The 72089-nt window shown below is 28.6% G+C and overlaps 6 protein-coding genes across 17 annotated transcripts; 2 read left to right on the top strand and 4 right to left on the bottom strand.

Moving 5' to 3' along the window:
• Nucleotides 1-3213: 3213 nt before the first annotated feature.
• LOC105424740 (uncharacterized) lies at nucleotides 3214-6888 on the bottom strand. The gene is made up of 5 exons (XM_011635137.3): nucleotides 6718-6888; nucleotides 6091-6401; nucleotides 5458-5719; nucleotides 4656-5002; nucleotides 3214-4393 (listed from the first exon to the last, which is right to left on the bottom strand). The coding sequence occupies exons 1-5, from the start codon at nucleotides 6861-6863 to the stop codon at nucleotides 4077-4079; spliced, it is 1383 nt and encodes a 460-aa protein (XP_011633439.2). The 5' UTR covers nucleotides 6864-6888; the 3' UTR covers nucleotides 3214-4076.
• A 149-nt stretch (nucleotides 6889-7037) lies between these two features.
• On the bottom strand, nucleotides 7038-10728 carry LOC105424739 (uncharacterized). The gene is made up of 2 exons (XM_011635136.3): nucleotides 8974-10728; nucleotides 7038-7923 (listed from the first exon to the last, which is right to left on the bottom strand). Exons 1-2 carry the CDS (start codon nucleotides 9911-9913, stop codon nucleotides 7592-7594), a joined length of 1272 nt encoding a protein of 423 aa, XP_011633438.2. The 5' UTR covers nucleotides 9914-10728; the 3' UTR covers nucleotides 7038-7591.
• Nucleotides 10729-18001: 7273 nt separating this feature from the next.
• On the top strand, nucleotides 18002-47340 carry stac (C2 and C2B_Munc13-like domain-containing protein staccato). 12 transcript variants are annotated; one of them, XM_089070676.1, is made up of 20 exons: nucleotides 27439-27856; nucleotides 27948-28122; nucleotides 32562-32720; nucleotides 33335-33578; nucleotides 40505-40669; nucleotides 40761-40939; nucleotides 41375-41419; nucleotides 41494-41653; nucleotides 41853-42373; nucleotides 42586-42735; nucleotides 42827-42964; nucleotides 43040-43231; nucleotides 43308-43602; nucleotides 43765-44123; nucleotides 44306-44495; nucleotides 44578-44884; nucleotides 45396-45476; nucleotides 45978-46101; nucleotides 46193-46386; nucleotides 46663-47340. In XM_089070676.1, the coding sequence occupies exons 2-20, from the start codon at nucleotides 28022-28024 to the stop codon at nucleotides 46755-46757; spliced, it is 3699 nt and encodes a 1232-aa protein (XP_088926802.1). In that variant the 5' UTR covers nucleotides 27439-27856; nucleotides 27948-28021; the 3' UTR covers nucleotides 46758-47340. The 12 variants fall into 12 exon arrangements, with proteins under 12 accessions (XP_088926814.1, XP_011633431.2, XP_011633432.2 ...); XM_011635131.2 differs by having other exon boundaries at nucleotides 27439-28122; XM_011635129.3 differs by lacking the exons at nucleotides 27439-27856; nucleotides 27948-28122; nucleotides 32562-32720 and adding an exon at nucleotides 18005-18736.
• On the bottom strand, nucleotides 20545-22610 carry LOC105424736 (trypsin alpha). Its single transcript, XM_011635127.3, has 5 exons — nucleotides 22523-22610; nucleotides 22242-22339; nucleotides 22074-22156; nucleotides 21626-21899; nucleotides 20545-21067 (listed from the first exon to the last, which is right to left on the bottom strand). Exons 1-5 carry the CDS (start codon nucleotides 22572-22574, stop codon nucleotides 20783-20785), a joined length of 792 nt encoding a protein of 263 aa, XP_011633429.2. The 5' UTR covers nucleotides 22575-22610; the 3' UTR covers nucleotides 20545-20782.
• On the bottom strand, nucleotides 23247-26185 carry LOC105424737 (uncharacterized). Its single transcript, XM_011635128.3, has 5 exons — nucleotides 26073-26185; nucleotides 25528-25997; nucleotides 24591-25336; nucleotides 24082-24434; nucleotides 23247-23850 (listed from the first exon to the last, which is right to left on the bottom strand). The coding sequence occupies exons 1-5, from the start codon at nucleotides 26107-26109 to the stop codon at nucleotides 23420-23422; spliced, it is 2037 nt and encodes a 678-aa protein (XP_011633430.2). The 5' UTR covers nucleotides 26110-26185; the 3' UTR covers nucleotides 23247-23419.
• A 2170-nt stretch (nucleotides 47341-49510) lies between the features above and the next one.
• Nucleotides 49511-58375, top strand: LOC105424757 (cytochrome P450 4C1-like). Its single transcript, XM_025217695.2, has 12 exons — nucleotides 49511-49953; nucleotides 50531-50637; nucleotides 51213-51303; nucleotides 54423-54602; nucleotides 54839-54929; nucleotides 55591-55693; nucleotides 55867-55990; nucleotides 56419-56525; nucleotides 56589-56657; nucleotides 56989-57157; nucleotides 57763-57942; nucleotides 58046-58375. The coding sequence occupies exons 1-12, from the start codon at nucleotides 49791-49793 to the stop codon at nucleotides 58270-58272; spliced, it is 1611 nt and encodes a 536-aa protein (XP_025073480.2). The 5' UTR covers nucleotides 49511-49790; the 3' UTR covers nucleotides 58273-58375.
• The last annotated feature ends 13714 nt before the right edge of the window (nucleotides 58376-72089 follow it).

Genomic DNA, 72089 nt, shown 5'->3' with positions numbered 1-72089 from the left:
CTATATAAGAGAGATATATTATCTCAATTATTATACATTTTTGTTATAATGTTATTAAATAACTTTTTTTTAATATTTTGTGTGTATACGTATATATATGCTTTCATTAATATAATTAATTATCAATTTACAATATGTTCAAACCACAAAGATTTGCATACCACTTAAAGATAAGTAACGTAATTTGGTTGTTTCGCTAAAGTGCTCATGCGTTTATATGAATCTTGTCCGTCAAAGAAGGTTCACGATTAAAACTGCGGTTAATCCCATCCACCCTCTTTAGCTCTCTTGTAACAGCCGCTCTTTAGCGTTGCTTGGTTTTATTCTACTAAAAAGCTCATCTGCGAGTGAAGGACGCAAAGAATAACGCAGAGAAGGAAGAAACAATTCATTGAGAGACAGAAACAAAAAGAGTGGGAGAGTGAGAGAATGAAAGAGAGAGAGAGAGAGAGAGAGAGAGAGAGAGAGAGAGAAAGAGAAACAAATAAGAGAGGAAGTAAAGAGAAAAGGAAGGGAAAGCTTGGAAGAGCAGAAATGCAAAGAAAGAAGGAAGATTGGCTATACTGTGAAGGCTGAAGAGAGAAAAGTATAAAAGAAATTTCTTTCATTATTTTGTCTACATATATTTCATTTGTAAAAAATGAAAATAATAATTTTGTAAAGCAAAAAATAAATAATCTAGAAAAATTCATATAATATTCTTATATACGTATATGCTCTTGTATATAATAAATATATACATACAATAAATTTATTATAAAAACTACAAATTTTTTGTCTCATATAATATGCTATTTATGAATTGCACAATCATGCGTGTAACCTGGATATCTGTGTATTTAATTTTTTATGTTATAATATCTTAAAATGAAGTTTTTAAGACATAAGATTATTATCAATGTCAGATAATGTTGGTTAAATATTGGCGTAATTGTAGGATACGTAACAAACATATGCACTAATGAAACAAGTACCATCGTGTAAAATACCGTGTGGAAGACTGCACGTATATGAGCGTAGTGATTTAGACAGAAAGATAAATATATGGAAAGTGCGATAAAGCAGATAGCAAGGCGGATAGATAGACGAACAGAGAGGGGGTGGTTAACGAGATAGGGCGATAGAGAGAGAACGAGCGAGTTTACTGGGGGTAGGATGAGACCCCACAAAGGCAGTGGGGCTCTTTTGATTCGCGAGCTAATTGGAATGCCGCGGATGCCAACGACGGTGGAGCAGGGGTTGGGATACCCTCTACCAGAAAGTGGGGGTTGCAGGGCTCTTGCAAGTCCCGCTGTAACCGAGGGATAGGCGGAGCTTACATCTCGCACAGGGTTGTAGTGCGAGATATCGAAGCTCATCTCGCCTTCATTCTTCCCTTTCATGACGATTTCGATCTCATCGTGTAGCTTTATCTACGCATAAGCTTCTTTGTTCGATGATTCACCGGTTTCTAGGAATTTTGTAAATTATTATTGGTTTATCCAAAAACAAGAAAATAACAGGAGAAATTCCAAATATAGTAATTTAAGTATAGTTTTAGTATAATTTTATCTTTCTTTTTTATTCTTTTATCTTATAATAGCCTCCGTTTTATTACAATAATTTCAAACTATATTTTTGTATAAACGTTGACAATTTTCTTTAATCAATGTAACGTGTTTACAAGAATTTCGAACTTTATTATGAATAAAAAAATTATTATTGTATTAATAAACGAAACATGTATTAACATAATATGTAAACGTTCACGTTAGTCTCTTTAATTGCATTCAAAAAGATAATTTAATATTGTGTACAATTATTCTTTTAAATTTAGATTTTTCTTAATTCATATATAGAAAATTTAATAATTTAATAATTTAAATAAAATTATTTTATTGATTTATATTTCTAACATATATGTATATTTCAGAATTTACCGATAATGATTTACCGATAATAACTTTTAAAGTATATATGATGATGTTAATTATAGAGAGAATTCAGCAATAGTGATAACAATCATATCAATTGATTCTGAATAAATGAAATTTGTGATAAAATGGTGCATTACGAATTGATTGATATCTTTCTCCATATCTTCGTAATGGCGAAGTCTACATGATTGTGCATCAAGGGCTTTTTGTGATGCTTGTGATTTTGTGATGCTGACACGGGTCCTATGCTAATTTATCACGATGACAATGAGGCTTCCACGTAACGAGCGAATATTAGTTACTAACCATCACCCACGTCAAATTTTTATATGGAAGAATAGTACGCGTGATGCAATTTATGTGTGCATTAGTCTTTCACAGATTTCAGCAAGGCAATATTGTTGTACTTTTTCAGATTACTAATATTTCAAGAATATTAAAGATTAAGAAATTATTTATTAACGACTATATCAAATTTTTGTTTTTATGTTGTTTTAATATGTATGTTATGTATATTTATATATATATATATATATATGTGTGTATATACCTTTGTAATCTTTTTTTATTTTAAAATGATAAAATATAACTTTTTATATAATTTTTACATACATTTAATAGTATTCTTTACATTTATATATTATAAAAGATGTGTTATAAATTTCAAATTTATATTTGTAGTCTTTTGTAAATCTGTTTGCACAAAATATTGAATTGTATTGTACGGATATAAATTTTATTATTGCATTTTCTTATTAATGTTGCATCTTTTATAATATGCAACATTTATTTTTAGCATATTGACATGTATAACAAAGATATTAAATTTGTAATTAAATAAAATATAACTTTCAAACATGAGTACCACGAAAACATTGTTAACAAGTATTTAAACAAAGTTTTAAAATAGTAAAGATTTTTCTTTTATATTTAACATAAAAAACTGCATATTTTTTTTAATTTTAAATACAAACAGAACAAAAATTATCTGAAAAATGTATTAATCAGAAGAAATTTATTAACAGTAATTCTTTCCGATTATTTGTATAACGTTATTCATATTTTGTAAAATGTTTTATAGTAAACCAATGTTTATTTAACATGATGTTTTTGATAATATCAAATCGCTGTCAAATAATATTTATTGTAATACAGTTTTTATTTTTTGATAATATATATAAAGAAAGATCTCTAATGTCAATTATAGCACATCAAATAATTATAATAAATTAACATGGACATTAATTTAGGTATGGATGTTAATTTGGGGTTAATTTGGGGTTAATTAAACATACCATTTATGTTTAATGTACAGATCGAGAGTTTATTCTCCGTTTAACATGTACGCGTATGTCTATCATATAGTTAATTATAGAATAATATCACGTATTTACAGTAGATTTTGTGCGCCAGTGCTAAAAGACATAAAGTGATATTTACCTCTTTAAAATTACAATGAGAAAAAGAATATTAAATCGCTTCATCTGCTCTATTGGCTTTATTCAATTTATATGTACATTGTGAAATTAATTTTTCATGCCTTTGTGGCACAATTTTTATTTATCGCACTACACAGAATACATCTACACGATTCGAAAGACAGTTACAAAAATATATGTTGGACAAACACTAGAAGGGAACTGACTGTGAATATAAGTATTATTGTAGCATCTGGTGATTGTTACGAAGTGCAATGGCGTTTTTCATTGAGTTTATTATATCTCTCTTGATTCTTCGATAATTTTATTTTTTACCAGGTTTCTTGTTATTCAAAGTTATCTAACACTTATTCAATGAACATTGCTCAAAAGTAGCAATAGTTATTTAAAAAATCCTCACGTTTATAAATTTCTTTTTCCTATTACAAAACATAAAAGAAAGATTAAACTTTTTAAATAATTAACAGATGAATAATATATTATAATAAGCAGTAAGATATTTTTAAAAATGATTCCAAAATTTTATTTTAGACAGTACTATTCACTTTTATTTTAGACAGTACAGACAACAAAACAAGTTTCAATATTTTTCGGAAAATATTATTTTTTAAAAGACAATTCAGCCGAGAAAAGAATTCACGTATATTTTTTGTAAAATATAAGATTTCTTAATTTTTTTAACATTAATTCATAAAAATTTAATAAAATTTATGAAGAAAACTTAAGAATCATAATGAACAGGCATTCTTGTTGTACCCTGTGCTGTCTGCACGGTATGTCTGGTTCTATCGCGTAAGGTATTTGGAATATCTTTAGCGTATCTAGATGACATTCGTGCGAATTCATGCGTTATTTCATCTATCGGATGTTTTGCCTCTAATGTTTCATGCATCGGTATATTAGCATCCCTGGAACGTCGTGATTTCATTGAATATAAAGTTGGTGATGGAATTTCACAAGGCCCGACGTTTCCTTCGAAACGAAATTTTGGTTTACAATATCCACACCAGGATTGGTCGAATATTTCTGCATCATCGCCTGGAAAGTAATGATATTAAAAATTAATGTTGATATATCAAAACATAACAGAACTAAATAAATAAATACAAGAATTAATAGATGGAACTAATTAAGGAAAATAATTGTTTTACAATTTATGATTAATAAATGTAATATTTTACATATAATATGCTATGTTATATGCTATGTGCTTATATGCTATGTTAATTATGTGTGATTGTTTCTAATACTATTAAATTATAATTTTCTGAATATTAGAACAAGTTTGTTACTTGCTTACCAAAACGTCCTTTCGTTGAAAAATTAGGATTATCCTGAAATCTACAATTCTTTCTCAAGATTGGTAGTTTCCTAATAGAGATATTACCGCAACGACTACACTTTCTTCTATCAGCAAATTCTGCTTCTGTAAAAGACTTTATTTCTGGTCTTGTCCGTGTTCGGCGACTTGGTTGAGTTAGCGAGGTCATTGTGTCATATCGATCGGCTGAATTCCTTTGCGGAATCCAATTTTGATGATATCCCATTGATGATCTTCGAGGAGGATTTTTCAATGCTTGAGCCGTATATAGATCTTCTTCGGACAATGTTTCATGGACATCATGATCAGGCATATTGTGGTAATACCTAATTATACGGGTATATCTCGCAGAAATTTGACATGTTGATAATAGAACGTATATAATTAAAGAGAATATCAAGCCAAAAGCATAATGCAGATAATTTATCATTAAGCTGTTTAATTACAATGTATCCTATTTAATATGCATTTATTCCTAATTTCTGATTTATGCTACTTTGTCATCTACAATTCATTTAGTTCTTCATTAGCTTTGAATGGACTGTCTATGCCATAATATAATTAAACTAGCATAAATTGAGAAAAAATTAATACTAATTAAATTAAATAAAATGATAAAATATAATTAAAATGTTTGTTAACATATTGTTATAACATATTTGTTTTTGATTTAATACGAAATTCTATTCTTTTGTCCAATGAAAATAATTAAGCATCTGTCCCTAAATAAAAAGTTTTGTAAAATATTTTTTAATGCATATTAAAAATTTATATTACAAACCTTGTTGGTAAATGATAAGCTTGATATAATTTTGGCGAGTATTGAGAATGTCGAATTCTATGAGGATCTTGTTGGCTAATTCGCGTTCGTTGCTGTGCTCGTAACAATGCATCTTTCTTGGTTGCATTTCGTTGTATTGCTTGTGATTCAGCAGGTACATCAGATTCTTCATCTATTTCATCGTCTGCTTCCTGCTCATCATATTCCTTATTGATAGACTCGTCGACTCTTTCATCACTTCGTAGAGACCGCTCGTTTTCCGCTGTAAAAACATATTATATTTCAAGAAATTAAATACAATCGCACGATAGTTACATGATTTTTATTGCTTTATATGCTTAATTAATTATAACTATTTTATAAATAAATATAACTTTTTACAAATTTTACTATAAAAACTTTACTTAAAAAACCTTTCTTTCTTTCTAAATATCATTAATTAATTCTTTTATACTTCTTCCATCTTTTATCTATTCATGTATATATTATAATCAAAATTAAAATTTTTTACTTCATTTTCTTTCTTCTTTAAAAATATGTATTTGAATTATATTTTGATTTACTAACTTTTTTATCGACATATGTAATGGATTTTTGTATAAAAAAAGAATTAATAACATTTATATCTTATACCTTCTTCTTCGGCATCTTCTAGATTATCTTCAGTAAAATTTCCTAATTCTTCGTCAATATATTCTGCATTGTTTTCATCTTCCTGCTGTGTTTTATATCGATCTTTATTTATGACAGCAACGTTATTAGTTCGATCTTTATTTCTACCAGATTTTGTAATCTGTTGATATCTTTGTGGTACTTCCGTGTGAAGAACAGAAGAATGTTTTGGATGCGTCGAACAGGGATAAGCATTATGTTTAAAAGTCTTATGAGAATTTGCAGAAGAATAATAGCTCATCGTTGATTCTGGTATTGGACTTTGACGACGTCTAAAAATCACGAAATTTATTTTTTATTCACTTTTATATAATATTGCTATTCTTTCTTTTATGAAAACCATTAATTTGACTTTTTGATATTATACGCCTAATAAAATCATACTTTTTAAAATCAAAATTGTTTTATATAAATTTTAATATTAAATCTTTGAATGAAATATTGTTAGAATATTGTTTGAATGAAATATTTGTTAGAAAAAATGTAATATAAAATTTTTTATTACAGCTTCAAGTTACAAGGTATAAAAGGTTTTATATAAGGGTTTTTTATTAATCTTCAAAAATTTTATCACTTATTAAAAAATACCTGATATTTTGATCGGTCATGTCTTGATTGTTTCTTTGTGTATATTTCCAATATGCATCAGCCGGAATTCTAGTATCAGTGGTTTGTTTAGCAGACCACGTGTGTGGTGAAGTATACTTTGTCTTAAGTCTTCCAATTTGCTCCATTCTCGTTAGAAAGCTTATATAAATATTTAAATATCATCAAAAATGAATCTTTCCATTTGAAATTCTTAATTCTCATACTTTGCACTTCACCTTTATTAAATTTTGTTCTTTATTATTTATTACATTTTTTATTTACACTGTTTTCTTTTGGCACAATTTTTTATTATTATTGAATTTATTTTGTCGAAAATGTTTAAATTTGACTCAAGTATGATTTGCACTTTTTATCATAACAATTTGTTAATCACGAATACTTTTATAATTATTTAGAAATGCAGTGAGATGTCACATCAAACATATCTTCGTAGTTTTAAGTTAAAATATGAAAAAAATGTTTTAAAAACTAAAAAACTTACTTTAATCAATAAACGTTAATATTTTTTTGCAGTACACAGTTCTCTTCGTCACAATCTGCAATCCATATACAATTTTTCCAAAGAATGAGATTTGTAATAAAATATAAAAACTGGCAAGACGATTTGCACAGAGATGAGAGTGAAGAAAGAAAGATGCGACGTAGATATTTTACGAGAAGTTATGGAAAACAGTATTTTTTCAAAAAATCGATAATTGCACGTTTGAAATCTCGTTTGCAATTACATCCATGTAGAATAACTTCTCGAATTCTTAAGACAATAAAATGAAAAGGATAGAGCAACATACTTAAGGAAGAAGGATCAAAGTGACAGTCACGATCAAGGATTTCGCGTAGATCGTGAATTTCTGTTTCACCATTTGTCAGTTTCGTTGCTGTCTTCGTGCTCCAACGAAGAGTTCAACGTGCGTTGGAACTCATGCACTCTCTGGCTCTGTTGCTCGTGATGCAACTTTCGCCATTTGATTCGACGATTCTGGAACCAAACTTTGACTTGCGCTTCAGTCAATCGAAGTGCATGAGCCAAATACAATCTTTCAGGGCCCACCATGTATTGCTGACGCGCAAATTCACCCTCTAGACGTTCCAATTGTTCCGCCGTGAAAATTGTTCGTACCCTCTTCACTTTGCCACCTCCACTAGAACTAGAACTCGAACTACTATTCTTTGTCGAGCTTTCCTGACCTAAGAAAATGGCAAACAAACATAACAACTATAAGAATTATTAAACTATTTATTGTAAAGAAATTTAATAATGATAAAACTGGCTAACAGATGTAAAAATATAGATGTAAAAATAAAAGATATAATATGTTGATATTTTCTGATAGGGTTAATTTTTGCACATATGTTTAAGCATATTCCATTAAGAAATTTTACAAAAATTCTGTATAAATCATATTCTGAAAGATTCTATAACTAAAATTATAAATACTTGTATTTAGAACTAACAAATTTTTGAAACTATTGATTTCTTCTTGACATAAAAATTTGGATATTTGACACTTGTATTTCGGTAGAAACTAAAATTTATCTGAAGTTAGTTATAGACTTTCGATTATCACACAGTTCACGAAACACAAAAATATTTCGATTGTTCTTCATTTAATCGAAAAGCATATGGAATATTTCTATTAGAAATTAAATTTTAAACGCGTTTCTTGTTTTTGTACAGAACATAATAATCTTATTTCTTTAGTACAAGGTAATTTAATTAATTTTTTAAAAATATTACTATTTTAAAATACTTTTGGTTTAAATTTAAATTATAAATTTATTTTAGATTAATTATAATTTTAATTTTAGTAATAAATAGTTTTATCGTTTAGCATAAGATAATAACATTTATTACAATATTTATTTGATTTGTTATACGAGACAGACGAATTTAAGTATATATTTAAAAAGTCATTTTGCATTCAAATAATTTGTTTTGTATGTGATTTAAAACATTTATCATTAAGATGTGTTATATAATAAATAAATAATTTAATATAAAATTTATTTAACATACGCTAAGAAAAATCTAATAATTTCAGAAATACACAATTTCATAATGACATAAGAAAAGCAATACATTATTAATTAATTGATCAATTGTAATTGATATTATTAGAAACTCACGTCTATGGTTAAATTTGACTATATAGGCAATGAAATTATAGCCAAAACCAATCAGAATTAACAGATAGACTGTAATATACATATAACTAAGAGGAAAAATATTTTAAATACCTTGATGTTTCCTATATTGTTGTTGTTGATTTCGTTTCTCTCGTTGATTATTCCTTAGACCTAGAATGGCGTCGATAGTGAAGGATTTTGCTTGTTGCTGCTGCTGTTGCTGAGAATGCTGCATATGCGTAATCGAGTGCGGATGCGGCACTTGCGTCGACAGATTTTGCGCGGATAACTCCGTACCAAGTAGATGCGAGCGTCTCATACGCTCCAAAGCAATGGCTTCAAGATCAGGATTCCTCGGTTGCACTTGCAAGTTCCTGAATTCCTTGTGATCTAGCATATTTGAATTTTCCAGTAGACCGGTGCCACCACGCAATCTTTCGAGAGCCAAACTGCTAATGTGAGTATCCCTCATTCTATCCAAGGAAAAATTAAACTCTTTCATACGGTCGAGATTATAATTCTTGAGCAGGCTAAAATCTTTCATCTCTTTTTCCACTACGAAATTGAGATCTTTGCTGTACCTATCTAAAGAGGATAATGATGCATGAGGACTCCTTTGTTTGGTCTCGCGCAAATTAAATAACACGTTCTTAGCACTGGAATTTTTTGATCTGCAAAGCGTCATCGCAGCATCAACCGATTCTTCGTTCTCGTTTGATCTATCCAAAGGATAATTAATTTCAGAGAAGTTATTAGCGGAGTAATCAAAATCCTTGGTCTTATTCAACGTCATAGTCAGATTTCTAGCCGGATTTTCGCACGGAAATTCGTTAAATCGAAGAGACGTCCTATCGCCGCTTTCGAGACCAAGATGAAAGTCTTTTGATTCCGTTGATGCATCTTCTTTAGATTTATCGATAGACAAATTCAACTCTTTGATACGCTCATAACTTTGAAATGCTCTTAATTGAGATTCCGAGTGACTGCTGTCGCTTATGCAATCCGATAAGTCTTCCGCCGTTAGTCTACCCGACGGATCACTTGTCTCCATTTTGCAATCCTTGAAACTATTATTTTTTTCCTTATGTTTTCTTGAAAATCCTATGAATAGTATTGTACAATCATTCAACCGACGGGACACGATTAACGTTCATTAAATTTTTTTATTATTTGATATAGACATTAATTTATTATTAAAAAGGAAATTGAGAGGAAAATTCGATCCTTTTTGGAGCAGTATATTATTATTATTTATATAATCACTTATCACAAATTTTGGAGCAGTATATTATTATTATTTATATAATCACTTATCACAAATTCTTTCCGCAAAAATGGCCAAATATATCCAATTAATTTTTCTTCTTCACCATAATCAATAATTCTATTTTTCACTGTTTATGAGTTATTATTGAAAAGTATAAATCCCGTGTTATTTCAAACAAATATGTCATTCTTCAGTCACATTGACTTACCATCCACAATTCTTTGCAATGCACAATGTTGAAAAAAAGTCAAAAGTCGTTAAATCACCATCACATGGTTGATAATTATACCATAGTAAATCACTACAAACTCACGCATTGTCACAACTTTCATAGATTCACTGAAGAATTGTAAGTTACTTAGATTATCAAATAGATAATAGACAAATACGCGAATAACAAAAAATAAAGGCAAGGAAGAGGCAAAAACATGAAAAGAAAAGCGTAGCAGTATCGAAAGACTGAACTACGAAAGCGCCTGCGACGAAGTATGATCGGACTGCGTTGGCGCTCTGCAGCATCCAAGGATAATGATGTCAAGCACGAGGATCACCGCTATCGAATAGGGTTGGCCAACGGGACCAAGGATATCCAGCTAATGATCCCGTACGTGACGAGGAGGGTATTCACCCGCCGCCTCGTAACCCTTCTTGCCCGCCCGCCCTTCCCTAACAATCAGTCGACCGTTATGTTTCACCTCCACAACCCCCAAATGGACCGCAGGATACCCCCTCGTATGGTCAATATTTTTTCATTCGACGAGAGAAGGCCGGGGCGCGCGTCGCCGCCGGATCCTGATTGGTTGGATTCTGCCATCACCCCGTATCCGAGACACGCCTACCGCGAGGTATCGTGGGGGTTATTTGCGGGGAGTCTGTTACTTTTTTCTACCCTCTATCTCGAGCTATCCAGCCAGCATCCACCTCCGCCAGCTCGCAACCGTTCTTCCTAGTCGTCGTTCTGTGAAAGCTTCCCCGTCCCTCCTATAGGAACTCATTAATAAGCTTTCGCTTAGACCGACTAGCTCACTTCAAGATGTTGATACCGACACCAGGCTTCTCTCAGAAAGCGTATCTGTGGAGACGAAGATGAGCGCGTGCGTGAGTGTGAGCGTAGTTAGCTTGCTTCGGCCGCTCGTCAGCATGTCATCCGTATCTAAGACCTTTTGTAATTAGGTCCTAATGATGATGAGGTAGTTTAATTTTGTTCGGATGATCTTTCTTATCTCATCTTGGATTGAGATAGTCTTCAACATCGAAGAGTTCACTCGCTATGGATTATTGGGTGGAATTTCGCGCAATTTATCTTACGAAATTTCACGCTGACTCGAGGAATTCTTCAGCTAATTACATAAAGGTGATAATATTATAATGAACATAAATTAGATGTAGAAAATTATTAGGAAAACAGGAGTTTAGAATACCTGTTGATAGAATTTTTATTTGAAGTATACTTCTTGTTATATTTATTATATGTAATGAAAATAAATTATGCTTTACAATTTATTTTTATATATCTGAAAGAAATTTATAATAATAAATGTTATTGTTATAGTATTGAAATTATATACTAAAAACATATTTATTTTATAATGAGAATAAATTATAAAAAAATAAAAGAAGTATATTAATCCAAAAATTAAAAAATGTGATATTCAAACATGAATATTAAAAAAATATTGTTAAACGTGATCTGTATTTTTCTGCAGTTACTATATAACACTAAATTAAGACTAAAGTCTTAATCGGCGATTATCGTTATTAATATATTCTAAAGATGTTGAGGTAAATAAGGTTCTCCTTAATTGCTTCATGCCAATCTGAAACTTCATCCACAATCCCCTCATTAGACGTTGACGGGTATGCGGGAATTTCAGTACCTTGGAAAACCTCTAAGGAGGTTACACTCTAGGGCAAGAGCTTAATTATGTCGAGGTTTTACATCACGTTGACTTCATGCACGCATAGCCTTATCTTTTTGTCAATATGACATCTTAATAATATTCGATGTTTTATTTGAAGGTAAAGAAAAGGATTGATTTAATCTTTTAGAATTTAAAAGATTTTTTATTAGTTGTATTTTGTTATATAATCCGCTGATATAAATAACATATATACAATGGAAAAAAGTAAAATGTTTGGATATTTTATAATTATATATTTAATTATAAAACTGTTTAAAAACATATATGAGAATGTAAAAATTATGTTAACGCGTATAAAAAATTTTGTATCTTTGCATACATTAATAAGTATGGGTATATATATATATATATATATGTTATTAATAAATTCACATGTTCCATCTTTCATGAAGTAGGCACACTCATGAATAACATCTCTAATAAAAGTTTTACGCTTGAAAAGCTATTATGAAGTTAAGATTGAGCTATAAATTCCAAATTTACACACACTTTTAAGCTATTCTCTATTTTACAAACCGGTTCGTAATTGCATCATATATTTCTTATTACACGAACTTTGTTACAAAATGCTTTGCTACAAATAATTATAGCTTCGATAATTTAATCCTTTCAAATTAGTTTCAAATCTTTATTTAAATAAAAAATCTAATTTTTTTGCACATCATTTTAATATTATGTATATTTGTGAATATTTTAAAATAACTTTTAAAATAATTGTATTTGAAAAACTTTTTAAAATCATTTTATTAAAATATTCATTAATAATTTTACACTATATATGTCAAAGACATTTAAAGACATACAAAATAAATCATCATTGTATTTGTATTAAAGATGTGTCATCATGTATATTGTTGGATTAATTTTTTCTTCGTCTTATTTTCTTGTCACGCTCTAGTTTGATAATTATCAGCTTTTGGATAAGGTTCACGAGGGGAAACAGAAGCAGGGTCGAATGAAATTGGCGACAAATGAATAAATTAAATGGTAGTCCGCACTATAGTGGGGGTCCAAAAGAATTTCTATTGAAGCCGATACTCACCCTCTTGATCGCCGCCCAAATGACTTGCGACTCACCCTTATTACGACCTGAAATTTATCACGGAAATTTCGTGGAGTATTTTATCTGGATAATTGCTCCGCTTTATAAGAGCCACCCTTACAAGCCAATATATAAGACAAAGACGATCAAGTAAAACTTTTATTTACTTCAGCGTATTTGATTTGATATACAGATAGATTAAACATTTGATCAAACAAATCAGACTTAAAATTTATTTTAGTTTCTTATTTTACATTTTGATTTTTATAAAGAAATTAAAACTTTTTACTTAAAGCACTTATTTTAATATTTTATATAAATTATTAATCACAACCTAATTTAAAAGCATATATGAGAATGTAAAAATTATATTTATATTTTATACATAGATAATTTCATCAATTTTACGATTTCAGAAATATTAAAAATTGTTAAAGAATTCAATTAAATACGATATAAACAATGTAAATTTAATGTATTTTGTACACGTCAACAATTTCGTAAATGAAATTGTACATTCAAAAATGTGATTTGTTCAGTCATGATAATTGGAATTGACTTCCATGAAGTCCTCACATTGTCCATATCAATCATTAAGTGACTCGATAAATCTATCAACTGCGGAAACTAATACTATTCACGATACCATTCACGATACTACTGACCGCTGATCGCGGCCACAGAGAAAATCATTAACTAACTAAATATCAATTTTGACGGTAAATAGTAACCGCGGTATCTATTGTTCCCAAATTGAATCAGTATCGAGAATGATGTACAGCTTAGCTGTATGATCCCTGCCGCATAGGCGCGGACGCGTGTGTAAAATTTGCGAACGCATAATGCCATACGCATCCCCCTTATATCCTTCTAGCCTGAACAGTCCAGGAACGTAGGTATTGCGATCGACATATACAAAGCAATCTCTCCCTTCCTGGACTCTACAGCATTCTGTTGCCTTACAACCGACGCTACCATCCTCCCCTGTCCCTCTTCACCGCCTTGGTTACCCTTGCCGCCTCCTCCTCATCCTCTTCCTCTGGCTTTCATTCCACATGCGATATTAAAGCCAAGGCAATTAGCGGTGGGGGTTGTTGCGAGAGACGGCGAGGGAGTGCGACAGTTTCAGCCGGGTTTCGTAGTCATCCGCCTGGTGGGGCTGTCTCGGATATGATTGGCTGTCAGCGGAGGTTAATCCCTGGGTCCGGCCACACCCCGGCATGTCTCAATCCACCCCCGTGAAATCCGGCCGATCGAGCTTTCCGCCCGGAATCCACTGAAAACGAGGGTGAAAACGCGAGCGTCAAGGATATACCGGATATACCGGATGTTTCCAGAGAGCGCGGGATGGGTCGAGCTCCTTAAGTGTGAAGGAGATAATTTCGGGCAGATGATAGCGTCAGAAAGATCAGGTAAGAAAGGCAGTAAGCGTATGCTTGTTTTTAATGATGTCGTACTTAATGTTTCATTACGTAGACAAAAATTGTGCGCTCTTTTACAAAAAACTACATAAGAGAATAATGAAAAATTTGTTTATTCCAAACATCCGGAAATAGGTATATTAATAATTAGAAAATGTAAATAGGTATAAATAAATTAATAATTTGTAAATTATTTGACTAACTAATTATTAAAACTCTCAACTACTATGTATAATATAAAGTACAAAAATTACTAGAAACAAAGTTTTAATTAAAACAAAGTAATTATTAACTCAAGTAAACACATGATCCTTTTAGTGGTAGTAGTAGAAAATAATTCTTACTTAAATATTGAAAAACAACATAAAATTTACAATAATTTAAACTTTACAAATTCAAGTTCCTATTAATTATACAATTAACATTATGTAGAAAAGTATATTAATTAAGTTCTCAATTCTGAATAATTCTCAATCTTAATTTATTCTTTGTTATTACTTTGTTATTATTATTTTATTATTAATTATTACTGTTATTATTAATTATTTCATAGTAGTTGTTTTTACCTAAGTCATAACGATACAAACAGCCGTAATGTAATTTAGATAAAAATTAAGCAAAGTTTTAAACTTTCTTCAACTAAAAGGATTGTAATAAAAATTCTGTACCAGACAAAACAGGAAAAAAAGAAGATATAAACGCTTGATGTGAGGAATTAAAAAAGGCGGTAGCATAGCAATAGAGCAGATTATAAAAGAAAACTTTCTCTTGTGTGATTAAATACGCTGCTTAATAATTACTATATTGTCATATACTACATGTTTATTAATGTGTCTATATAATAAGTAAAATTATTTATTATTTTATAATAATATTATTTTTTGTTTATAAAACATAAAACATATATTATAAAATCTTAAAATATGTATAGAATGTTATATAATATAATATTTTCATTTATAGTAATATTTTCACGCGATTTTATCAAAAAGCATTCATACTATGTATTGCCCATGACTAATTACTACTACGTTCACCTTTTTGTTACGTTTACAATCGATAATTAATTTCTATATATCAACACGCACAACAGTAATTACATTTCCATACAAACTGATTTTATTTTCTTGCGTAAGCGTAATACTTTACATTGTCAGTAACGATATGTTTGCGCGAGGCGCAAGATCGATTTCCTGACATTTTCGCGTACTTCGTTCGTGTTCCTCTATTGACAGTGCGGATTATTGTGACACGTTACAGTCAAAAACACTTCTTGTTTGACATCAGATTTTATCTGTCAAATGTTTTCCTGGTTTCTTTTGAGAAGCGAAAAGCGTAGCGAAAATAGAAAAGAAGAAAATCATGCTATACGTCGAAACGCTCCAAAGAAATCGATTCAGATATTGCTACATCAGACTAGTATCAAGTAAGTGCCATTTTGAGATTTCTTAATTATATTATTTGAAAAAATTAAAAATATGTATATAAATATATTTAAGATTATTAAAATAAATTAAATCTTGTTCACCATATTGCAAATTTAATTACTGTCCGCTAGAAAACAAAAAATTAAATCTTGTTCACCATATTGCAAATTTAATTACTGTCCGCTAGAAAACACATAATTTGTAAAATATTTAAACTAGTATCTAGTATTTAGGTTCCTACATTATTATATGTTAGGCATGTGACTTAATTTTGTGGAGTCAAGTAAGGTTAATTAGATTTCTCCGTAACAATACAACTCGTATTTAGTAGTTCTATGAATATGATTAATATTCATTTTTCTTTGAAATTTTTCTGAGTATGAAGCATGTCTTTTATTACTTCAGTACTAAATAAAAAATAAATTAAACTTTTTTAATACTTAAATTAGATTTCTTTTAATTATTGATATTGTTAAGATAATTATATTATTATTATTTTGTTATTGTATTTCTCTTATCACATATAATAAATTTAGAACAATATTTATTTATATGTTATGTGTAATAACTTTATTTTGACAATTTTGATATTTTGATGAAAAATTTTGAAATATTTTTAACAAATGGCATTTTAGTAGTAATATTTTAATCAGTTGTTCAAAATTAATAAATAATTTTATTTTGTTATAATCGATAATCTATTCCTAATAATATTAATAAATTTATTGAAAAATTATTATAATTTTATTATAAATAATACGATTTTATTATAAATAATAGCTGTAATAAAAATATATCTCAGTGGTATAAATATTTATTGCGCAAACATTTTATGTTTAAAGTATAAAATATATATATATATATATATATATTGTATTTAAAATATACAATAAAATATTCTATTTAAAGAATATATGTGTAGTAAATAATTATGTTAGATATATCCTAATCTAATAATGATACTCATATAATATTCAAATGACTATTAATGATTAGTAGTGATTAATAATTATTGATTAATAATTGAAATAATTAATCTAAAACTAAAATGATCAATAAAAGAATATTTATAGATTATTATTTTGTTACACTAATTTATTTTAAAATCTGTATTTTTATATTTAATGACGTTTAATCGATACGATATAAATACTACGCTATAAATACTATGTTAACAGGAAACCACACAATATCAGCTTTGGGAATTCCTCCTATCTTCTGCATATTTTACGGAAATTCATAGCGATTTAGTTTTAATACATGAATTATACAGATGTACACATAATATAACTTGAAAGTAATACTCAGAAAAGTATATATACATTATTATTTTTAACTAAATAATATAATAGTGTTATTAATTGTTCAATACATAACACAATATAATTGTAATATTGTAATCATAATTAAACAATTTATTCTCTTTTAATAAGACCAGTAAATATTTTTTATTAAATTTCGGAATTATATATTATATTAATATGTTTTACATATGTATATACACACACACACACACACACACACACACACACACAGAGTGTGTGTGTGTGTGTGTGTGTGTGTGTATATATATATATATATATAATATAAGAAAATATTAATTCATCTGTTTTGATGTTTGATAGATATATGTGTATATATACACACTTACATCAAGACAAATTATATATATAATATATATGTATAATGTTTTCTTATATTAAATATACAGAAATAAAAAAAATACAAAATTTCTAGTAATTTATGGAATACTTTAATACATTAATACATGTTATTATTTTAAAATTTATTATCCTTCTGTTTAGAGAATAAAAAGTTTATTTGATAAATAAAAAATAATTTTACAAACTAATTAATTGCATAAGAATGTAATGCAAATTATTTTCTTCAAAAATATTCAATATTTCTACGCTTATTAATGAAGAAATAAAATGTTGGTAGATTCGTTGGTATATCCCTTCTCTTCGCGTTCGCGTATACAATCAGTTAGGATCCCCAGTTAGTGAGCGTGGATATTTGGTGGCATGAAAACTGTTCAGTGCTACTTTTTCCTTCGAAAGGGTCGCGTACTGAATGAACGTTAGTCCTGCACTTTCTAGTGTTAAATATTATTAAATCACATCACGTCGCGCAATTGCGAATTATTATAATGTGATAATAATATTAAAATAAAATTTATATCTTTTGTATTAAAACAGTGCAGATATATGCAGAAATATTTGTGTAATTTATAAAAGTTCGTGCTTTAGAAGAAATTAAGAAGTTAAATACATTAATTGAAGATACATCTAAAATAATACACACAAAAAAGGCTAAATAAAGGATCTAGCTATGAGCAATCCGATAAAATTTTATTTCAAGAAGCGTCTTGTACAACAAACTAATATGAAAGAGAATGAAATAAATATTAAGAAGACAGAAGGATCATCTGCTATTTGTAGAAAAGAATATTTAATAGACAGAAATTTATCAATTATGACTGACAAGCATCTTGAATCGGATGTTGTGGACAATGTTTGTCTACGACAACAAAAGCATGTTGACACCAGAATACCAAATTCATTTTCTACGGATTCACAAGACTCATATATTCTAATAGCATCTGAAGAATTGCCTGTTATATTGAAAGATACAAGCTGGGAATACGTTGATCATCACGATATTACAGAAAGTATACAAAATAATAGTTCTGTAAAAAAGTATTGTAGCCCTAAATGCAGTAGTGCATGGTTTTTAAAAATCCGAAGTGGAATTCTGAAGAATTGTCGAAACAAAATTCATCCTTTGACGAATAGGTGAGTGCAAAAATGTTTTTACGTAATCTTCTTTCTTTCCTTTAAATAAAAAAAAAATTAATTTTTTCTATTATATAAAGATTATGAAAATTTTGTTATAATATAATATCAAGCCATATAATATTAAGTATAATATGTAATATATTATACTTAAAATACTTTTTTATCTTGTTGGGATGCTTACGTCATATAAAGATAGCAATAGCTATTGTTATGAGATAAAATCGTACGGATTTTATGCAACAGGATACATGTTTCAAAAATAACACGGACAATCAGAGATAACATTAATTAGAGATAACATTAATCATACTCTATTAATATTCACTGATATATATAATATCGTGATTATAAAACACTATTATGATTCAAAATAATGTAATACGTGCCACAAATGTTCAGTAGATTTATTTTTAAATGTACAATAAGACACTATTATATGCAATTCAGTGATACATATCTTATATAAAAATATGATTATAATGCTGATTTGCTCGTTATCAATTAACGGTGCATCATTCTTTCTAGAAGTCCCTTGTTATTATCGCAAATTATTTTGCGAACTGATAATGTATACGCAAAAACAATTTATCTGTTCACATCCAAATGTGACGGATGTTTCACCCGATAATACCTTTCTCACGGTCTTTTACGGAGAGACTTGATAGTTTACACGTGGCAGGGGAGTTTAAAGACCCTTAGAAACGCAAGCGTAAAACCTAGAGGTAAAAGTAGAGGTTCGCTTTACGCAGGGAAACATGCAGTTCGCTTCACGCAGGGAAACACGCGTGAATGAGTCATCCCAGTAAATGATAGCAAAAAATACGTCATCTTAATAATGGTGAAAGTACACATATGCATAGCCGAGTAAACATCAAATGAGAAGATATACGGTTGTGCGGTTGTTTTCACCTTTTTAATAACTTTTATTATTTCTATCATTTCTAGCATACATTACCTACGAACTGATACTAAATAACAGATAATCTTAAATAATTTTATTTATTGTGTACGTATAATTTTAAATACGTAAATATAATTTTGGTATTTGAAAATAAATATATCACATGAAGTCTATCACATGAAAAAAAAGAAAAAAATATTATATACGTTCTTCTACTGAACATTAATGCCGTGATATTTGTTAATATACAAATAAGTTTAAGTGATAAAGTGGATATGAAGCTCCAATTAATAGCAAGATTAATAACAATTTCCTTGTAGCAATTATATCTTTCAAATATTTCCATACATGTAATAGTATTTATAATATATTTTCGTTTTTTATTTAAATTTGTATTATCTCATGTTATGTTAAGGCTTAGATATTTTGTATTATTCCGACAGGCACTCTTTCAGACGCTATAATTTATATTTTATATTACTCCGTTAACTTTTAATAGGCAGATGTACAAAAGCAACGAATATCATTAAGAAAAATCATTATCACGTAAAACTAAATATTCATTACGTACATTATGTAGCCACATACACCTTTTATTTAGCATTGCACGAGCGAACATTACGTGTGCCGCGTGCAGGCGTGCGCGACACTCTTGCGCAGCACGTGTATGTAGTGGATTTCCTGCACGCATCGAACCTGAACGTAGGAGGGTTCATGACTCCGTGATTCGATATGCCTTTTGTGCCTATTCTCTCGAAAACAATACTTTCAACCTGTCGGCTAAGAACATGAGACTTTCAATGACGTGATGTGTCGAATAATCTCAGTTCTATTCGTACACTCGTCAATATGTGAGTGCAAAAAAAGAAAATATATTACATAATTTTGATAAATCCAATATAACTTGCTTTATATATGCTTTATTTGAGAAGTAATAAAATAATAATTTTTTGCTTTTTTAAATAAAGTAAATATAGATTTGTGCGCTATAACTCATACAAAAAAATTGAAATATTTTAATCAAATTTTAATTCTTTTGTAATGCTATAATTAACAATTAATTAGTTGAGATTAATGATTTGTTAAAACAAAAATTGTAAACAAAGTATTATTGAAATGTATATGCACATTTGCATGTGCGATTATAAATTTGTAACAGCTTTAATCCAATCTCGATAATATGAAACTTTGACATATACGCCAGCTACTTTTGCACAGCCATGACCAAAAGACACGATGCCGTAAATTGTTCTTCTACTGGCCAATGCTCCTCCGGAGTCTCCGAAACAGGCATCTTTTCCTTGAGTTCCATAACACAAATGATAGTCATCTTTGACGAGTATTGCGTACGAAGAAGTAGCATTAATGCAGGTTTCGAACGGAATATGTTGAACATAAACACCCATTAAAATTTCAGGCTTTGTTTTCTATAAATAGTTGTAAAATAAATCATATACTATTTGTTTAATGAATTAACAAAAAGATAAAAAGAAATTGTAAAAATCTTTTATAAAAAAAGAGTTAAGTCGATTACTCGCATTTTTCGAAGTTTATTGTTGCCGCTTTTCCGCGATGCTGGATTTGGTTCTTTTGCTGTGCTAATTTCGTGAATTACTGTCTATTTACAAATGACAATTTGTAAAAGGCGGGCGAGGTTAGTAGCGAATGAAATTTTGAATCGGTTTTGAACAAGGACAAAGATAAGATGAACAAGAATGAATGAGTTTTTGTTTTTCATCATGACGGTATGTCGTTACCATCAACGAATAATATAAAAATATATAATATGAAAAGCTTAGTGGTGCGCGCCTGTTATGTTCTAGTATATTAAAAAATACAAATATAAACAAAAACAATATCGAGGAGGAATCCTCGTTTACAAAATATATTGCAATTAAATTTTCTTATTTTAATTGTTAATTTGTAAAAAAGAATAAACAATACAGAATATTAAAAATAAGTATGTTGATTACAAGCTCACTTACTCTTTTATCATCTACGTTTCCCCAGCCACAAACTAATAGTTCACGCGGTATTTCATAAGTTGATCTTGGTAAATGAATTGGTCGAACGGTTCTCGAAAAACGAAATGGTGGTTTCACTTCAATCAGTGCGATATCGTGATCCAACAACTTCGAGAACCAAGAGCGATACGTATTATTGTATACATGAATATTCGTTATTCTATGCACAGATCCACCTTTGTCCATTTTATTCGATCCAGCCCGTACATAATATTGTGTCGACGATACTGAAACTCTAGAAAGTAATGAAACATCAAAATAAAGCGTTATAACTATGAAAAATGAATTTGCCATGCTTATAAGTTTAACAAAAGATTAATGATTTAATTACAATGTGTTATAATATAATTATAATAAAATTAATAAATATAATATATAACAGTGGATTATAATGTTAAAATGCTATTACAAACAATGAAGAGCGGTAATAGCCCATGTCTTCGATAATATACTGGCACCACACAGAAATCCACGTGAATTATGTAAAGAGAGCTGTAAGCATTATTATTTTTAAAAGATATTCATAAAGTAGATTATTATATCTATTGTGCAAACGTATAGTTAAAATAATATTAACCATGAAAGGTCTATATTTTATGTCAATTGATTGTCCTCCGATAATTTTTGATTGCGCTTTATGAGTTGCATTTCCGTTTATTTCTTTAAACAGGATGCCTAGATAACGTGGAGAATGTTAAATAATTTGTGGATATGATTTGTTGGAAATATCTGTCATTTAATTATTACAATTATAACTTATAACATACACTTATACATAATATACAATAATAACTACAGTTATTAATAAACATTTTCTTATTCTACTATTAACAATAATATAAAGGCAATCATTCATACCGATGAAATAGAGAATTATGATTGCTCCGCGCATTTTTACTGACTGTGTCATCGTACAATGTGATCGAGCATATGTAAAGCACGACAACCCATTTACAGTTGTAAATGTCAGACATGATATATTTCATGAACGTTTAACAGCGACAAGTACAGATACTAATGCAATTACGGTATCATAACAAATCAAGTCTAGATGTGATTTATGTAAATGCTACAAAGTGATAATTTAAAATTTACTATTTTCCGTTAACAAATTGTACAATACTCATTATTAGCAAAATTATTTAAAAAAGTTTATCTTAAGAAATATAAAATTGCAATTTGTGTTTTAATACTGCGGTACAATATAAACTTAGTTAATAATTTTTTAAATTACTTAATAAAATTACTTAAAGATAATAGTTTAGTTTAGTTCAGATAAATTTACACTTAATTTCAAAAATTATATTAAGTAAATAAATAATTATGTTAAGTAAAAAAATAAATTATTTTTGCAAAAGTTTTTATCCAGAAACTTTTCTTGTTTACTAAATGTTTGTTGAATTAACATTAAATTCTTATTCTTTTCATATAAAAATTTTATCTCTGCAATTTGTGCAGCAAATATTATCTATAATGCGTAATATTAAAAAAATATATGCCATAAAAAATATATTACTTAATTTGCATAGAATATAACATTTAAATAAAAAATTCAAGGAAATACTTGAGATAAACTAATAACTTTTGTTTGAAAAAATTTTATTTGTATTTTTTATACACTTTATATTAAGCATTTATATGTTAATTAAGCATTTATATTTGATATGACAAAATATTTTTCCACATATTACATAATTAATTTTTGATATAACAAATATATACACGTGTATTTAATTACGTTAAGAATATCACAAATTACTTATCGTTTTTTAAAGTAGTTGTTAAATAAGAATTATTTATCCCATGTATAAATTTGTTTTCAACAGAATTTACATAGTCTTCTCTGTAAATATCAGTAATTTTCTCAAAAGCATCATCTAATATTTCCGAAGAAACTTTTTTAAATATATCAATTTCTGCAAAATCTTTTAGAAATAATGATCTACGTTCACGTTCTGGTGAATTCCACTCTTCCTTCAATTCTTCAACATTAGATTCATCTTTATGCTCTCCCAAACAGAATAATGTAGAAACAAAACTAATTGTTTCCATGAATATAGTAACCAATAGTAAATTATTTGCCAGACATGCTAAAGTGCTTTTATTATTTTGGCTTTTCATTTTACTTACATCATTCATTGAATGCATTAGTCTTTGAAAAGCAATATCACTTTCCTTTCTTATTTCTACAAAAACATGTGTAATTAATTTATATAATATTGCGTATAAACTATTAATCCCCCAAATTTTTAATAAATTTCTAATTAATTAATTATTATGAATTATTTATAAATACAGCTATAAACTTAAACTTAAAATATATATCTTTTAAGTAACAATAAAAAATTAATAATTAATATGATAAAACATTTATTTCTCTATATGTGATAATTAATACTGTGGTAATAAATACTTACGATTTTCCTTACGATAAGTTATAAGATACTTCATTTCATTATTTTCGTCAATTTCATCACTTATGCTGTCTGTCATATTAATTGGCGAAACATCAGTAAAATTCGACGCATCAGCGTCCGTATCATCTGAAGTTACACATCCGAATAATTCCAAAAGTTTCATCATCCATTTTGATAAACAGTTAAAAATTTTTAAATGGCTTTGCCACGATTCCTTGAATGAATTTCTGATACCATAAATAAAAAATTTTTGCATTTCTAATGAGGAACGATGAAATTTTCCGATGGTAATCATTGCTTCTTTTAATACTCCGTTTTTATATGTATCCAATGATACAGACATCTTTTTGTATCTAAAAATTATGTATAAATTTAAAAAAGAAGATATTTTATAATTAGACGTTTTTGATATTGTAAAAAAGTTAAACTATAACACATATTACTATATTATAATATTATAATATTTACAAGATCATTAAGTGCTATATAATTACTAAAACATTATTAACCTTATAGCTGTTTTTTTGTTCTTAGAGGCATTTTTTAAAAGTGCATTCAATCTTTTTTGGCCTTCCTGATAAATCGCAAAATACTGACATACGTCATACGTGAATTGTCTTCCCCATCTGCTTCTCGAGAGAACATTTCCGAGTTTATTCGCAATAGGATAAAGAGATGATCGTCGAGATATCCGTTGATTTAAAATATTCTCATAAATGTACTTCACTTGTCGCGTTGTAGTCTTCGGCAATTTCCGATAGAATTTACAGCGAACGATTGTACTACCGTCTTCGTCAATATGAATCTTGCAGTCACTTAAATCTTCAATAACAGTTGACCATGGTTTGGCAAAAAGTCTGTGATGAAACATTACTTTGTTCAAATCTTCTTGATTTTTTGATGATAATACGCAAGTTACGAAGTGTTGCAACTCTTTGATACAATCATCGTAATGATTAATTCTTTTAATAAGTGAATGACATAGCACTATGTATAATTGTTCACTAGTTGTGTTGTTATTTGGTACAAAACGGAAGAATGCTCGATCTAAGTTGGATTTAAACAATTTCACACTATTATCGGGTGAATCTTTCGCTAAATTTACAAGGATTCGATGAAGATTAAAAGATAATGTTGTATTTTTTGTATCTCTTATTGGCAATAAGCATTTGAACAATTTTTCACTAAATTTAGCAGCATCGTTTATAGTACTAAAAAATTTAAAATCCTTTGTTATCTTGCGTGGTGATATTTTCTAAAATAAATATTAAATTATAAATATCATTTATGTACAATCTCAATTTATAAATAGTTAAAGGCATTTATTCTCAATATAATTGAATGATTTATTTGAAGCTATTGATGAATCACACTCTTATTTTCAATAATTATAATTACTTCGAATATCTAGGAGAATCTATTATTTTTCAGTACTTTCAAACTCACCTTATCTGTATCTAAGATTATATTATATGTTTTGAAGTAATGATCGATTGCGAATTGAGCCTCTTGTCCTAGTGCAATTAAATCACTTAATAGAAGTGATCCTTGGATCAGACTTTCGATAAACCAATTTTTAGAGATTGTTGAATTCCACAATGTTTGTTCATATTGACGAAGTGATGTACTTAATCCAATAGCTCGCGCAAAATCCATAATTTTCGCACGTATAATTTTGCTTATCTCGCTAATTGTATGATGCAAACCGCTTCCATTAGAAGATGAGAGTTTTAGGGTTATTGGTTGAATGAGCGGTCCAGCTAATCTTGTCAAGAAATGTTTTATTATTACTTCCGCATATTGGATTTGTCTTGGATTTATCAGAACAAACGATGCATCATTCGGTTCAGTCTTTTGGAATGTTCGCATTTCATTATGATAAACATTTTCCGCTGTCGTATAAAGCACGGTAATTTCTGCGAAAAATAAAAGCAAAAAATTATTAACTGATTATTAATTTATTTTGTATAAAATTAAAACTAATATGTTACCGAAGAATATAAACAATAGAATCAATTTGTAACACATGATTGAGTTAACTACGTTTACAGATAACTAGCTCGCTTTTATGTAGATTTTTTTAGACGAACATCATGTAATTTATTTCAAGAACAATAGTAAAATATTTCATGTAAAAAGTTAAATCTTCCTTGTTGTAAGCTATATACATTGGCGTTTATTACAAAAGTGAAAAATTTATGTTATCAGTTTAAACAGACGTTAATGTTACCTCATAAATAACATAATGCGATAATAATAATGCAAAGACGCTATTATTATATTTTATATTCAAGACTATAAGAAATAATAATCAATTGCTATTGATCGTGATTTTTATAATAATCAATTGTTTATAATTTGTCGTTTTAATGATTTTGAAAATTAAAATAAATAAATTAAAGTTTAATGTAAAAATTAAAGTTAGCATTCCCATTTTCATATCATAATACCGCAGAAACATTATTGATGTTTGCTTCAACGCACTCGTGAGAGATGTGTGTATATATCAAGCGAAATGGCGACGTGGCGCCTGCGTTCAAGTACCGCAACGATCGCGACGTCAGTCTGGATAGCAGCTTTTACCAGGAATCAATTGCCGTACAGGTACTAGCCTAGAATTAGTAATGGAGTGCATTTGCGTTGCTGTCTTCTTGTGTTTACAATAAAAAAAATCACAAAAGATATAATCAGAACTTTAGATTGCACAATTTTAAAGAATTTCATCCTTATTATATTATTAACAATAAAATAATGAAAGTGACATACATCTTTAAAACTATTTTATTTTTTATAAAGTGAATTAAATATACCATTATATTAGTGTTCATAAACATTTATTAACACATTTATTATGTAAATATTTATATTTGTATCATATGTATACTTCAAATCTAATTAATGCCGTTGCTATAATAAATTTTGCTGCAAAATGCATAAAGAATCTCTTTTTGTATTGGTGACTTTTTGGCATTAATTTTACATATAAGCTTATAAAAAAGTCACCGGCATAATAGATGATGTCATCGAGAGAATATCATGAGAGAACAAACTCTACGAATGTTGAATCAGATACACAACTGTCAGGTGATTATTTAATTAGCCTGACGTCACAATTATAGAAGATAAATTACAAATGGAATCGATCAAGCAAATATTACTTTCCTACGTTAACATATTATTACATACATTATTAAATTTTTATTTAATTAAAAAATATATATATTAAAATAATTTATTACATACTTTTTTAGAAATAATAACTTTAATATTAATTCAATTTTAAAAATTCTTTGTCTTTCTTTTAGAAAAAGCACAAAGAAGAGTTATTTAAATAAAAAAAAATCAATAAAATTTATATATTTTCTATATCTACAATTTATAAATTAATTTTAAACATAACTTTATATTCAATGTACATGTATAAAAAATAGATTTCTTAATGACATTATTATTTTTATAATGACATTATTTCTTAAAAAATTATATTTTTGAATAAAAAAGAAAAATATAAAATTAAAATCGAAATTATTCAAATAACATTTTGTAAAACATAACGGATAAAAGAAAGGAGAGCTTTCCGACAGTAGACAATAGGTGCCATCTACCGAGCGACTAAAAGATACAAGCGAATGGTGAATATTCCATTGATGAATAAATGGAACGCTTACTAGTCGCACCTGTAGTCGGCTTTAACTCCAGCCGGCATCATTTTGTTGCGAAACATACTTAAATTCCTTACGCACGCGAGGTCAATATCTGGACAGGGAATGTTTCTGTGAGTGCGCGAATATTGCACATGTACGACTTTTTGCAAGTTACGTATTATCAACCATAATACAAAGTTAATATTTGCATGCTCAAAACAGTGCATCTCTTGGAGTATGCTAGACCGTATATAAGTGTGTTCTGATTCGTTAAGTGAGAAAGAAATCGAGCGAAAATGGATGAAGAAGCAATGTGGAAAGGTTTTTATCAGAAGATCGTTGAAGAAAAGTTAGCAAAAGAGAATGAGCAACAAGAAAAATCAGAACATGAATTGAGGTAAAATTATTTTAATTAGGTCATTATTTATTAACTTAATTATTCTATATATAGTGTTTTTTGACAGGTATTTTAAGCAAGACAGTTTCTTAGGAAATTTTGTATTATTTGTTAAAGAAGAAAATGCGTATGTAAATTATTGAAAGAAAAATAATAATAAAATAATTGAATAAATATATATTGAATAAACATATTGTCAAATAATTATAATAATGGAAAAATTATTTATTAGTAAAATCTTATATAGAAATATGAAATATCTATAGCAATATTTAATTTAAAATGATATATATCGAAAGAATAAAGTAATATACTTTCATATAAATGCATTATTTCAATACATTATTTCCTAATAATAGTCTCTTTTATGTATATCAAAATTCTGAAACATCATCTATATAATATAATAAATATATATAAAAAATATGTTAATCTGTAAAACAAAAGAAGAATATGAATAAAATTGCTATAACAATTTATTTCCAATGCTGCTAATTAAGGTTAAATTTATTATTAAAAAGCTAAAATTTTTTTGTGCAAATTATTTAGATATATGTGTTTTAAATAGTGCTACATTAATAAAATTAGAGAAAGCAAGATGTCATAAAGTATAACTTATTTTGGCACGCAAAATTGGAACGTCGATAACGATGAGATCTGCATATTCATAATCTTCGTGATTAATGATAATGCTCCGTGATAAACGAAATGCATGCTCTTAACCCATTGGTAAAAGATCAAATTAAATCGTCTATAGTTAGGCGTGTATGTAGGATCTATTAATAGAATGAGACTAATACGTGAGAGAATGGAGGAGAAACTACGTGGCAACTAACATGTCTGAACTCTATACTTGTATGCAAAACATATAGGTATATCTATACCTATCTATCTATATATATATATATATATATATATATATATATATATATATATATATATATATTTTCTCAAGAGATCTGGTGTCCAAGGTCGATGCGATGTTATATGATTCATAAGTATCGTCTCAACGTCTTTGTAAGAGATAATTAACTACTGACGTTGCATGAAGAATATATAATTGACCATCTGTGAAGGAACTTGGTCAGGTGTAATCCGATTGTATCAAAACAAATAGCTTATTGACACATACGTTGCAAACTGTTTCCAGTGAATAAATGTTTTAATATGTACTTTAATTTTTAAATGCAAATCTAAATCTAAATCTACTAATTATACCAAATAACTATGTGTTATATATAATTAATATGTTTATTTAATTTTTATATTATAATTATAATTGTAATTCTCTGTGTACATAAAATAAATATATACTTATTATCTAAAACATGTTTAATTACTATAAAATGATTTTGCTGTAATAAAGAATAAATATTATTTACAAAAAGGAAGAAAATTACAGATATAAATTATATATAATACTATTATATAATTCACGTTTATTAGAAAGTGAAACATTGCATCTATTTTTATTTCTATCGCACGGTTCTTTTCCACGGTTTCTTACTATTCAATAATATGCTGCCGCGAAAATACCACATGCGTCACATTAATTGGTCGAGGGAATTCCCTGGTTTTCCCAATAAGAACAAGTTGACGAGGAAGAAATAGAGAGACATCTTAGATCACCGCTTTAGGTGAATGGCCCGCGGGAATCATTAAAAATTGACTTTTTGATATTATCTCAACGAGGTCTTCATAATTACATATATCATCACACATATACTTACATTAAACAGTTGCTGAAGTTTACGGATGTGATTGACAAGTATTTTAATATTTGCAAAGTCAAAGCAAGGAAGGAAGTTTTTCTTCGGTAAAGATATTTTGTAACGCTAATGCTAACTGAACAAATTATATAACGTCGTGTTGTTATGAATTTTGAATACAAAAGTGATTTTTTTAAATTCATTACAAGGTCAAAAATTTTACGTATTTAAACAGTATTTAAAAAATGAAATGTATTTTGAACGATTTTAACAAAGTGAAATTTTTTTATGTAATTGACTATTTAATCTTTATAATTATTATATGATAAAATAATATGTAGATTATACTTGTATCATTTGATTGAGAAATTTGAGATTGAAAGCGCAAACATTTTAGCCTAATATTGTTTCTAAATCGTGTCTATCTTATTGAAAAATTATCTGCAACTGTTGCTTACATCACAATAGACGGATGAACTTGAAATACAAAAGATTAATTCAAGTTAACCAATAAGGATAAATGATGTAATAAAAGTGAACCAAACATTTATACGATGACTAACACAGAATATGACATTTCATTCGTGTAAATAATTTTACTTAGAAAATATTAGCATAACAGATTTATTTCGTTGATTTTACCTATATTATTTTATTTATAAATGAATCATAAATATATAGTAATACAAAGTATAATACAGTTTATAGTCTGCGAGAGATCGATTTATTTTCAAAATTGTTTATATGAAAAATAATCTAGCTGGACTCAAAACCATAAGAAGTTAAAAGTAGATGACAAAAAGAATAAAATAAGATCGAATAAATATACATTTTTCGAATGACGATCGACTTCAGACTTCAAGTGGCATGTGATACCATGAATCACTTCGTTCTTGAGTTAAGAATAAAAGAGGCTTAGAAAGATGCAATGCATTACTTCGAAAAAAAGGAATGTAGCAGTGACGCAAGTCAACGAACATTTATTTCTTGTTCTTCTGGCTTCGTAATTCGAGACCGTATTTCCCGTTTTGTCTTTGTGATCTGTTTAAAGACAATAAAATTTAGACAAATTATATTTAAGCTTTAATTATTAATTATTTTTTTATTAATCATACTTAATTCTTTATGTTAAAAAATCTATGTTTAGAAATTAAAATTATTATTAATTAAAATTATTAAGCTAATGTGTTATTGATTAAATAAAAAAATTTTACTGTTATCTTTTATTCTCTTACGTGAGTGCGTAAATTTTTTTAAAAATTAGTTTGTGTAATTGACTAACAAAGAAATCTAAACGTCGAGTTTATTATTCTAGCACACATTATAAATTAATTCTTATCTCTCATATCATTCTTATCTGATATTACGTGATTTATTTGCCTATAATATAATAATGCTATTCGCATGCTATTCGCTACACGCATTCACATAATTTTGCTTCTCAAAATTATAACAGCATAAAACAAATATTTAAAAAATATTAAAATATTAAAAATTAATAATTCAAATAAATTGTGAATATTGCATAATAATAGTTTTATGCGACTATATAACTTTATGATATTTTTCACGATTTTCTAATTTATCAGAGATATGTAAACATTGCATTATTATAATTATAATCATAAATGTAATTTTAAGTATAATTATATGTCATTATATATATATCTTTTGATCATAAATTACTTATCTTAAGTGTGTCTTTGATAATTATTTGTGTAATCAAATCCCACGCACATCCTGGTACCTCCTACCTGCTAGTTGCCTACCTGTTACCTGTTTCCACTCGAATCTTTATTCAGTTTGCAGACAGGTAGGGACTAGTATATTTCCCAAACGTTATTTGAAATTGTGAATCCAAAAAGAGCTAATTTAATTTCACGGAATCTGTAGGTTGTATTTCGCGATCGTGGGAATTTTGGATAACTCATACGAGTGGGATTCCTTTACGTACCAAGAAAGAAAATGTAATTAAGTATCCGGTTTATATGACGAAGCTGTAATGTTATGATGGTCAGTGCAAACGAAGCCGCGGAACAGAACAGCTTCTAAAAAATAATTCAGTGACTGAAAAATACAATACAGCCTACAGAAATGTGAGCACAAACATCACAAGTTTTAGTTATCATAATAGATTCTTGCAAGTTAAATGGCACGAAAAAATTCTTTAAAAAATAATATCTGTTCGTGTCGTTATTTTAGTGCATCGTATTGTGTCTTACCAAAGTATTATGTTTTGTAAGAAATCTATTACAGTGCAGTTGAATAGTGCAAATATTTGTGATTTGTGAAAAGCATTTAAATTTTCTATAAAATATACAGAAATAGGTTTGTTAACTTCAAACTTAAGTTTTAATTCTATATAATTATATTTATTGTAATAAAAAATAAATTTAATAATTTAATAATTTAATAATTTAAAATTTAATAATTTATTTTTAATCTCAAGTTGAAAGATTCGTGATATTAGATTTTTTCATCATGTTTTTGACAACAATATTATAATATATGCGTGATTATAATATTAGAAAAGAGATGTATATAATTTAATTTAATTAATTATTTTTTTATGTTTATTATATAAATTTAAAGTAACATGTCCAAAATATTTAAAAACAAATTAGAAATACAATTCAAAGCTAATAAAAAACAATAAGAATTTTTTGCGTAAAAACATAACGTGATGTTTTCTGCGTAAATTTTATTGGAAGACGTGTATTTTTGCTAAAGGACTAAGAAAAGGAAAATGGCTCACTTCGAAAAAATGGACGAGAAACATCCTTATTATGCAATTGCTGCTTTTCGAATGTCTCAAAAGCCGGAAGCAAAAGAAGTGACTGTCGCGAGATTCTATTGGAAATTTGCGGCGTTCAACTTTATTAATAAAAGGTGAAACAAGATGGTCATGTGTGTGCAATTTGCATTGATGGAAGAGCTTTGCGCTACGTTTTAGCACAGTAGTATGCTATCCTTTACGCACTTTTTAAAATTGTGCTTCTTAGCAATTTGTATCTGCTGATTACAGATCTGCTCATATCCAGTATTTCTCAAAAATTTTCCAATATGTTTTTTCTCTTCCTTTTTCTTTCCTAAAACCTATTCCATGCGTTATATTTCGTATTGACAAGTATTTCGTCTCTAAATAGTAATAGTAATAATAATAAAATCAATATAATATAAATATTTGATAGCGTTGTAACGTATATTATAACGTATATTAAATTATTTTAGGATTGTTAAAAATAAGTGTAAATTTAATAGTGATATATTACAATAATATAGAAATATAGTTTACGCTTCTAAATATATATTCGTTCATTAAACATTAATTTCATGCATCATTATTATATGCATCAAGGTATATTTAGAATATTATTGTAATGTTTGTCAACATATTACATTTTTTTCATAAAACTATTTATAAAAAGTATAAAATTTTATAACACATAATTGAAATTAAAAAATTGTTTTTGTTATTAATTTGGAACACTATATTGTTTTAGAATACAAGACTCAGATGGCGGTTTTTTCGAAAATCTCGGCACTCTGCTCGCAGAAAAAGTACGTGTCCAAGAACAAGCAGAAGGTCCTCTTCCAGAAAAAAAGGATGAAATTCAGGAAGAAGATGAGACTTTGAGTGAGGAAGGAAGCATCGATGAACCAACTGAAGCTCTGTTAGAAACTGATAGTGATAGAGATGAAAATGAACATGCTCAAAATTTTTTGGCGGAATCGATGGGCTTAAACGTGAGTAATAAAGTATTTAAATCATTACTAATCTAAAGTAAATTATAAATTTTTAAGTATATATAAATATTTTACTGTCATTCAAATAATAGAATGTCACTGCAATTTTATCTCACTTTATATAATCGCATTTTTTTAAATAAAAAGTTGCTACTTTTAAAGCTGGATGTATAGCAAATAGTAATTGGTAAAATAGCATAATTGGTAAAATTAAACAACTCTCTTTGAAATTTTAAATTCAAATATAGGGTTTAATATCAATAATACTCTGCCAATCTTGAAAAACTTAATAAATCTTCTCTTAAAGATAACACTATCATTTCATTTTGAGATTCTAATTCGTGATAGATTATGTCATCATATACTTCAAGATATTAACGACTACTTTCGGCAAGAGAAGAAGTTCTCACACGTTAACGGTACACAGAGTGTATCTGAAAATATTTCGAGCAGCTCCATACTGCATTACGTCAATAGATAACGGTGTAGTCTGTTTAAGATCGAAATGGCTCTGTGTACAATTCTAAAGAGAACTTTTATGTAACGCGTTATACATACACACTCATACACCGCGCACATAATTAGATACAGATTCACCGACATGGGAGAGTGACTTAGAAATGTATTAATTCTCTTATAAAGTAAAATTATAAAAATTTCCTTGACATACTCAATGTATATTTTTAATATGTTTAAAAAAAAATGTTTAAATAATTTCTTAAAAACTATAACAAATAACAAAAAGCTTAATAATTAAAAATAAAAAATAGAATAATATAAGTATTAAAATTTGATCGATTTGATCGAAAGAACAACTGTAAATTAATGAATAATAAATTTCCGTTATCTTGTTAGCAATTTCATAAATATGCATGATGCAGCTACCTTATAAATCTGTTGCGTGTGACTTTGAATGGAATTCGTTTTCTCGGTTATTGCTATATAATATTTATATAGATAATATTTTCGTATTTATAATAGACGTTCATAATTTATGCTTCTATTCGTTGGATCGAAACTTCATATTTTCTGTATATTGCTATATGTTCCATCTCGTGATTATAACGACCGGTAGCAATATTGATTTTTCCAAAGGTCTCAGTCTGGTAGGGAAGGTAGTCGAAGTTAGACAGTCCCATGCGTTGCCATGCGAGACACTGACTCAAGATTGTTTTCTTTATCTATTCCAATTTTATCTCTAAATTTATTTAGTGCAATATAAAATTATGCATTTGACCGAATTCAATAAACCACTTTTTTTGGAAATGAATGAAAAAGAAAAGAAGCGCGTAAGTTTGGCATCAATTAAATCATTAACACATTGTTATCATTTGCACTATAATTCTAACTAATTAAACTAATTAAATTTAATTAAATTTAAAGCTATTGATTTAGTGCATACACTTGTATATAATTTGAAAAAGAATATCTTATTATTTTTATTCCAAATCGTGAATAGTTTGCTTATAAGCAATTCATTATTATAGTGAATAAATCCTTTCATACATTTCTATAATTTATTTGGCCACGTGCAGTGTTCCAATAAATATTCCAATAAATTTTTATTGATTCAAGAATCACTCGTTTGTTCTGGATAAAATCGAACTTTGATACAAAATGATCATTGTCAGTTAAAATGCTGTATTATATACATATATGTACACGTGCGCGATTCATTTTTAATCAATCAAATATTTTTATTATCCAATCAATATAAAGTATTATAATATTTGTCAAAATGCTATTAACAAGTTACAAAAGATGAATTCAGATATAATGAATTGTAAAGAAATCTAGAAATTAATTAAATAATTACATTTTGATATCTTTATATTACAAACAATTTACATATAATTTGATTATAAGACATATATGGCTCATTTTGACATCTTCATATTACAAATTTACATATAATTTGATTATAAGACATATATGGTACATATCAATCGTCTTAATATGATATAATTATTATCGTTTGCGCACCTTCTGTACATCGGGGTGTTATGCCCCTATGCTTAATCGAGCAGTTAAATTCAATCTGAAATGAGACCCACGTGTTCGTGCGTTAGCAAATACACTAATACAAAGTCATCTAGTCGATGTACGACGACTCTGATCTGTTGGTCCATCTATTCCTGGCAGTGTGGAGCTCGACTCCGTCAAGTTCCTGTCTTGTCTTCTCACGCCGATTATCCTGGCCACTTCCTCTAGCTTCATTGCTAATTGTTATAGTTCGATTAATTAATATCTTCAAAATATATTTACATCAAAATATTCTAGAAACTTATAAACGCAGTGAGAACTTCTGTGCTTCTATGGTTAATGAGTGATAGTTAGCAAAACATGACAAATTTTACGTTTAATTAATTTTTTTTAACTATCGATCTTAATATTAGAGATTTTCAGTGAATTACACAAAAAATGTGAGGACTACTAAAATTTAAAATGAGTGATATTCAGTTTTTTACTAAGTGTTGTGATTAGTGTGCTCTTTAAAAGATAAATGCATTATCAAGGCATATATCAAGGCATTATATGTGTGTAAATACTTTGTTGATAAAATTTGACTGTGATGATTTGATTGAAAATGATTGACTGTATCAAACAGATTAATTTTAATATAAATATAAAAACGAGTTACGTTTAAAACATTTTTACATAACATTTTAAACATAACTAATTAATAACTAATAACTCGTGTATACATAATACAAGAAAATTAAAATTAAGCAAAAAATTGTGATCTTAAAGAAAATTTTAAAAATGACTTAGATAATAAAAAATAAATAAATGTGAGTTAATAGTACAATAATTCAATAAAAGTGTATACAATTTTTATAATTTAATGCATTTACAAGTTATAATATTTGAGTATTTAGTTTTGCTAAATCGTAAAAATAAATCAACACTTGAAAAATCGGGTTAGAATGTTTCCTTCTTCTATTCGATAGCCTCTTGAAAAACTGGCAAATTGTCAGAGCGCAGTTTAAAAACGAAACGAATTATAACATGGTCGCACTTTTTAATATTAATTCTTCTATTTCCATTATCAATAAATCTCAAAGCTAAATTGGTTGTTTTATTATTTAATTGTATGAATTTTATATTAATACAGATTTTTAAAAATCCAAATTTTTAATGTTACTAACAAATTTTTAATAAAATTTTTGATTAAAATTATTATAATATATAGAACGCGTAAAATAAAGTATAAGTTATTTAAATATAATAGTATTGCAAAACATAATTTTGTAATTACTACGATGACGAAAGATGTGAAATAGTTGAAGTCTTAAACGAACTCATCTTCGTCGAAAAATAGAATCGGTATTGGAGTAGGCGTAAGGAGTTGGACCGTCTCAAAATTGCATAATTCTACAAAAATTAAAATGAGAACGGGAAGGACGATGTTTCTTCATAACATTCACATATTTTGCTTATCATATAACGTGCCTTGATAGTCAATGAACTAATTGTCAGTATATCAGCTTTCATTGGACGCAATTGTGCGAACATATGAACGCATTGTGGTTGTATTTGTCCCGTAGGTCAACTCTAAACGGGATACGACACAGTTCTTTCGTGTTCAGATTCGTCTGATTGTTTTCATGCTGTGCACGCAATTGTTTTTTCCAAAGAATCTTGTTCTGTTTTTATAACACTAGAACATAAGCGTAGCGCGCGCCACTAAACTTTTCATATTATATATTTTTATTATTCGTTGATGGTAGCGACGTACCGTCGTGATGAAAAATAGAAACTCATTCATCCTTGTTCAGCTTATCTTTGTCCTTGTTCAAAACCGAAATTTCATTCGCTACTAACCTCACTCGCCTTTTACAAATTGTCATTTGTAAATTGACAGTAACTCACGAAATTAGCGCAGCAAAAGAACCAATCAGCATCGCGGAAAAGCGGCAACAATAAACTTCGAGAAATGCGAATTATCATCTCTTAACGATGCGACTTAACATCTCCTTTTTTATAAAGGATAGAATAAAATCAAATTAATACAAAACAGATATTGCAATATAAAATTATTAATTATTAACATGTATTAAATGTTTATGATTTTAGTGCATTTTTGTTAATATTACAAACAAGACATAACCCAAACTTAGTCTTATTGTCAAAATCAATTACTCTTGACAACTAGATTTGCCAATGAACATTGATATTGAAGGCCTGTGTCCCAATTTTCATCTTGTCATAAACAAAGATCTTAACTTTATCTTTATTAGAAATTAAAATTTCCGCGTGTGGATGGCAGAATAAAGAAAAATAAAGAAATTAAAATTTTTATATAAATAAAAAAAACATGGAAGAAAGTAAAAGAAAATAATGTATCAAAATTTTAACAATTCAATAGAACATGTTGATGTATTTTTTACCACTGTAAATTAAAGTAATTAAATATGCACATAATATAAAATTTATACGCAGTTTATTAATAGCGTTTAAACTAATTTTTTATTTTGATCTTGCAAGGAGTGCATAAATTTCATTAACTTATTGTTAGTATGATTCATCTATATAAAACTTTCGAAATGTTCACAATATTATGGACTATTCCAGAAAGTATGTTATTTCAAGTCTGTGAATAGTTTATTTAGAAAATATTTCTTTGAAATTGATGGTACAGAACTAGCTATTTTAAGCACACATGTTATCACATTATTCTGATCACTTTTCTGCTAAAAGTACATTGAAAAATGTTAGAAAATTAAAGTAGCAATAGCGTAGTTGTACTGAATAATGTTACATAATAATAAGCTTGTCATTATTTATATATTATTTAATTTATTACATTATTTAATTTGTAAAACATGTATTAAAAATTAAATTAGTAAAACATGTATTATTGACCGATGTAATAATTCAGTGTTTACCAACAATTCCAAATTTATTATAACGCAAAAATTTATCTGTTTCCTTAAAAAACATATAGCATTAATAACATGTTTTGACGCCGATCTCGACAATAAATTCTTAATTATCTGTGAATGCATAAAGATTGTTTTCAAAAAAACTTTATTTGTTAACATTACGTACACTAGAAAAATAATTAATTTTTGATGTTGAAATATAATAACCGTATATAATGCAAAAATGAAAACTACGAGATGTGTTGCAATAAGAATTTCAATATCAATTTTTTTCTAAGCTCACTCTTAACATAATTATACGCGTTCACGCATGCTTATATGCATGCTTATGTCAGATACTCTCAGTGATATCGCTCTAATTCCATAGCATTACGATTTATATTTATTTCAATCGATGACAATCGTTGATTATGCATACGAATCGAATATGCGACGACTCGGCGTATTGTCGATAAGAAAGGTCGTGGCTATCGTGGAAGTTCATCTTTGGCCGAGTGCGTTTAATACCGCAACGAAATTCGTCGATCGCGTGTACGATAAATTGACATGCTCTCTCTCTGACGGCAGTAGCACATAAAACGTTTTCGGAAAATTATCTTTGGCTAAAATAATAATTCTTTATTGCAAGTGTGCAAAGGTCAGTGCGCGAAATTCTTTGTCTTCACGCAAAGTCCGAATGTGTCCGCGTGAACAAATTCGACGCCTAATTGAGGCCAGGACCGCTAGTGTATGAACGTCATTGTTCTTAGCAAACAACATGATCTTCTGTCTTGCATTTCCTCGGGTCATTGTCATGCCGTTCTAGATTCCTATTCCTTAGATCTACTGTCCGTTATCGTCGTCACAGCTGTTCGAGACGAATCGTCTAAAAGAAAATTGCCGGCTTGACACTTAAAAGCAAAAGAATTACGATTAGGCTGTATGTTCAATAATAATCGCGTTTGACAAATAGTGTGCGAGTCACGGAGTACTTTGTGAAAACTTTAAAATGTATAATCCAATGTGAACTATATAACAGTCTGTTTAATTTTTATGAATATTGTTTGCGAGTTTAAAAAGTGAATAAGTATAAAAGATTCAGTATGGTGAGCACAAATCCGCCTATAGGGGCGGCCACCCTCAACCGCATGAGAAACACATTTTGTGGAGTACCAAAAGCTGAAATTGAACGTAGAACTAATGCGCTTTTGCAATCCATGACGGTGAGTCTAATTACAACCGCCAGACGGTTGTAATTAATGATAAGGAAAATTTGCAAAACTGTTTATTCGAAAAAAAAAAACGCAAGTAATATCTTAATAAAAAGTTTTATCAATATTATTTTGACTTTTATACTCTTTTTTTATGTTTATATCTTATATCAACTGTATTCAACTATATGTTTTTATCTTATAATGTTTTAATTTCTTTGTTTTAAAGAAATATTAAAATTTAAATTAATGTAAATTTATTTTAAATAATTAAACTGGAAATGTCAATATTTATTAATAATTTAAAAAATTTGAATTGCATCTTATATGTTATGTACATTACATTAGGTTGATTCAAACTAAATTATGAAATTAGAGTATATATATATATATATGTGTGTGTGTGTGTGTGTGTGTGTGTGTGTGTGTGTGTGTGTGTGTGTGTGTGTGTGTGTGTGTGTGTGTGTAATTGTATGTAAATTCTACTCTAATTTCATAATTCAGTTTGAATCTAATAATGTCATTTCAAAAGCATTAAAGAATATTTTATTCTGTTCTTCAATTAAGAAATAGATGGTTAATTTTTATATTCTAACATTTGATTATTATATCACCAGCAAAACCATAAAATTAAAATTGTCTAATATCAATGGCAGATTATATTATCATAACATTTAAGTAAATAACGACAATTAAAGTATTATCTAAATTTAAAGAAAACAAAATAGATAAAATATTAACCAATTGCTAACAATAATTAATAAAAATTATTTACAAAATGTTTAATATATATATTTTATTTCTCAAAAAATTTTTTCTATTTCTTTATAATGTTTTTCATATGTTATAGATTGAGGAACTTTATACCGCATTAGTGTATATGACACAACATCAAATTGGTTTTGATGTTTCTAAAGAATGTAGCCAAGAATCTCTATTGAATCATTTACAAAATGCTTTCAAAATCGATAACAAAACGCATGAGAGAGTGTTGGAACAAACGCGAAACCTTGAGGTAATTTATATGTATATATTAAATTATAATTATTTTGATATAGCATAATTTTGTTATACATATATTTAAAGAATTTGTTACTTATACTTAGCCACCAGAATTACATCTTAACATTGAAGTAATCGAAGCTAAAGAATTAGTTTCGAAAGATTCTAATGGCAAAAGCGATCCTTTCTGCGCTCTCTATCTCGAATCAGCGCCAACTAGAAGATACAATACTGCCGTAAAAACATGTACATTAAGTCCAATTTGGGAAGAACACTTTGAATTGTGAGTAAAATATATATTTTTTCACTTCTGTAAAAAAATTGACATTTTAATATCTTATATTTAATAATTTAATTATTTTAGATAATATTATTTAGATATATATGTAAACATATACAGTGTACATATGTATATGTATATGTGTACATATGTATATGTAATCACATATTATGTTTATTATAGATTTTATTAATCTTTTTAGAATATTTAAAAGAAAATATAAACAATTAAATTAATACGTAAAGAAATTAAACAATTAAATTAATACATAAAGAAATACATCTACTAAATTTTACATTATACTAATCTTATTAATTAATTAAATATACATAAGAAATTAATTTACAAAGTATATTAAGAACTGATTAAAATTTAAATTTTATTTTATAATTTAAAAACTTTTTACAAAATATTATTATAATTATATTTGTCATTTAGGCCATTAGAAGATCCTGAAAATGATATCCTTTATCTTGAAGTTTGGTAAGTTTGGTTATAAATAATTGTTATAAATAATTAATTATTAATTATTGATTCTAATTCATTGCATTTTCTAGGGATTTTGATGCTGCCGAAACTGTGCCTGAAAAAATGAGCAAAGTTAAAGATGTTAAAGGTGTTCGTGGCTTAGTTAAATTAGCCAAAGAAATAGCAGTCACGGCTACAACTGGTAGTCATGATAACGAATTTATTGGTCGATGTCGGATATCATTGAAGGTAATATGAAATTTAATTAGGAATCTTTGGAACGTATTTTTACATGCATGTATTTCATTTTTATTTTTTTAGAAACGTACATTTTTATATAAATATAGCATTACATTATATTAATTTATATAAATATATAGCATTACATTATATTATCTGTATTTATATTTTTGATATTAATTATATATTCTATTTCTATTTTCTTTAGGATATACCAACAACAGGCCATACTATGTGGTACAGTCTAGAGAAGAAAAATAAGACCAAACGTCGTGGTGTTGTAAAGCTGCGACTGGCCTTCAGCGCGGAACATAATGCACAAGCCGCACAAGAACATCGACACCTGTTAAGAGTGTTACTACTTCATGAGATTGAAATGGAAAAAATCGAAAAGTATTGTTGGTGTGGTCGTTGGTCAGGACCAGCCGAAGCGCTTATTCTTCAACATAGTGCGCAACGTGGCTTACTAGCTAGAAATCTCATTCTGGCACAATGGATTGAATATGCAAGAATTCATCAGGAACACCCATTAAGTTTCACGGTCTTTAATAAGCTCGCGGTTGATTTGCTCAGGCCAATGGACAACGGCCTGTTTTCCGCTGATGAAACAAAACTTTTTTGGAACGCCACGAAAAAAGTTTTATTTTCATGCTTAAACAGTATACGAAAAATTAGAAGATTGATTTTGGGGGACAAAAACACAATAGTACAACTATCCGCCATTTTAGGGTAATTAACTATATTTTTAATTAAATATATAATTTTACTGGCTTTTTTATTCAATTAATAAATTAATAAAGACGCTTCCCTATATTAAATATTATTAAATATCAATTAAGAGAAATTAGTATTTAATATTATTTAATATAGAAAAAAATAAAATTAAAAAAGGAATTAAACAAGTGAAAATTTTTTTTTAATTAAAATTTCAATTATTTTAGGATATTGTCATCTATATCCTCTTTAAAAGTTCCTGAGGACATTGACCTCTTTCCTGCCAAAATGTATTCTTGGTTTCCTGAACATGATGATACAAAAGTAGACATACTGCAAAGTTTGGAATACACTATTGTACAAGGCTGTACTGAATGGTAAGCAAAACAATGTGCATTAATTCAATATACGTTATTCTTTTGCATTTTTTATTAAGCATTTAGTATTTTAAATTTTAATATATTCTAGGTTTGAACACATCGTAAGCAATAATTCTCCCGATACAGATTCAGACGAGGATGCACTTAGGTATCAAATTAAAGTAATTCAATTGATTAGAGCAGATTTACAGAAAGCTATTGATAATTATGACAAAATCTTTATAAGGTAAAGCTTACAAAAAAATACACAAGTAGCAGAGTATAATTCAATAACATAATACAAATTATTTACAAATTTTAGAAGAGTCAACGTTCCATATGCAAGAACAATGTATATCGCTTATGCAAAGAGAATCAGTGATATGTGCATGGTCATTATACAGGATGTGTGTGCCAGATTGAAGCGAATTGAAGTTGATAGCACTGACAATACAGAATTGAGCTTAGGAACGACTTTATTCGAGCTTTACCTTACGCTTCAAAGATTCGCCACGTGAGTTTATATAATTTTACAAAATTTTACATTACAAATAATATTAATTTTTCTCATTTCAATACGTAATTTATAGACTTGGTCAAATACTTTGTGCCGAAGGACAATTAGAGGATATGAAGATACAAAATTATTATGATTGGTTTAGAAGTGGTGTCGCACATTGGCTAGATATTGCAGTATATAAAGCACTTAAACGCATCGATAGAGCAGTCGAAATTGACACCTTGCAAGCAGTTGACAATAGTGTTCAGTATAGTTCCAGCGCTGTAGATACTTTAACAACCTTTTATCAAATTAAAGTCTTTTGGACGCAATTAGCGTGGCCTGATGTCGAAGGTTCCTACACGTTCATTGCAAAAATTATTGACGTGAGTTTGAAAATTCTTTTATAATAAATCTAATAAGATCATAAATGACATATAGCATCTAATGTATTTTTGTTAATAAAAAAACAGATATGTTACACGTTAATGAATAAAAAATTAATAATTTTGAGCAACTTTTAAACTATTAAAATAATTATTATATAGGATATTTGTAAATGTTCCATTGCATACGCCGATAAAATGGCGGAAAAAGCGGAATTGACAACGGAATTAGAGCAACTCTCGCAAAGCAGCGTCTATGAAAAGAAATTTACAATATCGACAGCCTGGTGCTTTGCGATTAATAATATAGATTATATTAGAACATCAATCGCACCACTAGCCAAAGACTTAGGATTGCAAGATATTGTGGATGCTTTAGGAGAACATAAGACTCATGAAGAGGCTGAGCGTTGTCGACAGACTCTTCAGCTTATCATTGATAACGCCACAGATACTGTGAAGAATAAGATCATAGAATTGTTGGAAGTTGTAGCTAACAAAATGGCTCCTGCAATGAATAGGTCAGTAAGTCAAATATCAGTAAGAATTTGTTTCTACCATTTTTTAATAAAATTTACTTTTTTAATCATTTATAATGAATTAATTTATAAATTTATGCGAGATTTACAATTTTATAAGAAATTTATAACAAGTATATAAACTCATTTTTTAAAATTTAATTACGTTTTATTTATGTTTTCAGATATCTCATGGAAGGTGCCGAATTAATTGACACTACCAGCAATGCAATGGATCGCCTGCTACAGTATTTAGACAGTAATCTAGTAATTTTGCATGACAATCTCAACGAGGATAACTTTAACAGAGTTCTCCTAGTGATTTGGGAAATTATGTCGCAGACGCTGTATGAGCTAGTCAACATTAATTTAGAAGTAATAATTGAGTTAATAAACATACTCTTCTTTTATCGTAAAAAAACTTCAGTTTTCTATAAAATGACATTGTTGCTTACAGAAACGACGACCACCAGCATTTTATTCAAACTTACACAGAACTCTTCACACGCTTATCCGCTTCTTCAATCTTGGTGCCGATGAAACAGCAAATGTGCAAGTTTTAGAGAAAATTGAACGTCTTTTAAAATTACATGGACTTGAGACTGCCGAGCTCATACATCGTTATCATCAGGAACGTATGGAGGAACAAAAGGAAATAGAAGAACCTATTTACGGTCTTATCACTGTGAAAGCATTTTTCGTCGACAATTCATTAAATATACAAATTCTAAATGCCAGAAATCTTCGTTGCATGGATAGCAATGGTGAGTAAAATAATATTTTTTATAAAAAAATATAAGCGGATAATATGGGATTTTTTTTGATGATATAAGTTTAACATTTCCAAAAGCAAGAAAAATGTTATTAGACAATAACAAATAAACAATTTCGATAAACACAAAGTGAACTTTACGGTTAAAAAATATCTGATAAATAAAACATCTGATGATACAAACACTAATCAAGTAATATAATAAAAATGTTTCAAGCCAATTAATTAATTAAGCAATAATTAATTTAGGGTACGGTCAAAGGCTTACTACAAATGCTTTGAAGTATTTTTTGCTTGGTATATTAATAAAATTCTTTGTTTTGATTGGACAATCAAACGCTTCGAAGCATTTATAGTGTTATATCGTAGTCTTAATTATAAAAAATTTATATATTTTTTTAGTAGAAATTATGATGCGAGTTTATTTCTAATATTCAATTGCTGGTGAAAACAATCGCGGAATTTAGAGAAAAGAATGATATTTTTTTTTCTCGATTTTATAGGCAATTTTATAGGCAAGCTGTCTACTCTCGAGCGTAAACTACATTCTAAATCTAAACAAAGAATCAAAGAAGGGAAGACAAGTATGTAAAAGCAAATGTAAAGTGAAGTTCTTCCTCATCAAATTATTATACAATTCTCTATCAATTGCTTGCTTTCGTGGAAATAGCATTTTGGGAATGCATGGCACGAATGAATTTGTATTTTAAAAATAGAGAAATAGTTTAGTAAATACACTGGTCTTCCTGATTCAAAATGATCAAATATATATACAGAATATTATTTACGTTGATTATCTATAATCTCTTATCTAGGAGGTTTTCTAAAATTATTGCTTATATTAAATAAAAGCGAACTAGCGCAAAATATCCATATAAAAAATTATTTACATGTTGTAAAATACATGTTGTTAAAATTAATTAATATCACTTTAATTAATAATAATTAAGTTAGTTTTAGTGAACCTCATTGAAACAAACAGATTGCGTCAACATTGGTTATCACCGTGCATGAAATTTCATAGTGGGTTTCTACAAATATTTAATTATATTATATGATATATGATTTTATTATATTTATTACAGGTAAATGCGATTCCTACGTAAAAATCAAATTACTACCTGAAGAGAAATTTGCCGAAATCAAAGCACCGAAGACGCATGTGCAAAAAGAAACACTTTTTCCTCTTTTCGACGAGACATTCAACATGTTAGTAATACAGTTAATTATCAAAAGAATTATTATAGATATAAAATATAAATAGAAATGGAATATTAATAAAATAATTCTATCTTTGTAGTCCTCTTACTTCGGAACAAAGAGCTATAGAGAATGCTATAGTAGCATTTGAAGTAAAAGACAAAGATTTTCTTAGAACAAGATTTATGGCTGAAGCCTTTTTACCATTTAAGGAAATTCCTGACACTGAACCAGAAACTAGCTTCGCAACTTTAGAACAAATTCATTTGAAACTTTCTCGTCCGACCAAAAAAGGTAAAAATGATATAATATAATAAATAAATTTATATTTTATATACATACATGCCATTATAATTGGCTGAGTTATTTTATTTGTGTGACAATAATAATAATAATGCATTCTTGATATTTAATTTTATGATATAATTTTTTTTTATTTGAAAAAATTATAATTTAAAGAATATAGACATATGTCTTAAATATTGTTACATAATTTAATTTTATACATTATTTATAATGAATATCACAATAATTTATATTTATATTACTTATGTTTATATTAATTTATAGATACGGATGTCATTCGAGCATTGGAGCATCGGAAAGGAGACAACCAGGCAACAGACTTTATTTCAAGACTTAATATTAAAGCAAATTCGAAATGATCCATGTGGAATTTTGATATTGATTTACGTATGGACAATTTTCGTAAACATGCAATGCAAAATATATTGACAAAACTCAATTTATACAATTTATACAAAACATATAGACATTAGTATGCCAATGTTGCCTTACGAAAAGTTGTTGCGAATATTCTTGGCAAATATGCTTTAGTCATCGCGCTATTGTAAACTTCTTTAACGCGATGCTTAAAAGTGTCAAAAGGCTGTGCAATTTTGATTGTTTTTGCGGTTTTGGAAGAATTATTAAACATCGCATTTTTCAAAACTTTAAACAAAAACTGCAAGGCTGAGTAAGTGCTATTATTTGTAAAGTCAGAGAGCTATAATTATATTTATTACTAGATAATTAAGTACAATTAATTATTGATCGTCTATATACTCGAAAATACTTTTGTAATATATATATATATATATATAATATAACTTATACAATATACATATAATACTTATAATGTACTGCAAATTTGGAAGCATCTTTTATATTATATATACATAAGTAATATTATGTTAGAAATAAATAGACTATGTACATAAAACCTAATTATATTTTAAGTAACTAACATTATTATTCTTTCTCTCTAATTACTAGTATTGTTATATGATGTCTTAATCAAACAAATATATCTTTAAAAAAATTTTAATATTCTTATTTCCAAGACTTATGTTTAATAATTGTTGTTATTTTAGACATAGAATTATCTCTTTTAAATACACTAAACATTATAGACGTGTACTGCGTACATGCTATTTATGTTTTTAAACAGAAGGAGCAAAAATTATATAATATCAGAGAAAAACCTGAAAGTGGCTATCTCGAATTTTTTTGTCGGACCGTCAAAATCCGCGTACACTAGCATCAACAAATTTCATTTTAGCATATTATCGAAAAAAATTTGAAATTAATTTCGAAATGGAAATGCCCAATTTTCAATAGACTGTCAAATTAGACGTCGCGGGTTTCATAGGAAATGATAATAGGAAAAAATAATACTCTATTAAAAAAATTTTATCGATTCTTTATCGATACGAAGCATTCACTAATGTTCATCTGGCGCGAAGGACAGCCATGAGATCTTATCATCGGGGACTTTATCAATAATTATGACCAATAAAGAAACCGGAAACCCAGAAATTTATTACTAATATTTTAATTCAATTTTTAATAAATATTTACTGAATTAAAATTTTATATAAGTATTTTGTATAATTTATTCAATTTTAAATTGGATACTATTACGCTCATATTATTAACATATAATCGAAACCAATTTATTTTAAATGAATGACACCAGATCAAACAGGACAATAAATCTCTCACAAAACTAGTATAGCAATATTATGCGATATTGTGCAATTTTATAAATTAATATATCAATGTAAACTCTGTATATGTGTATATATATATATAAATGCATTTGAATGGCACTATCACAATAGATTGTATCTTTTTAGTGCCACCTACTCTAATTGCTGATATATATATATATATAATCATATCTATCATATCATATATTATATATATATATATATATATATATATATATATATCAATATTATTAATTCAATCCTTAAAAAGTTTATTTTTTGTAAATAATAATTTTTATTAAATATAAGTAAAGGAAAAATTTTTTAATTATCAGTTTGTCATTAATAAAATTATTGACAAACTTGAATGTTTATATCATTTCTATGTCATCTGGATGTTGGATACATACAAAGGGTGTAGAGAAAAGTATATATATACATATTTTAAAAATAGGATAATTGTCAAAGAGGGAGATCAGCAACTTTCAAATATCTTTTAAAAAGATATACTAAAGATATATTCACGACATATATCCCAAGTCATAATGACGTCATCTTGCTATTTGGAATATATGTCATGAATATAAGAATATACTACTGGAAAATTTATTAACTGGTTCATTAGTATATCCTTAATATGTATGTTAAATTTATTAAAATAATAAAAATATAAAGTTGCACTTTTAAATAAAGTTAATGATTTTGAATGTACTAAAAGTACACTTGTCAACAAAATTATCGCATGGACAAATTTATATCAAAATTTAAATATAAGTAAGTATAATTTAATTAAAAATTGTCATATTTAAAAGATTTTTGTTTTTTAATTTTTGAGAGTAAAGTTTGTACCTTAAGAAGCAATTGTTATTGATATTATTCTCCCTTTTTTTCCGCCATCTTTTCAAAAGTAAGGACGTATTATGTCCCGCAAAAAAATATTTAATTTATCGCACATTATGGACTTGTATAAGTTTTTTTGCAAATATCATGTAATTATTATAAAATATGAATATTTCTTTGCAAATTAAAAAACTGTTTTCTATGACTTTTTTTGTAGAATTACGCTACGACAAAGTTATCTGTGGATATTTGTTCAGTTATTATCAGCCTTAGTATATCATGAAAAATATTGTGTATCAAGAAAAAGTTGTTAGTCAGAATTCGCGCATGTGTGTGCGTGCCTGCGCATGCTTATTATTCTTGTACAATTAAAAAAACATTTATAAAGTAGTATTTATGTAAAATTACGTGATCCATCCAGAATGCAAATAATTGGTATCATATTTAATGCGCATCTAAAAGGTGAAGGAAAGCCTCCGTTTAGTAAGCATAGCAAAATTGTTGTAGATCATTTTCGGTCGTCTTCTTTTTGTCAAGGTCTCCAAGCTCAGAAATTTAGCTTTTATTTGCTCGCAGATAAACTTGGGATTTATATTCTCTTTTTTTCAAGTTTTTCTTCTTATTTCAATCTTTATTTTTCGAACTTGCTCTCCCCTCTCACATATCTCCCTACTCCTCTTTCTCAGGATTCTTCTTTCTCCTCGTCCGATATATTTCTCAGCACATATGTGTTATAATCTGACATAGCACAATATTCGTCAAAAACACCTTTTTGACGCGTATTTATTGACAAACAAAGAAGAAATTTAAAACAACAAAATTAAATATATTTGGTCAAGAGAGATTGTTACAGTGATTGTGTGTAAAATGATTGTTACAATGATTATTACTTTTTTATTATTTATTTTTATCTTATTGACATATAATTTTTACGTGCATTATGGACAAAATGGAAGATTTATCAATCGTATACCAGGTCCATCAGGTTATCCAATTATTGGTAATTTACTGTATTTTACACATTTATACAGTAAGTAATATATACATTTTAATATATACATATATGAACTAATTTACTCTATATTTAAATTAATTAACTATATGATATGGAACTATCAAATTATGTCTAGTATTTAGTGTTTTTTTTTTTATAATTTTAATAATTCTATCAAATTTTTATTTTGTCAAATTTAATCTTACAAAATATTTTTAATTTGCAATACGTTTTTAACATATCTAAATAAAACTGCTAAATTTATTTATAATATATAAATATAAGATGTTTCATTTAATTTAAATAATTTTAAAAATCATACTTTCTTTCTGATCGTACGATAGTGTTAATAATAAAAAAATATTAGTTTTCTTGTAGGGATATTGCTACAAGTAAAATATTTTCTTTACAGTTATATTTTGAAATTTCCAAAATTATTAACGTTCTATAAAAATGCAACTTCATATTTTCATTATTGTCATAAACTTAATATATACTTAATACATACTTAATATATACAAACTATATATTCAAAATATTAGTGAACCAATTATAGTTTTCCAGTTTTCCAGTATTTGCAATATTCTTATTTTACAATGTGTACATTTTTCAGAGGATCTCTTTAAGTTCCTGATCAGCCTTAATCAAAATTATTCTATTTTTAAATTGTGGTTATTCTTTACACCAATTGTAGCTATCCGTCATCCTGACGATATAGAGGTAATATAAGAATGATGTATGTCAAAAATTGACTGAAAATGAAACTGTGAATTAATGGTTTTTTTTCAATTCTCCTTATCGAAACAAACCCAATGATAATGGAGGTCAAATCGGTGATTATCATAATCTAATGCCCAGCAAAGTTAAACACTACAAAATGATCATCTTAAACTATAGAACACTTTGCAACATGAGTGTGAATAGTCATTTCCAACGTATTTCTGCCTGCTGAATATGAATTTATTGGCAAAAGTTGACTATCACGTCACAATTTTGAGAAAAAAATAGCGTCAAAGAGATAAAACTTTCAAAATTGCCGTCTTTTGAGGAGAATCGAATGAAATTAATTCGTTAATTTTATTCTATTAGTTCTATTTTCGGTCAATTTTTGATCGAACATACTCCTTTAAATTTATCAATAATTTCATTATATTTAGCAAAAATTATTATTTATAAAAATCAATTAATTAAAGATTAAATTGGTGAAATGTTAGTGATAATTTTAATAACAATTAATTGCATTACATGATATTTCAATAAAACAATGTAAATCTTAATATTCTTTATATTTTAAGGTAATATTAAGATCGACGACGCATATTGAAAAAAGTTTTCTTTACAAGCCTTTTCAAAATGCTGTGAACACAGGTCTGTTCACCAGTGGAGGTAATGTTCTTTTTTTTATACGTTGTAGCACACGCGCGCACGCACACACATGCACATGCATCTATATGTGTGTACGTGCGTGCGTGCGTGCGTGCGTGCATGCATGCGTGTGTGTAAACATATATTCTTATTTGTAAACATATATTCTTGTGTGTAAACATATATTCTTATTGTCGAATTTTTATTACATATTCATGAGGTAAAATACAAACATCTTATCATTTATAGGAAGGACTATAAGAGTGTGCCAAAATTGTGGAAACGGTTGAATATCTCCAAAACAAAGCATTTTTCAGAAAAGTATTTTAGACAAAAGTTGTAGGGTTTCAAAAGATATATTTAATGGCAGTATCAGTTTTAATTGTGGGTGGCATCGTCAAGGTCAGGTCAAGATCATTAATTTTTTTAAATGGAAACTTCCATTTTTTATTATATATTCTCCTAGCCTCAAGAACTTTTCGAAACACTATAAAGTTATTTTTCTTTATGTACTTTTCGAGTTATAAGGCTTGAAATTTACAATAACAAAAATTTGCAGCGCGCCAAGAAAATAATTTTACATTGTCTTTTATGGAAAAATCTTAAAAATGACAGTATTTAAAGGAAAATAACTTCATTATAGTATTTTGAAAAACCCTCGAGGTAGGCTACGAGAATATACAATAAAAATTTTCTTTTTTAAAAAAAGGCATGACTTCGATATTCGCATCTCTCGAAGAGATTATTGTTGCACTTTTTCGCGATGCCGATTGATTCTCTCGCTGCGCTAACTTCGTGAATAGTTGTCATTGTATTGATCTCACAGAGGATCGAATTTTGACAATTATGTACCAAGAAGTTAAAAATATTATAATATAACAGTAGTATAATAGTATTATATTAATTTTTTAGTATTATATTAATTTTTAAAAAATTCCTGATTCGCCCCGTTTATCCACTTTGTTTAAAATTTTCCATCATTAAAATATATGTTTATGATATTTAAAGAAAATATTGATTTTCTTAGAACATAAAGATGAATGTATTAAAGATATAAAAAAGTAATTGTGTATAATTATTATATAATTTTTCACATACTCGTATTATAGAACTCATTCGACCTGTTTGGCTTTCGTTTTTATTAAGATGAAGATAAGCGCGTCTAACTAGACTATTTATAGACTATATTTTTTTAGTCGTATATGAAATAAGTATCTTCATATATGGATTGTTTCGTAATAAATTTGTAATCGTAAATAAGTTGGAATGTAATTGAGATTATAGCATATATATTATAGTTTATAGCATATCGTACATTTGTTTCATATAGAATTTTTCCACTGATTATAAAATTGAGATTTATTTTTGATTACTGACATAAAACTCGATTAATTATAAGGATCATAAACATGATCTTATACAAAAAATTAAAAACTATTCTGAAGAAATAAAAGCAATTATAAAAAAAGTAATTTCACTTCAATATTTTCCATTTTTTATCCAAGTCATACGAATAATTTTGCAGACAGACAAGATAGATCACAATCATTGAGTCTGTAAACCTTTTATTCTAACATCTTAAGTACAAATTCCGAGATACAAATACTTATATAAGAGTGCGCATTTTTAAAATATGGCTTTTCTCTACACCCTTTGTATGTATCCAATATACAGATAACATAGAAATGGTATAAATATACAAGTTTGTCAATAATTTTATTAATGACAAATTAGTAATTGAAAAATTTCTCCTTTATTTATATTTAATAATGAAAGATATTTATTAGATTCGGAAAAATAAACGGAGACTGAATTTGAAACTCGGAATCCCTCGTTTACTACCAAGACACTTAGTCTGCACGACCGCGACAGCTCCTCTCTATTTGTAATCTCTAGGTTGTAACCTCCTCTAGGTGTTTGTAATCCGAATCTCTTTCATGACCGGTCGTCTAATTCTTACAATAAAAATTATTATTTACAAAAAATATTACAAAAAATAAACTTTTTAAGGATTGAATTAATAAAATATCAATAATTATTTGAATAACAACAATTTGAATAACATTAATTACTACAATCATACATTTTACTATTAAATTAAATAAAACTTTAAATGAAAATTGAATTTTATAAAACTTCTTTAATTTAGATAATATCCCGGGAAAAAAAGTTTATCTAATTACATATAATTATATATAATTTTGTAGATGTAATTATGTATTTTGATCTGATCTAATTATATATAAATAGATAAAATTGTTTATGATTATATATGAACAGACCAAATTATGCATACTTATGAAGACAAAATTACGATTGCGTTTCGTTATTTACTTTTTATATTTCCTTTTTATTTTTTTATTTACGTTATATTTACTTTCTTAATATCCTTTATAAAAAAAGAGATTACTCGCATTTAAGTCGCATTTCGAAATTTATTGTTGCCGTTTTTCCGCGATACTGATTCTTTTACTGCGCTAATTTCGTGAGTTACTGTCAATTTACAAATGACAATTTATAAAAGGCGAGCGAGGTTAGTAGCGAATGAAACTTTGAATTGGTTTTAAACAAGGACAAAAATAAGATGAACAAGGATGAATGAGTTTCTATTTTTCATCGCGACGATACATCAACGAATAATATAAAAATATATAATATGAAAAGCTTAGTGGCGCGCGCGCCTGTTATATTTTAGTCATTTAAAAAATCGACATGACTTTAACTTAATTTTGACGACGCCACTCAAGGGCAAAACTGATACGGTCATTAAATAGATCTTTTGAAATCCTACAGCTTTTGTCTGGAACATTTTTTTTTTAAATGCTATGTTTTTGAGATATTTGACCGTTTTCACAATTTTGACACATCCTGTATACAATGTAATATTTTCATTACAAGTTAACAAATATAGAAAAAGATATAGACAAATACAAATACAAATTATATTTTTTCATAATTTACTATGTAAAAATAATTAAATCCTTGAACGGCAGAATCTCAAATTTCTTTTAATAAAGCTTGTTTTTTGATAACGTTTAATTAATTTTTATCAAAGAGATGTTAAATTCTATTATTAATATTTTATGATTAATATATTGTTGTTGTTTTAGGCATCAACTGATAAATTATTTTTGTTTTAGGTACAAAATGGCGATCGCGACGAAAGATATTAACTCCCACATTCCATTTTGCTATATTACAGCAGTTTGCTGACACCTTAATTAAAAAGGGCGAAAACATGGCAAAGTGTTTAAAAAATATGGAAGACACAGAAGATTTAACATCATTTGTTAGCGAACATATACTGAACGCATTTTGTGGTATTGCTTTCTGCTTATAATTATATAATACTTTTATTTTGAATAACATGATAAACAACATAAATTTCATATACAAAATGTATATGTTATAATAAAGTTATAATAAATTATAATAATATAAGTAAATAGTATAATATAAGTTATAATAAATTTAAAATCAATATTTTAATAATCTTTTAGAAAAAGTGAATATATACATTATTATCGTCATATTATTTTAAAAAATGTATTTGTAGAAACTGTCATAGGTACTTCTCAAGGACTGCCTTCGTTACAAATACCGTTTGAAGATATAATCCAACAAGGAACTGAAATCATGATGTACAGGTAATTTATAAGTAGAATTAATAAATTCAAAGTATCCAATGTAATTTTGTTAAACAGATTAACGCTTACTTATATGAAGTTGTTATATTGAACATGAAAATTAATAGTTTGAATAGTTTATCTAATCCAATTATTTATTTTTAATTTATTTACATTTATTTAATCTACATCTAAATTAAAGACATATCATTTTTAAAGTTTTATGTCTAACTATGAATTAATTTCTTGTCTTTTTGAAATTATACATACATACATACATACATACATACATACATACATACATACATGCATACATACATACATGTATGTATGTATATATGTATGTATGTATGTATGTATGTATGTATATATGTACATATGTACATATATAATTTCAAGAAGACAAGAAATTAGTTCATAAGACCTTAAAAATGATATATCTTTAATTTAGATGTAGATTTACATTTTATCATAATATCCTAGTAACATATTTCAATATTTCAAAATTTTAAAGATTTTATTTTAAAAATAAATGATTGGATTAGATAATATTCAAACTGCTAATTTTTATATTCAATATAACTACTTCATATAAATAATGACATATATCAATATGTAATCATATATCAATATATCAATATGTAATTCTTACAATAATAATTCTAAATTAATTGCGATTTAGAGTAATGAGATTATGGTTATATAACGATTGGATCTTCTCATTAACATCAAAAGGTAGACATCAAAAAATGCTTATAAAGATAATGAATGCATTTACTCAAAAGGTACGTAAAAATTTTTTGTTACACATTTTTTAAGTGTTTTATTATGTAAAATTATAGGAAAAAAATAAAAATTTTATAATTTTTTTGTAAAAAATAATAATATAATTTATTAAGTATTGAAAAACAAGTTCTTAATACATTAATAAAATCATAAAGAAACTGATATTGTTTAGCTAATATCAGAAAGGAAACTTTATCACGAACGAACCAACGGGCGATATTTGAAAACTTCAGACAAAACAGACAAAACAGACAAAAATACATTGGCAGAAAAAGATGATTCCGAAACTATTACAAGTATGTTGCATAATTAAATATTATATTTCTTAAATATTATATTTCTTATATTATATTTCTTATATTATATTTCTTAAATATTATATTTATATAATATATATTTATATAATATATATTTATATTATATTTTATTAATTTGATTTATATTATAAATCTGTTTTTTTATCTATTTTTTATCTGTTTTTCTAACTGATAATTAAATAATTACATTTAAGTATTAAATAACATATTATAAATTAAGTTAATTCTATATTAATATAATTCTATAATTAATAATAATAAGTTAATTCTATATTAATAATTTAATTTTAAATCAATTGTTTACCGGTGAGAGAAATAAAATTTTATTATATTAATAATAAACAATATGCTTACAATAATACAAATATTTTTATTATAAGATTGATATATCTTATGTTTTAATTTAGTTAAAAAGAAGCGATTAGCTATGATGGACATGTTAATAGCAGCATCTCGAGAAAATTATTTAACTGATTCAGATATTCAAGAAGAAATCAATACTATTATGATTGCCGTATGTATTTTAAAAGTTTTTTTCTATCCAGACATATAAAGATGTATGTAATGATAATTATAGGGTACTGATACTACATCGATGACAATGAGCTATGTTTTACTGCTATTGGCTGAGCACAAAGATGTTCAGGTAATTTTTGTTTAATAAGTATCATGATTAAAAGAAAAATTTATTAATTTTATAGAGTTACTTATTATTTCATGAAATAATAACTAAATTGATAAAACTGATAAATTTTTTTTGAATATAGTAAATCTTCTTATGTGTATTATACGTATATATGTACGTGTGTATAATATTTACTACATATATATAATAATTTTTATTAATTTATATATGTAAAAGATATATTTTTTTAAACTGTTTTTATATTTTTATAGTCTATGAACGTATTTATGTATTTGGAGAAGAAATTAATAACAACTTTTTTAAAATACATTAATTAATTTTAATAATATAGGATCGTGTCAGAGTAGAAATCAATGCTGCGATACATAAAGATGGAGGGAAACTTATTATGCAATCATTGCACAATTTATCGTATTTAGAAAGATGTATAAAAGAAACATTGCGCTTGTATCCTGTCGCCTATGTTATATCCCGAATAACTTCTAAAGACGTAAAATTACGTATGTATCTAATCAATTTTATATAATTTTATATACTAGAACAATACAGACGCGCTACACACGCGCCATTTATTTAATTTTATAGTTTTTAGAAGGGATGTATGGTACAACCCTGTAAATTCTTATTACAAATTTTTTTTTTATAAATCATTCATTAAATAATAATCTCTCTCAATAAATCGATAAGTCTAACTGTCAATGCACAATGACATTCGTTTGTATACATATCGAGATCAAAAGAACCAATCGGCATCGTGGAAAAAAAGCAACAATAAATTCGATTCGATTTAACACAGTTTTTTTTAGATAGGAGGATAGGATAGAATAGAATAAGATAATAGAATAATATATTTATACCTTTAAGTACATTACAAAATTTTAAAAAATTTTAGATTAACTGAACATAAAGCCTTAAAATACCGTATTTTTTAATAAATCTTAATAATTATAATTATTTTATCTTCAATAGAAATATAATTTTATTATTAAAATTATAGTTATTTATCCCGCATTGCGTTAGATAAATATTTATTTTTTTATATTTTATATAACAAAATGTCATATTTATTTGTAAATTGAAAATAATTTTGTAACACAATTTTTAGAATCATATTTAGTACCAGCTGGAACAGCTTTACTTATTAACATTCATGGAGTCCACAGAGATCCAAATTATTGGCCAAATCCGGAGATATTTGATCCGGACAGATTTTTACCCGAGAATATTCAAAATCAGCATCCATATTCATATTTACCATTTAGTGCTGGACCACGGAACTGCATCGGTAAATTATCCTTTAATATCTTTTTTAATATTTTTTTATAGAAATAGATTTATATATATATATATATATATATATATATATATATATTTAAAACAAATTGTAGGACAACGGTTTGCTTTGTTGCAACTGAAGGCTATGTTAGCTCCTCTGATATACAATTTCTATTTGGAGCCCGTAGAGTATTTAAAGGATATTCAGCTTAAGGGTGATATCCTAATTCGTCCCACTTATCCGCTTCGTTTAAAATTTGTTCCAATCATTAAAACGCATACAGATATTAAAGGGAATATAGATCCTCAGAACATAAAAGTGAAGATATTACAAAACTGAAAGAAAAAGTTAGTTATATGTATTATAAGTATTATAAGTTTATGCGTTTATGGATTATATATAAACTGTACTACATGTATCGTATCTAAAAATATATAGGTGGTTTATGGTGTAAATCTAAATTTTTAAATTTAGATAATCTTATATTTCACTGTCTAAAGGTATTATTTATTGTGTCTTTTTATTAATATAAAATTAATTAGGTTTTTTATTAGTTTCTATATTAGTGAATCTAACTGATCTATAGAATATTTAAACTTTTTGCTTTAGAAATTTTTATTTAAAAGAAAAGATTGCGTTTCCGTATTAACATCAAAAGGTAGATGATAAAGAAGATTTCTAAAGGTAATGCATGAATTTTCTCAAAAAGCACGTAAAAATTTTGTGTTATGTATTTTCTTATTACGTGTCTTTTATTATGTAAAATTTGAGGACAAAATATACGAATTTTATAATTTTTGTATAAAATATAATGACACAATTCGTAAATATTAAAATATACGTTGTTAAAATATACGTTGTTACGTATAAACGAAATCGTAAAAAACTTTTTTTAGATTATTTCTAAGAAAGAAATAATCTATCATGGACAAATCAATGAACAATATTTAAAAACTTTGTGATAACGATACATTCCCAGTAAATCATGATGTAATTGCTATATAACATAGATGTAAAAACATTTACATCTATGTTATATAGCATTTACATTCCTGATTTACTGAGTTGGCAGATGATAATTTGAAAACTTGCATATATATGTTGCACAAATAAACATGACATCTTTAACTTGATCTATATTATAAATTTATTTTACAACATATACAAGTCGTTAATACACGTGGCTACGACAAAATATTCGATGATAATACAAATAATACCTAACTGACACAAGGCGTTACAAGGTGGCAAAATCATTTAAAAGTATTGACTTTCAGTAGTATTGATTTTCGATGTAGGTATGTTACAAGCAAGAAAATTGTAAGTATTACACGATGTGTCGAACTCCTGTAAAAAGTAGATCATTTTCAGTGGTCTCGGCGTATTCTTCGGCTACAATTGATATATAAAATAATTTAATTATAGGGTCAATGTCGATGCATTTTATAATATTTATGTACCAAGAGCAATTTATAGAATTCAGAATAGAAGCTTATAAAATAATTAAAATAATTTTATGTATATTCTATAATTGTTTATTTCTTTTCTATTTAGTTCATAAATTTCATAAATGTCACAAAATATAATAAATAGCATTATTCGTTATTTTAATAATTTAGATTTGGAATTATTTGAACTCTCAATAATTTTTTTTCTTTAATTTATATCAAAATTCAAGCTATATATAAAAATGCTATCTATTATTTTTGTTGTTTGAATTATATTCTTGGTTTATTGTAATGATTTGTTTAATTGTAAGAATTAAAATAGGAATTAATTAATAGGAAGACAAATAGGATATATTATAATAATACGAATAACGATATTATTATCTGTGAATTGTAAAACTTTTATATTTTTTTCAAATTTTATTTTGTTGTTGTAGTAAATAATCAATAAAAACACATTTTTGCCAATTGTGCTGCTACAAACGAATATTTGTACAAATATTTGTCACATAATTATTCTATTAGCTTAGACCGGGAATTTTTGATGAATATCATAATATTTGATTGCTTCTTATACTTTAGAAGCAATCAAGCATGTGTCGTATTGGAAAGTGAAATTAGTACATTTAGTTTTTATTTTTTAATTTTAAGAATGCTAAATTTTATTTATTAGATACTATAGATGTGTGCTGCGCGCGCGCTATTTATCTTTTTAAACAAAAGAAGCAAATATATATATATATATATAATCAATTGTATAATCTATTATACTATTAAGAAGATATTGACAATATCGACCGCAATTATCCGACAAATCACATCTATCTGATAGATGGCGCACGTATACATTTTTCATATCGGCGACATATCGTATTTCAAAGCGCTTGTATTACACGTGTTTTCACACTTTTTTTGAGAGAGCAAAAAAAGCACGCGGCATTTTTTTCGGGGCAAATACAGTTTTTTTCATGGAGTAACCTGCTCATTTTTAAATTGCTATAACTTCTTCAAAAATAGACGTAGAAACATGGGACAAAAACGAATCTTTTTTATTTTGCGTTCCGCAAATGTTTATGTTAAATACACACATTCTTATCATGATACATATCATGTGTAAATATAGAACGCTCGAATATCCACAATAAAATATAAAATATCTTGTAAACTATTGATTTTTTGACATTTGTACCTTAATACTTTTATATTCAAAATAAATAGAGGAATTATACTGCATAACAAAAAATATATAATTCCATTTAAAAAAAGAATGATTATAAAAAATCTCGAGTTATCTGCAAATTAATCAGTATCGCAATTATGTGATTTCCTCGAAATCCTAAAACTTTTATATAAAAGTTTTTCTTTAAAATCATTCAAAAGATATTAAATGCATTATTTAAAATGGAATATCCTACATATATATCTATGGTAAAAAATAAGAAAAAATTTATAATAAATTGTAATATAAAGGAAAATCATTAATAAAAAAATATTATTAAAAATTTATACAAGAAAATATGCGTAAGAAATAAAACGATGCCACTTATATTATAACGTTTTATACTTATAATTTATTTATATACTTTACGAGTTTATAATATTCTTAATTGATTACATCTATATTACTAAAACTCCAAATAATTATTTTTTTACATTTTACTATAAATAAATTTTTATATTATTTTAGTTTAGTTTATTTGAAATATTTTATACTTCTAACTGATATTTTACTTATGGATTATGAGAATATCCTACCTATCCAGATCATGATAATTTATCCTATAATCGGATAACATTAATGCCTTATCTAAATTTTAATATATTATTTTATATGTATATTTAATATGTAATATTTAATCAAATTAATTTCATAATGCGTACTGTTTTAATTAACTAAAATAGCTTTTCTTTTTATTCTAATTATGATAATCTAGAATAGTTTGTTTATCGATAACCATACTATCAAAGGAATTTATTATTTATTAAAATATAAATATTTTATGTTTTATTGTGAATAAATCGATCTTTGCATGGGACGAAGGGTTGGCTCAATTATCTGATTGTTTAGATTGTTAGATATCAACAATGGGTATCTTCTCTCTCGTTACATCTATCAATCTTCTCGATAGCTCGGATGCAATAACACACATATAGTAATAGCTTAGTGATTCAATTTAAATCATTGACTATATAATTGGTTCAATTTTAGATGTAATCTTTGTAAGAAATAAGAAATATCGGATTTAATTTAGTTGAATTCATTCTCTTCTGCTTCGGCTTTAACTCTTGTTTAAAATTAAAACATGTGTCCTGAAAAGCTTGCCGATGCTAGCTCGGATGCTAACTGAATCAACAGATTTGATATTTCCGTCGGCAGCTAAAAGTGAAATGTTGTAAAGTATTGTACGAAAAACTTTCATTAATCCGCGCGTGATTATATATGAATGTAATTATTCATGAGTGTTTATCGTAAATGTCTTACATTACGAGGAGATCTGACAACCTAACATTCTGAGAAGAGAAGAAGTCTTAAAGGAGACATAAGGCGGAACTTCGTAATAAATATTATATTTATTATAAACTTAAAATTAATAAAACAATATGAATATAGCACCAAATATAGTTTTCGTTAAATTTTTTAGTTAGTACTTAATGCGCAGGAATATGTTATTGATAATTAAAAAAGAAGGCTAAAATAACTGTTCTTTTCAATTACATATTCTTTGATAATACCATCTATTAAGCATGATATAATAATATATGATTAAAGTTAAAAAATAAATTATTTGAATGACTCTGTTAATTTTATATTTATGCAATAAAAATATATTTAATTCAATAGCAATATATATCAAAATTAAAAACAAGCAAACAGTATACTATTTGACGAAAAGATGGCATCAGTATTTTTTCATAGAGGTTTTATTTGATATTTAGTTAGTAAAACATATTATATCTATATAATGTTATTCCTATTATATATAATTTATAATATTAATAAAGAGAAGAATAATTATTTATAATAAATAATTGTTCTTATTTAATAAAGTACTATAAACTTAATATATTCTAAAGTTTATATGTACACACACACACACACATACACACACACACAAAATATATATAACTCAACATATATATATATATATATATGACACTTTAGAATTAACAATATTTTCTTTGTCTTTTATTTTATATATCATCCTTATGAATAATTAACAAATTTATAAGAGTTTCTGAATTTATTATAAAACATGCTAATAAACTCTTTTTAATATAGTCAGTTAAATTATTCATAGTAAAACTTATAACTGCCTTCTGTTATAAATTTATGGTGAACAGGAAAATTGTTTTTTATGACCCTTATTCGTTTATAATATTGTAAGATATCACGCTATCTTTTAATCTCCATATCCGCTGTCCGTGGTTAAACTATGAATTCCATCGAGAAAACAACCATGTTTGTGATTGTATATCAGATAACTTTATAGAATCAGCATATAATCTATAAAAAAAGAGAAAAAAAAAGAATGTATAAATGTTGCATATCTTAAACAGAAATTTAAATATATACTTTTATACCTTCTTCCACATTAAAACATGCATATTACATTAAAGACAACAAATGAGATACGATATTTTTAATAAATGCTGCGCTACTAAAATGTTGCATTTTCGTGATGGTTTAACGCTGTTGTTTGGTATTCATGAGCACGATAATGACGCTATTTATAACGATGCTCAGCCGTGTTCAACTAATGTGGAATTTTGATCCTCACATGACTTGATACCATTATTATTTTATGAATAACTTACAATTTCAAATTTTGACAAAAATTTTGATATGTAATGTACAATTCAATTATTCCCATTATTTTCTTTAAAATTTACAATGTAAAGTAACATTTAAAATAGATGGAATGTTATTTTTTATTTAATAAATACATAAATGTATACATTACAATACATAAGCGTATAATTGTTTTTCTATCTGTGTAGCACTTTGTTAGTATCTCTGACATATATTCCATGAACTATGTGCTGTGCGATTAACGGACCGAAATACATAGGCTGTGCAATGGCGTACATAGAGAATTCATAATTACCGAGAATGCCGATCGATATGTGACAGCGATATGCAAGCTGGCTGATGATGACTATTGAGCAATAACAATCGCGACCGAGTACGTGAGCAATTAAAATGATTTCAAAACGATATACGAGGTGCATTTACTAAAGAACGGCCAAACCTGGATGCATTTAACTCTTTATACTATAAGTGAAATTTAATAAAGTACAAAAAGATATTTAAAATTTTGTGTTATTATTATTTTGTAAGTTTTTATTTTATCTATTAAAATGTAATTTTTTAATATTTTGTTAAACAAATAGATAAGCAAAGAGAGACAAAAAGAGAAAAATTGAAATAGAGAGAGAGAGAGAGAGAGAGAGAGAGAGAGAGAGAGCGGGAAATAATAAATTATACATCGGTTTTTGCAAAAGTTGAGAAATAGAATCCATGTAAATGTATGTTATGTATCCATAAAATTGTTAAAAAATAATAAATTATCTATTCTATTTTACAGTAAATTATAAAATATGCCAGAGACAAATAAATTGCAGATATATTATCTATATGTAAAATAAATGTTCTTTTATATTTTACTTAATATATAGAGAGTAATGCTACGTAGTAACTTTCTAATATAACGCCAATGTTTGTATCAATCTCTCGATAAGCAGATTATTTTAACATTCCACAACTAAACATATTAATAGATATGTTAAGTACACACTACGTATAATTATATATGTACATTATAAATAGTATAACTGGAATACACATTTTGTCCTTTCTGTTTAGTATTTGAAACGTTAATACTTGTTTATCACGCAGAAAGATATACTACTAAAGCGGGCGGTAACGCGCTTTCAGCTTGAGGGAAGAAGCGTCATTTCTATCCCTGAGGGCTCAAACGCGGATTCGGGTGGGCAATTTTCGCTCGCGTTGGGAAATTGCAATTAAATCGACAGTGATGCCGCAAACGCCGTATTTGCGCTATAGCAAACTGGCGACACAAAGCGAACGAAAGTGCGCTCGTCATTCTACCGATGACGAGTATCGCGCGCGGCCTACAATGCGTTCGCCGCATGTGCACGCCGAGAGCACGGCGCGCGCGCGCGCGCGCCCAACGTTATTATTTTCATTGGCAGGGTGCAGCATGAATCGAAAACCGGATTTTAATCCCTCGTGACAGTGACGAGACGCTGACACGAAGATCCGTAGGAACAATTCGTACCCTCGGAACCCCGACCCGGGATTCAAAAGGTTTCGGAATTAGCATAAGTGACACTGTACACGACGTGTGTGCGACGTAAACGCATATGAGAGTGTTTTTAAATAACAGTAAAAAAGGTCCACTTTCAAATTATATTTGGCCAAGATAGTATCGCTCTACTATTATATTCTCACAAATTTTTATTGATAAATTCAAATTTAAAAAACTCGAAAGCAACATATGTATTTTTAAAATCAAGATGTGTCGCACGTAGGTAAAATTTTTTTAAAGATAGAGATTTTTTAGATTATTATAGAAAATTTTCAAGTTATTATTCGAATTTAAACTTGTTTTTAATTTTAAAAAAATGTCATTACATATCACACTACAGTGTCGTAGATAGTTTATAGAACGACTGTGATGAAATGATTGAACGAGAAAGGCTTGAACTTTATCTCGCGAGTTTATAAAATCATAGCGATACTTATTGGCATAAAACATATTTCCTGGTCATGTTTATTAATTAGGCTGTAAGTTTGACAAATATATGATACGTATAACTAGCCGATATTTGATTTATATTACACGTATCACATATCGTGAAGTTGATATGCGATATCAATTATACTGTTGAGAAATAAGTTATATAAATGAGAATTATAGCAGTGCGTTTTAATTAAACACTAATTTTCTCTTTTATACATAATGTTACTGTCGTTTGTAACTATAGATTTTAACAAGTTGTCTAATATTTTATGTTCCACATTATTCTTTAATCTATGCAAGATAATCATCAAAATAGTTTCCAATAATAAATAATTATAATAGTATAATAAATAATTATAATAATTATAATAGTATAATAAATAAGAATTTATGATTTATGCAAAATAGCCGCTAATACATGGGTATAAATTATATAATTAATTCACAAATGTGAAGGATGTAAGATGTAAAGTGTTGAATAAAAGTTGCAAATAGTTATTTGTAAATGTCTTTATAAAGTATAAAAAAAAATATAAAAATACATGATATTTTCACACCTAAAAAACTTGTTTAATAAATATATTTTAAACTATTTAATATATAATACATTTAATATAATACAATTAACCAATTTTTATTAAACAATGCTAAACAAACATTGTAATACGCAAGAAATGTTTAAAAATTAAAACAAGATAAAAGTAATTAATTTTCAAATTTTATTTCGTTATCTTTATTGTTTTTGTAAAATATTTTTCAGATATATATATATATATATATATATATATATATATATATATCATGTAGTGAAATAAAAAGAATATTATTTTGTAATACCTCTTAAGAGAAATTACGGCAAAGCTCATAGTTCATCACGCTCGCTCGTGTCGCGCAAAATAAAACGGAATACAACGCATCCGCCGTTTGAGGGACAACGGGGATCACGTGAAAAGAAGAAGCGGACGAATGGTCTCGTTGGCACGCAATTATCATCAATACAAGGGCGTACGTGTACACTACACGATGCACGATCGTCCAGCCGGTCCAGATGGTGGCCCGAACGGGACTTATAAGCTCCGCATGGTTTGCTCGGGCACGCACCATCGCTACCAACCGACCGATACGATCGTAATTTCGACTTAACGTCGATTTATCGTGACTGGAGCTGCGGACGCGTGGGACGGCACTCGTGCCTTTCTTGAGGTGCGAATAATAGTGTCGGAGGCGCGGCGGTCACGTTCGTTATATCAATGGCCGAGTGTTTTCGAGTTCCTCTCTCGTGTGGTTTCGCCTCCTCACTCTCCGATCTTTTTTCTGCTCGATCATCAAAGGGCCTTGGTGGAATCGTGACGACCGACGAGGTGACGGGATCGCCGGTATGAACGACTCCTGGTCGCTCCTGTCGTGTCACGACTTAGTGAAGGGCGAAGTGAACTCTCGGCCTTCCCTTTCTCTTGTTCTTCTTCCCTCCTTCTGCTTCTTCTCCACCGCTTCCTGCCGTCTCGTCTTTGTAAAAATAAGGTCACGGCGGAGATCGGCAGCGCTTAAGCTGCGCGCAGGAAATGGATCGCGACGTCCCGGGGCGAAATGCGTTCGGGCCTTATCCGATCGAGACAGCGGCGGGGCCGTCGCTCTGTTTTTGTCGTGTCCGTGCTCGGTTTACCGATCGTACAAGTCTGACGAAGAAGGATTTGCAATTGATTTCGATCATCGACATAAATTATTTAATGAGAGGGAAAAACGGAAGAAGGAGGAATTTTTCAACGGATGTAATACAGTATTGTTATACTTCCCATGTTTCCTTTTATATTTTTAAATACTACATAGCATAACAAATTAGATATGTATCTAAAAAATATTATACTTTTTTTAATTTAAGTTTATTGGCCGTATTAAAGTTTTATATATTTAATTATAACTCTCTAAATTCTCTACGCTTTTTGAATCATCCAAATCCTTTTTAATATGACACGACTGTATTCTCTCGATGAGAATTGGCCTTCCACAGAATTCAATATCAATTTTAATTCTAGTGAAAAATCGCTGGTGCGTTTAATAATCGTGGAGAGCAAACACGGTGGCGAAAAGAAATATCGCGAGCGAGAATCAAAACGAATATGCGGCACGTTTGACAAACGTTTCACATGAATCGCTGGACGATCCGTTATCAGAGGACGTTTTGTAATATTATAAAAACCTATGCTTTCCCTAATGTGTACAAATATGTTACGTTGCAATATGGAATAACCGCTAGCTATATTTTAGATCTCTAAAATGCAGAACGTCAACGGCCAATCATATTGCATTTACAGGATACGATCGAGCTTTTTACTCACAAACGGATCAGAAATGGCAGGAAATTCTTTTCCATGATATAAACTCATTTTTAACGCTAAATCTGAATCGTCGACATCTCGAATTCGCCTTTCAGAAATGCGTTTCGACGAAGCAAAGCATTGCTTCGTAGGAATGCAAATCGATCGCTGTCGCTATTTCCAAGTATGTGCATATGCGATGAAAACGAGTTTTGCGTGCAGCAATATGACAAATTTAAAATTGTGTTAATATGCAAGTGATTGTGCAACAAATAAAAACATAAATTTTTTATTCAAACAAAAATACCAAAAATATAAAAAAAATAAACTATTATCTATATTTATATACAATTGTAACTTATTAAATAATTTCACAATCAAACAATTGTTTAATAGTTTGCGTCAATATACATGAAACAAGGGTCTGCTGTGTATGAAGATGTATCTATTGCATTAAATTCGAACTATTCATATCGTATATTGTAATATATAAGAAGTTTGAAAGTATTAATTGCAATGTTTAAATGCAATGTTTTTGGAACTTTGTATTTTACTTCGGTATGAATTAAAATGTCATTGTGACACTACTGTTTCGTATCGTCGACTTTTTACCAGCGATTTATTGGTGATAAAATACTCGCTGGTCTTTTAACGAACGGGCGCATCTCATGCCGAAAGGCCCCTTAAGAGCCTCGGAATCGGCGACAACGGCCGGTTGATTCGCGATGGCTTCCGGTGTCTTTTTTTACAGGAGAGCATGTAGGAGGTAACTTGCGGAGAGAAAGAGAACAGGAACGAGATCGTCCGATAAAAAGAAAGAAGCGGTCTGAAGGAGGCCGTCCGCGACTATGTGCACGGGCGCGCGTAAAAGAGAGAGAAAAACTTTGCCGTAACTCGTTTAGGGAATTTGAATCGAGTTCTTAACGGCGAATGCATTAAAAAGTCCTTATGCACGGACCGGCCCAGGCGTCCGCGAACCGGTCTCTGAATCTAATCTAAAACTCTATTTCGGCGATCTGATAAGCCACCCGGCTGCTGCCCAAGCGCGGTGGTCTATCGGGTCGAAATGGACGAACGCGGCTATATTAGCGCCACTCCGGGCTGCTAGATAACGGCGACCAGACGCTCGTTAAGAACTTACTTAAATCCTACTTGCTGGAAGCAACCCCAAGGTCCGTGAGTATCGTTCGTAGCCGTTGGGAACACAGAACGTCGTAACGCCAAATTTTCAAATGCAAAGAATAGTTGCGCCAAATTCTGGGATATTTTCATTTTTTCTTTCCCTTTTTCCTTTCCCTCTCTTTTTCTCCTTTCCTCTATCCTTTTCCGCTCCGTTGTTTTACTTTTTGCTATGCACAAAGTGCGTTTCCACTTGTTTCAACAGCGTATGCGAAAGTTACCAAGAGCTGCGAGTTAAATCGATACCCTCGAGTTTCACTTCGTGCGAGTTTAATCACCGTCGACACATTTTCCAATAGCGAATTCGCAACATCTAGAATTGTTGGTTACTTAAAGAAATACACCGCGGAACACACTTCCTACAATTTTTTTCCAAATGTCTTTTTTTTCTTTGCCAACGTCAGGTTTTGAAAATTTTATCAAAACATTGGAAATTGCGTTCACAGACTCCATAGACTCTCGAAGTCTTCAGAAAAGGGAGATACTTAAATTATATCAACGTAACAGAAGTAAGAAAGATGGGCAAGAAAACAGTGTTGTTGTAACGAAGAAGAACTATTATCAGGAGTGCATCGAAGAAATGTAGCGGGTTTACTTTTACTGAGTTTTCTTAACATTATGCAATACGATTCTCGGCGGAATTACCCTGGGTACTTCGGATAATTCGCGAGTGGGCGTCTTGGAGGATACCTCGTGGATTCGTGCGGTCGAATGGAAAGTCGTTTCCGGGAAAAATTCGCATCACTCGGGGCGAGAGGTACTGCGTACAGATATTAGAGACTGTCGCAGCGCGGGGTAAAAAAAGCATTATGCTGAGCCCCCGGTAGAATTATCAGGGAAAGCAGTAAGAGGGAAAGGAAGAGAGGGTAAGAGAACGTCGGGAAAAAACGGGAGCAAAGGGGGACGATAAGTGTATGGTCGCATAATGTGCGATAAATACTACTACACGCAAATGAAATATATTCTATATTTTTCGTGTCCTCGTGTTTACCAGCGTGTAAATTCCGCGACGCCGTACAGTACACTCTTTATGCGCTTAGAATTCTAGCCTCATAAAATGGCTTGCGAAGATTGTACGGGAATGCGAGTTTATTATTTCGAAAAGGGAAAATGTAGGGTAGTGACTTTAAACTACAATTTGTAACGTCGGTTCCACCGCGGCACGCTAATATATTTCTTTAAATATGGTACCCGTTTAAATAACCATATGGTACCCGTTGCACTCCCTTCAAACACACAGAGCGAATTTTTGTCGCGTGACCTACACAAGAGAGGCCACAGTGAAATACGTATACCAATATTATTTCGTGCAGAGTCGAAGAATAGCTCCGAGTGTGGCCGTGGCAGCGGTCGTAAATTGACAAAAGTTTTAACAATCACTTTTTCGAACTTAATGAACACGCGTGTGGAAACAGTTGGCTTTAAAGTAAAATTGACGTTAAAAAAATAACTGGAACAGTCACACAGCTGAACTGAACATTGCATTCTCTCCTCTCTCTCTCACACACATACACACACACACACACACACTCTCTCTCTCTCTCTCTCTCTCTCTCTCTCTCTCTCTCTCTCTCTCTCTCCGACTCTTTACCTTCTTTGACGAGCGCGAATGTCACGTTGGACGTGCGCGTAACCCCTCGTCCCCCGTAGCAACGGAGACGTCCGTAATTCCGCGGCAATCAAAACGCGACGCTTACTACGTGCGAGAGCGACACGCCGTAATCTCGCGGCTAAACAAACGTGTTTACGCGAACACGGCGTGCGAACACGACGCGAGGTCATTCAAATCCGTCTTGAAATTCGCACCTGAGGTAACGGCGACGTGCACAACACGCGCCGTACCAACGACCCCCGTTCGCTCGCTCGCCGGCTTACACGCCGGTTCACTTCGTCCCCCCGTATCTCGCGCGAGTGCAAGCGAGAAGCGAGGAGGAGGCTTTGCGTGCGCGAGCGAAAGGGAGTAAGCAAACGGTCCCCCTCTGACGGGGGTTAAACCTAAGGCGCGGTATACAACACGAGGAGAGAGCGGAGTTACGGCGCGCCGCGCCGCGCCGCGCAGTCTCAACTCCGATTGGCCGGCGAGAAATCCGCGCCAACGAACGGAGACCAGTTGAGCGCGAGACACCGAGTTGAGCGGTTGTATGCACGGGCGCAGCGCGATTAACTCTTATCACTGTCCGAACGTAACAGAAGCGGCGTGGCAAGACACGGTGGATCTATTCCACAGTGGTAATTTGTCCGACGGGATTGCACACGAAATGACGAGGTGGTGATCGGTTTCCTTCTTTCCTCTTCCCCTGGTCCCGATTTTCATCGCACCGTTCCAATAGGATTTTGTTCCGATTTCCCGGACCAGAAGAATTCGAGCGCGCGACGGGAAAAGTGACATCGCCGGCTCGATCGGTGAGTAACCATGTGGAGCTTTATGAAAATTTGAATATGCTTCTCGAGGAACTGTCGGGGATAAAAGTTACGGCGATGTGCGAAATTTTTCTCACGGCGACCAGATAGCGTGCGAGCGCTTTTCGATTTCACAAACTGTGATTTTGACGCGACGTCACCGTGGTTTCGGAGTCACATTTCGGAGTGCAGCTGCAACATATCCTGCTCTTGATTCGATGGTATCTTATTGATCGAGATCGCGAGTCTCTGTGATATGTAAATGCACGGTTTCCCAATAACTTGCGAAGGTTGCTTGTTACCGGACGCAATTTTGTGAATGGTGACTCCGACATTTGTGTTTACTCGAATGTGACAGCAAACGAATATGATAGTTTTATAACGTGAAATTTTTGTAGAATTCTGTCAATAAGGAATATGAGAGTGATACATTCTTAAAATTCTTAATGTTCTATTTTTCGTCATAAATAATTTTCAAATATCTATTTTTATTCGATACATATTTCCTTTCTCTCTTTCTCTCTTTTCATCATTCATACATTAAAACGTAAAAGCATAAGCTGGTTTATTTATCGATAAATTTCAAACGAGGCATAAATATACAGATTATTTATTATTTGTTACATGATAATGTTTGTAAATTCACTTCAATATTTAGTTTTTTCAGAATATCTGCGTTTCGAAGTAATTTATAACAAATTCTCTGATAAGTTAAATTTGAGATGGAGATATATCACATTTCTAAACAAGTGCATACAATATTTCTCGTAATATTTTATTTATAAATTAAAAGTTTCACACTGCGCAATATTTCATATATATTCCTTCCCATCTTTCAAATCTGTCTGCGATTCTTTAGCTTACAATTTTCCAATTATCTCTATTTATTGTTTTATCGAATGATCTTTTCAAGTATGTACATAGAATTAAGAAGGGTGAAGCCTTTTATCGATTGATCCGAATAAAGCTGACGCACACGAGGTCAATCGAAGTCAGGGGTCGCGTGTGTAAAGTACAGATTCAAAGCCACGCCATCGATTTGACGCGTT

This window comes from Pogonomyrmex barbatus, unplaced genomic scaffold, assembly GCF_055798465.1.
Source record: "Pogonomyrmex barbatus isolate J1 unplaced genomic scaffold, ASM5579846v1 scaffold1, whole genome shotgun sequence".
NCBI lineage: Eukaryota > Metazoa > Arthropoda > Insecta > Hymenoptera > Formicidae > Pogonomyrmex > Pogonomyrmex barbatus.
Note: the sequence above shows the minus strand (reverse complement) of the source record. Positions and strands in the feature narration are given on the sequence as shown.

Excerpts from the sequence above, each read along its gene's own strand:
- LOC105424740 (XM_011635137.3), bottom strand. The coding sequence starts at position 6,863 with ATGGAGCAAATTGGAAGACTTAAGACAAAGTATACTTCACCACACACG. Across the intron at positions 6,402-6,717 it reads ATGACCGATCAAAATATCAG|ACGTCGTCAAAGTCCAATAC; the intron begins GTATTTTTTAAT and ends CGTGATTTTTAG. Across the intron at positions 4,394-4,655 it reads TTCAACGAAAGGACGTTTTG|GCGATGATGCAGAAATATTC; the intron begins GTAAGCAAGTAA and ends ATTACTTTCCAG.
- LOC105424739 (XM_011635136.3), bottom strand. The coding sequence starts at position 9,913 with ATGGAGACAAGTGATCCGTCGGGTAGACTAACGGCGGAAGACTTATCG. Across the intron at positions 7,924-8,973 it reads ACAATATAGGAAACATCAAG|GTCAGGAAAGCTCGACAAAG; the intron begins GTATTTAAAATA and ends CCATTTTCTTAG.
- stac (XM_011635129.3), top strand. The coding sequence starts at position 18,273 with ATGAGCAATCCGATAAAATTTTATTTCAAGAAGCGTCTTGTACAACAA. Across the intron at positions 46,102-46,192 it reads TTCGACGAGACATTCAACAT|TCCTCTTACTTCGGAACAAA; the intron begins GTTAGTAATACA and ends CTATCTTTGTAG. Across the intron at positions 46,387-46,662 it reads TTCTCGTCCGACCAAAAAAG|ATACGGATGTCATTCGAGCA; the intron begins GTAAAAATGATA and ends ATTAATTTATAG.
- LOC105424736 (XM_011635127.3), bottom strand. The coding sequence starts at position 22,574 with ATGACACAGTCAGTAAAAATGCGCGGAGCAATCATAATTCTCTATTTC. Across the intron at positions 21,900-22,073 it reads ATTACCGCTCTTCATTGTTT|AGTTTCAGTATCGTCGACAC; the intron begins GTAATAGCATTT and ends ATTACTTTCTAG. Across the intron at positions 21,068-21,625 it reads GAAACGTAGATGATAAAAGA|AAAACAAAGCCTGAAATTTT; the intron begins GTAAGTGAGCTT and ends AACTATTTATAG.
- LOC105424737 (XM_011635128.3), bottom strand. The coding sequence starts at position 26,109 with ATGTGTTACAAATTGATTCTATTGTTTATATTCTTCG. Across the intron at positions 25,337-25,527 it reads TAATCTTAGATACAGATAAG|AAAATATCACCACGCAAGAT; the intron begins GTGAGTTTGAAA and ends TATTTATTTTAG. Across the intron at positions 23,851-24,081 it reads AACTTATCGTAAGGAAAATC|AAATAAGAAAGGAAAGTGAT; the intron begins GTAAGTATTTAT and ends ATGTTTTTGTAG.
- LOC105424757 (XM_025217695.2), top strand. The coding sequence starts at position 49,791 with ATGATTGTTACAATGATTATTACTTTTTTATTATTTATTTTTATCTTA. Across the intron at positions 50,638-51,212 it reads GTCATCCTGACGATATAGAG|GTAATATTAAGATCGACGAC; the intron begins GTAATATAAGAA and ends TTATATTTTAAG. Across the intron at positions 56,526-56,588 it reads TCAATACTATTATGATTGCC|GGTACTGATACTACATCGAT; the intron begins GTATGTATTTTA and ends TGATAATTATAG.